At 45.2% G+C, this 71,676-nt stretch overlaps 1 protein-coding gene across 1 annotated transcript; it reads left to right on the forward strand.

The window, feature by feature from the left end:
• Nucleotides 1-2,249: 2,249 nt before the first annotated feature.
• Nucleotides 2,250-60,656, forward strand: MUSK (muscle, skeletal, receptor tyrosine kinase). Its single transcript, XM_014956395.1, has 17 exons — nucleotides 2,250-2,539; nucleotides 6,472-6,598; nucleotides 9,834-9,985; nucleotides 11,424-11,551; nucleotides 12,074-12,215; nucleotides 28,097-28,221; nucleotides 32,111-32,270; nucleotides 33,758-33,764; nucleotides 37,628-37,894; nucleotides 42,387-42,562; nucleotides 42,980-43,003; nucleotides 46,106-46,194; nucleotides 46,527-46,686; nucleotides 47,853-48,042; nucleotides 48,385-48,576; nucleotides 53,917-54,065; nucleotides 56,144-60,656. The coding sequence occupies exons 1-17, from the start codon at nucleotides 2,443-2,445 to the stop codon at nucleotides 56,818-56,820; spliced, it is 2,862 nt and encodes a 953-aa protein (XP_014811881.1). The 5' UTR covers nucleotides 2,250-2,442; the 3' UTR covers nucleotides 56,821-60,656.
• Nucleotides 60,657-71,676: the final 11,020 nt, after the last annotated feature.

The raw sequence follows: 71,676 nt of genomic DNA on the forward strand, positions 1-71,676 counted from the left end.
CTGGGACCTCATCTTGGCAGAGGCCTTGTGGCATGACTACAAATAACAACAGCTGTAAATAACAATTAGCTGTAAACTGTATGCATCTCAGCTTTGCTAGAAAAAAACCCCTCACAACCAACAAACAGCAAACTCGTAACTGCTGGGAGTAAGAACAACAGGAACATTTCATTTTTTTAAGCTAAGCCTGGAAAATGCTTGGAGTCAAACAAAATTTTGTATCACTAGTATTTAATTTCCACTGGTTTCACTCTCTACAGAAAGATCTTTCCATGATGAACATAAATGATTGCCAGTTTGGCATATATATTTTTTGTTAGCTGTATGGCGTGTATATCTGGAGAACAAAGTAACTCCACGTTGCACATGTATATACTCTCTACTCCTATTTATGTTAATTTACATCCTTTCAGTTTACAGCAGCATAGCTCACTGTGGTCCTTCATAAAAATTTATAAAGCAGAGGACATGAGAGTGTAGGAGTACTTTGGCAATCCTAAAAATGCAAAGGCTTTATTAGCATTTACCAGTCATCCCTGTCAGTGTCACTTCTAAATGTTACGATCGGCAAGTAAAGGGGAAAGATTAATTTTTGGATTTGCACAGGATGGTGCAGTTTCAAACTCCTCATACAGCCCAGACTGGATTCCAGTGATGTAGAGGTCTTTGGTCAAGTCCCTCCATGAAGAGAATTTTACCCTAAAAGACCAAGTTGCATGTCTATGAAGCAGATTAATTGGATGTGATTGGACTTAAACAAAACAAAAGAAATATTTGCAAGTTCAGCCATAAGTCAGGATTTCTCTGTACCCTGATAGGATTATTGTTGTTTCTTTGTTGTCTTGTTGCTTTGCTTTGTTGTTGTTGCTAGCTCCAGAGTTCCTGGAAGATCTTTAACACATGTTCAGTGAGCGCTTATGCCTTTATTCCAATTCAGAGGAGCACTTGTCTATGGATCTTCACCCCTAATCAGCCGCTGCATGTCCCTGAGGTGACATTGCCATTGTCACGCCATGCCACACCATTGGGATTCACACACACGCATAGCTCTGGCCAGCTTTACTCCACTAGTTCCTCAGAGGAAGCACGGCTGAACTATTTACATTCTTTGCAGAAATGCCTGTTAAGAAGTGGTTGAAGCTGAGAGGTTCAGCAAATAAAGGAAATTCTGGAGACCTCCAAGTACCTTTTTCTGTGGTATGTTGTGACTGCAAATTCTCTCTCCTCAAACCATTCATTTTGCTGCAAAGCTCACATCCGCTCTACTGATAACATGATGAAAAGTATCTTGAGTCATGTTTCCAGAGAATCATCATCAATTAGATTCCCCCCAGCCTGACTATTCATCCTTTTCTCTTCTGCTCATGCAGATGTTGCCCCCCATCAGCCTTTCCACAGTGGTAAGACTGATTGCAAATGCTCCTTACATAAATATTTGTGCTGGAAAAACAGGCAGTACAAATGACTTGACATTACTGAAAAAAGATGATGTCATGTAGACTGTTGTGCCAGGATGGGGCAAAATGGAGTCAGTCAGGAGATCGCCTCAAGTCTGATGCTCCTCTAAAGCTTCCTCAAAAATGAGCTCTGATTTTCAGCCTTTCATTTTAGGTAGAGACCTGGTGGATAATAAGGTATTTCTGAGAGATTAATAATGCCAGTACCCACCAGTCATATTTCCCTGCAGCAATGCCTCTACCTTTGCCCAAATCCCCTGGGCTGCTGCTGCTGTTGAAATGAAATGCTTCCTTTCTCTCAAGGAATAGATGTTGCTCCCACTGTAGATATTCACCTTTCTGGGGGTCTGTTTGCAGGATAAGGTTCTGCTTTTTCAGTGTGCTGCAGCCGTTCTCAAACACTGACAACCTCCTTGACAAAGAAGGGCACTTTCAGCCCCCGATGCCAACCTCTCCTGCTCCAGCAAATACATCTGTTAAGAAAAGAAATGCTATCAGCAGGGCAACAGGTGGCATATTGCAGCCAATTGCAAAAGGTTATAATAAGACAGAGGGAGCGCGTGCAAGAGAGAGAGGAGAAAAAATGAAGAAGAGAGGGACTAAGCTGAAGGAAAATCCAGCCACAAACATTTTTCCCACTACTGTGCTTACTCAGTGATGAAATAAAGGCCTGATGACTTTGCGGCGCTGGTGTAGGGTACTGCCTTGGAAATGCGTTTGCCCATTGTACTCCCCTCTGTTTGCTTAGAAGGAATTCAGAAGGGATTTGCTTTCTCTTGTTTCACGAGCCCCACGCTTTCACACTGACCGAAGTGGATACGCACCAGCTGGCCATGTCCATCACCGCTGCCGGGTGGGAGAATTCCTGATTATACTTAGATCCTGCAGACCCCGCTCTGTCATTAGTGGAGAAGCTCTGCTTGTGCAACCGCCGTCTGAAATGCAGCCGCTCGGGAGCTCCGCACACCTCGCCTGAAGGAGCCGGATGCCTCCTGGATCAAACATGAATGACCGGCTGAAGGTGCCCCTGGTGCACGTCCTCACCCTGGCAGCCCTCAGCTTGGCCGAGACGCTCCCCAAAGGTTTGCTCAAAGGGGCAAAAAGCCCTGCTCTGCTGAAGGGGGTTTTGCAATGGAGAAGGCATCTCTGGTAACAGTGGGGTGGGTGGGGTGGTAGCGTTGCCGGAAAGGACAAAAATGTGCTGCTTTCGGTGGTCACTTCACTGCTTTTAACAGTGAAAATGATCTCATGTTTGTGCTTGGGATTGAAGGTTCTTTGTCCGGGAAGAACATGTAGTCCTGTTGTAATAGGACCTTTAGGTTCAGCCTGGGTGGGATGGACATTTCTCATGTCAAAGGCAGCGTGTGGGTTTTAATGGCTGGTAGCACCCGTTGCTGCAGAGACCAAGATCTGTGGTGTTCTGCATGCCTACGTACCCCTTTTAAATATATAAAGCTCAAAGAAGTAGTAGATAGCTGTAACGTTGTTACAGAGTGTATGTACATAACTACAAATATGACTGGTTTGCACAGCACATAATATAAAAATTATTATATGTTCTTCCTCTCTCGTGTGCACACACGCACACGTACATTTAGCCAACACAAGAACTGAAAAAAGTCTGTTTAGAAAAGTGTTTGAGTTACAAAGTGCAACAGTGGTTCTTCTGGATGTACCACCTGGTAACCCTGCGGACAGAAGATTTTGCTGCATGGTGATTGTCAGGAGCCATTCAGAGCATACCAGAAACTTCACAGCTTCAGGAAAACAAAAAGAAAAAACCTCAAGGAGGATGACAGTATTCACCTGTTAAGGCCAACACTGCTGCTCTTGCAGGTCTGTGCTCCTACAATTGTAAGCCAGGTTGGCCTCAAAATGGAAAGGAAAAAAAAGGTCTTTTTTTAATCAAAAACTTTTGAAATTAAAATGTTAATTCTTTTCCTAAGGCACTAAAGTAATTAGGTGAAACCCAGTCTTTTTGAGAACTGTGGTATGATGAGATTGGAAGGACAACAAAAACAAAGAGAAAGGGGATTGATCCTTTTTTCCTGGTGGTGCGGTGCAATGGAAACATACACATCCCTTCCTAAAACCTCACAGGTGGCTGGATTACCTTGTTCCCCGAGAGAGGCAGAAACACAACTACGTCCCAGCAGTGTCCTGTAGAGGCTTTGCAGCATCAGCTGGAAACGCAATTTAGCTTTTTTTGACCAGAGGACCTGCAGTATCTCCAGGTGTTTACATTACTGCAGGGAAGGCGAGCTCTTTTTTCTGCTTGGTTTTGTTTGCCTGGCTTCTCTTGTTTCGAAAGAGAGAATCCAAAGCCAAAGCCAAGCAATCTGGGAGCTTCTGGTGGTCTGGGGATAGAAGGGGATTTGGCTTTCCAATGGGCCCCGTGACCAGCCTTGGGTCATTTGGCTGTCTCAGGAAACTGCAGCTGACACCCAGAAAAATGGCACCTGTGTAGCTTTACAGATGCGTAAGTTAATTGATTTTCAGTGTTATTTAAAGCCACAGGGTTACCTAAAAAATGCCAGTGAGCCCCAATGGATGCACATGGGAAGGTCTGGGGTCGTTTCTATATGCTGATAGATGTCTGTATGTTGTACACGTCCATATGTTGTACACGTCCGTACATTTTAATGTACATGTTAAAACCTAGTAATGAAGGCATCACAAGTTTTGATTGCTCTCCTGAGAAAACACGGACCAACACCGACACCTGAGCTTTTTGGGCGGCTTTTAGAAGCAGGCACCACCTCAGCCATTTTGGGGCTCTCTCGCCGCCTCACGACAAAATGGCGGTGCCCTCGCTGTGCCCTGTCAGAGGACGCACGGCGCGTCCTCTGGCCTCCTGCCCTCAGCCCCCTCGCCCTGCTGCAGGAGCACGGCCTTCACCTCCCTGCTGGCCCAGCACTTGGTTCTAGTACCAGAAAGGTAAAAAAGAGCGTATGAGAAAATGACACTTTGCTGTTTGTTGTCATGGGTGCTCTTCGAGGATGCTTCAGGGAAGCAGCTGTAAAGAACAAAACTTCCCTTTCATCTGTTAATATAGGTACATTGCTGTTAGTTTGGACAGTATTTTCTGTGAGTATGATACTTGATTCTGCCCTAAGAGATGGCTTTCAGGAGACGGCAGATCAGACCCCCTGTTGGCAATATTCCTAAGGATAATTCTGTCATACATTGAACTAAAGAGATACCCTGACTGTTGCTAGTGAATTCAATTAATATATAAAACCGACAGCCCTTGTTTGCCCAAAGAATAAAATACTGTTGTTACGCATACTGGCTCTTGGTACAAATCTGACTTTATTCTTTGTGAGAATGGCCATGTTTATCGTGACCACACAGTTATAAAACTGATTGCTTTGAATTTTGGTTACTACAAAAATTTACATTTCTCAGGGTTAAAAAAGCATCCTTCCAGACATCAAGGCATGTGGACAACAGCAATAAAAACATACTATATAAAATTAGATTGTAAAACGCCTTTTCAGCCAGGCTTAATGCCATCAAAACCCAATAAACTCTGTCACGAAATAGCAGCGTCCCCTTTGAAGTAGATAGGATAGCCATCGGTGGAGGTTATTCTCCTCAGACAACCTTCAGTAGCAGGGAAATTTAGGCTTTATGGAAATCTTCCATTCAGTTTCACTGGCGTGGGATTCATCTAGGGTGCAATATGGATGATTACTTCTATCTGGGGTGACCCAAAATCCGGTATGTTGAAACTTGGTACAATTTGAAGCAGTGATCTTAAACAATGAATCTGACACAGATGCGTTCTCACTAGTTTAGTTAATATAATCTTTAGTGCTACCTTAGCAGTAGTTTTAAGATCTTTTAATACAAGTATAATCACTACCAATTATGCAATCTAAAGTGATATAATCTAGAAATATTATTGAGGCAACTTTGTTCTAATGACATTTCAAAAGCGCTAGGACATTTACATAAACCTGATAGTGGAAGCCGATCCTTTCATCCTCCAGCCTCATTCCAGCTGAACTCCAATGACATTCTAATTTTTACTCCTATGTAAATTGAAAAAGTATTACGGTAAAGGCTTTCTATTATTCTCAGTCACTGACACCAGAGTGTCTTGTATTTCCCCCCCCTTTTCTTTTCTTTTTCGGAGGGAGGGGTAAAATGGCTGTAGTTTATTTTTTGCTTTAATTTAAACCTTACTGTACTGAGGTGGGTTAGCAGGTACAGCGTGGACAGGATTTTCCTGTGAAAGACTCACAGCACGCCAGATACTGCTGCAGTCAGCGAGGAACAGGAAGATTCCTGCATCCGCTGTACGTTTTCAAGGTGCTGTTTCAGGAACATGGTATGAAACTAGTTCATCTCAGCACAGCTGTCAATGATATCCACTCCAACAAATATTGCATGTGTGTCCCTTGCAGGCTTAGATTAAAAGTCATCCAAGTGCCTTCAGAGGCAATGGCTGCAATGCATACCATGCGCAGGGAAAGCGATTCACTAGGCATATCCTCTGATCCCTTCCAGACATGCTTCAAGTCTTTTACCAGGGCGACGGAAAATGTTTCTAAACATACATTCGAATAATGTGTGATGACAGGTCTGTGATAATAAGCATCAGACACAGCTATTAGACTTCCAACCCTGGCACTACTTGGTTAGAAAAGGTGAGAAAAAGAGAGTGTGTGCTAGTCATGCCACAAATCTGGAAGGCTTGAACGGCCTTTACAAGCCTGGCTTTGAAAAATATAGTGGTATATAACAGTGATTTTTTTAAAAAAAGATAAATAGTTGAGTGGAACAAATCCCATATTAATGAGAAAGAATCCCAAATCCCCCACTCCAGGGGAAGGTCAGCTTGGCTTCAATTTGTGGTCTGTTCCTTGCACTTCCTCTGCGCTGGTGAAAAAGCCATGGAGTGACCCTGCAGAGACAAGGCTGCCTCTGCCAAAGGGGTCTGGCAGGCTTCGCACCTCTCTCCAGGAGGCACTGGGAGTGTTTTCTCATTTTCCCTTCCTTCGTGCAGCTCCCTTGATCAGCACTCCTCTGGAAACTGTGGATGCGCTGGTAGAGGACGAGGCCAAGTTTGTCTGCGTAGTGGAGTCGTACCCTGAGCCGGAGATTACGTGGACACGCAACAGCATTCCCATCAGGTAGGGAACAGCCCCAGCCCTCTCCAGCATCTCCTGCCAAAACCCTCAGTGCTTTCCTTCATGATAAAGGCAGTATCTGGAAACATCAAAATGGGTCTGTGGCAGGGAAGAAGGTGGGTGGCTGTAATTATATAGGAATCCATGATCCTTAGGGACTGATGGAAGCACCTGGGGGGGTGCTCTTGCAGCTTCACGCACTGGAGCTTGGAGACAGTTGGCTTCTGCTGCAAGCAATACAAGGAGTTTTCTCTCCAGCTTCAGATTTCCAGAGAAACAACACAATCTGCTCTGTTTCTCAGTTTACACATATACAATACTATATAATATTTAAAAAAGCATTGCCAGACTTTTTGCCCTAGTGTCTGCAAGGTACATGGAGACTTTGCATGGAAGGAGTCATATCATGCCATTCTTGTTTGCTTCTAGTTCGGGATCTGGCCATAGGAAACTGGCTTCTCGTTGTCATGCACTGTCAGGTGTTAATCACTGGGTATCAAGGCACTGCTGATGAAGGCAGCCTTGGAAACATGTTATAGAAGTTGCTACCACTGCTTTAGCTCTGTTGCTGTAGACAGGGTCTTGCAAAGAAAACCGTACCTGTTCTTCCAACTCTGAAATCACATTATGTCTGCCACATGGCTTCACATCTGTTTCTCATTCTAGATAACTGTTAGTGAGTCCCTCTGTAAGGGAAAATTACAGAACAGTCTCTGTGTAACACAGTTAAGGCCCACTCTCCACAAGAGATGTCCATGTCAGACAGACATTCACCTGAAGCACTGTTCCTGCTATTCGGGTCAGGCATCCAAAAAGCTCTTGAACCATTGGCTTGGGAGATTCCAAATAAATCATCAGCAGCAAGAGGTCTTACTGTTAGGAAGACCATTTTAGAACAGGAGGACAGCAGAATGCTACACATATGCATCCTGACTTTCAGAAATCTTTTCTTCATTGCTTGCCACAGGACCTCAGCAAAACCCCGGTCCTAACCCTCTGACCCTGGCCTTGTTGCAGGATGGAAGTCTGAGTATCTATGGATGCCATTTCCAAATCAGGTCACCTTTCTTCTAATTCCTTTTCCATCGGTGACACCATGCCTGAAAATCAAAGCTGGGAGAGGAAGCCATTCATGCAGGACCATGGAGACCACACGTCTTTCTCTCCCCATGGTCTTTAAAATTTTACTCTGTGTTCTAAGACTGTATGAAAAACAGATTGTTTCTCATCCCGTTTCCCACTTCCTGAAGCCCAACACACCTTTCTAAAAGCCATCCAACTTTCTCTGAGACATAATGCCTTTTTCATAACATTGACCAAAAAGGAAAATATTGATCAAAAAAGCTCTGCTGGTGAGGCCAGAGAGCTCAGGTGCTTTGTTCCTTTACTGGGGCTTCTGGAGCAATATGAATAGCAGCAACTATTTCACTTTCCCAAAGCTGTGCTGGCTTTGATAGTCAGTGGTGCTAGATACAAAAGCTTTGACCAAAGTCAGGGAAATAGATAAACTGAAAATATTTCTGTTACTTTCCAAAAACATGTATGCAAGTATTTCCAGAATGGAAAAGGATCAAATCAGTGGATTTTTTTTTTTTCTGAAGAAAAAAGACAAATATATTTCTGTGCATCTGTGTGTGTATGTATCAAACTTCAAAGGGGCTAGTTATTGCAAGCAATAAATATCAATTATTTTATTGACAAAATTTTCTTCCCTTGCCAAGGTCCCAGCATCCTGAACAGAAAACTAAGCTAACCTTCAAAACAAAACAGTATGTAAACATTCAGCTTCGACGGGAATAGTGCCAGGACAGAGGATCTTGTCAGCACTAGTCTTCTGCAAGTGCCTTTCGTTTTGGTGTCAAAACTTGTGCAAGTGGGCTGGCAGGTTCCCTGTGCCGAGTGAAGTGATTACCTGCCTCCTCTCCCAGGACAGGGCTGCCCAGGGTGAGCCTTCCTCAGGGAAAGAAGGGAATGCAGCCTGCACATCTTTTACACCACGCATGAGTACACTGTACTCTTTCTTCCCAGAGAGAAAAAAGAGGGGGGAGATACAAGACTGAAAGTTGAAAGGCTGTTAAAAGGAAATATGTGCCTGTAACACCATAAATGACACATTCAGACTGTGCATTGCCTGTGGTACGATTTTAACAGTAAAAGAAAAACCAGGATGTACTTAGGCATTGGGCCTTTGTAATAGCTTGGGAGACAATCCTCAGGTCAGATCGTTTTCACCATTGTTCATCAGAATCAAAAGCCAATTGCATTAAAGTGATTCCAAAAAGCGTCAGTGAAGATTTGAAAATCAGACATGAAGGAATTTATGAAATGTTATGCAAATCTTGTTCCACTGAAGTTTTACTGTACTTTTCCAGTTTTGCAATGAAAATCAGAGATCAGCCCTCTGCTTTCTCATCACCTTTCTTTCTGTCCCTCCCTTGCTCTCACACACATACACACACCCACACACATGCACACCGCATGCTGACATATAGAATTAGTCTTTGCTCCACAGACTTTGTTACAATATCCCATACCTTTGTTGCTCCAACTTTAGCGCTTTTCTTGACTTCCCTAAAACCTGCTGTCATTAAACTACAGGTATCCTTACATCCTGTATTCTTTAGATACAAATTTTTTTCTTCAGCAGATTTCTTAGCTTGTTTGTTGGGTTGTTCCACCCCCATCCTCAATATAACACTTCTGTAGTTCCAAAAAATAGAGAAAACCACAAAAATACTTGTTTTTTGGTTTGCATGTTTTTACAACATTAAAAAACCTTCCATAAAATTATCTGTTTAGTATAAAGCCATATTATTTTGTTAAATTGAAGAAGTTTTCTTTAAAAAGCTTCAGCCAGTTCCAGTTTCTATATAGGTAGTCCTTCCCTTGCACTGAGTGTCTATATCTAAAACAGGACCCAGCTGGATAAGATCACTTGTGCTCATGCCTGTCCTTGGCCAGATGGAAACCTGTTACACCTACGTAGTTTACCAATACCTGACTGAAGGAAGAATTGCCACCATGCTGCTGTCAGTCAGGAGCTGCATGGTCTAGAGAGGAGCAAAATGAATCTCAAGGCCCAACAACATTTTCGGTGTACTCCCTTCTCTTTGCAGGTAGAAAATAAATAGTGAAACACGTTGCCATTTGTAGTGCCATCAAGTGTTGTGCAGATACAAATGCAATTCCCCCTCTCTGTCCTTGGCTGTCCCCTGACAATCTGTACTGTGCCCTGCAGGCTGTTTGACACCCGGTACAGCATCCAGAGGAACGGGCAGCTCCTGACCATTCTGAGTGTGGAGGACAGCGATGACGGGGTGTACTGCTGCACGGCGGATAACGGGGTTGGAGCAGCTGCACAGAGCTGTGGGGCTCTCCAAGTGAAAATGCGTAAGTGGGAACATAATTTTTTCCTGACACCACATGAATGTGTAATTGAGAGCCCGAGCAGGGCCCCAGGTATGCCCCCCCAGGGTCTGTGTTCAGCGCAGACCCCGGTTCCTGTGGCGCTGGGTGCAGCCTCTTGAGGCAGAGACACGACACTTTGGATCATATCTTACCTAAAAGCAGCTGTGATTATTCACTTTGAATAACACACACTTGTGCTAGGGGGAACTGTTTTCACAACAGAGGATAAAAAATGATGCTTTGAAGAACACCCTTAGTACAAAACTTGTTACACCTACGTGTACAATTGTACAATTTGATAGATTAGACCTCCATAGCAATACTGCATAAATCCCTTGTGAATTTTAAACATAAGATTTCACTAATCTGATTTATGCCTGAGGATGGCAAAAGCCAGTAAATGCTGTTCAGATGTTCTTAATAGCAATCTTGAAAGGTCTGGAGCACTGCAGTGTAAATCTCATCATCTCATGTGGAAGGCAGGGGACTGGTTCTTGCAAACGGCTATGTATGTGCTGAGCTTGGTGAAGCTGAACTCAGATGGCTGCAGTTATTTACACAAACACTTCAAAGGGCAGCTGAGATACATCCTGGCTAAAGCATCTGTTTGTAGGAAAGGATTTGTTTGTGCTAATGAGCATGACCCTCCAGGTCTGGTAATTCTGGGGCTCTCCAGCACCCCATTTGCCTGCAGGTGGGGGCCAGAAGGTGATGCTCTCTGAAGGTTTTTTTTCCTGCTGGTTCAGTGTTATGCAAGGGAGGCAAAACTTCAGATCTCCCAAAACACTGGGATGAAGACCTTTTTTAGTCACAGCTCAGAGTAAGCTAAGCCATGTTTCTCCTTGAGTAAAATGCATTAAAATTTGTCCCCTATTAAATTTAAGGGAGCTTAACTGTTTTTTCTTAAAGGATCTTTTTTTCCACTTTTTACTAACACAGTTATAAATCCTTCAATTAGGGACATTAACTGAGTTTACTTGCCCTTCTTGTTGAGCTAGAGACAAGTCTGGGTTAAAACTATTTCAAAATCAACTCACTCTAGATCGAGCTTTCACAGAAGAAACTGTTTATTCAGTGAAGAATGTCAAAACCTGGAATGCAAACGTTCTTCAATATTGGAAATACTCTTATCTGGGTTTGGATTTTAGCCCAGGCCCTAATTCAAATGACAGTCAAACTCCACTCCTGAAAATAAATAACCATGCAAGTTAGCTGCTTTTGTGTCCATAAACTGAAACTCTGAATGCTGTATACGAGAAAGTTTTTTCTTTCCAAGGCAGCTCACAACCTGCTAAGACCGCTCTGTCTTTCAGCAATGCACAGAAAAAGCAACAGAGTTTTTGTTGTCATTTCTGAATTTGTCCTGTTCTAGTACTCTTAGCCTCAGTTCAATTTTAATTTTTGACTCTTAACATTTTAGGACCCAAAATAACCCGACCGCCTATAAATGTGGAAATAATTGAAGGGTTAAAGGCTGTTCTTCCATGCACTACAATGGGGAATCCAAAACCTTCTGTTTCGTGGATCAAAGGAGAGACAGTTGTAAAGGTGAGTAGAGAATGAAATTTATATAATGCTAACTATTCACTAAAGGTACTGTGTTAAAATATTGGCATCAATTACAACATCTGTAAATTCTAGTTGCTAGGAAGCAAGCATTTGGAAAATCCAGGGCTCATCTCATAAATGTCTATATTTGCAATAACTCTGCCTATAAACCAAACATTTTCTGTGTATCTATATTTTATATTATATATATTTATTACTACTAAGCATGGCCAGATGCTGCTGAATGCACTGTGAGTGTTCTCATAAATAAGAGCTACTGAGACACTTAGCTAAGATTGAGGGCTCTTTTGCAGCTATAATTCACTGATCTGCAAAAAGAGGGATGGGTGAGCATGTCATGACAATGCTGAGCAGGAAGAGCTGGCCCCAAATCCTTCAGCTGTAGGACACCACAGATAACTTTTGTGCATGTAAGCTCAAACTTTGCAAATGGGTATTTGCTGCTGCTTGTGCGCAGCCTGAATGTAGAGCCCTCACCTCAATCCCTCCTTCCTCTGGCAGGAGAACGCTCGCATTGCTGTCCTTGATTCAGGGAATTTAAGGATCCACAACGTTCAGAGAGAAGATGCAGGACAATATCGATGTGTAGCCAAGAACAGCCTGGGCACAGCCTATTCAAAACCTGCAACAGTGGTAGTGGAAGGTGAGTAACTGGGCTCCAGCTCCATGTGCCAGCTCCTTGTGCATATCTGGTTAACTTGAATTTACCCGAAGTATCACATTAATGTCGACAAAAACATTCTAAGGGGTGGCCCAAAAGGCAGAAGAAGGGAAAGGAAAGCAGAGTGAGAAACTGAGAAAGTTTGTCCATGCTTGCTGCCACTGATGGCTGATGGTGAAAGGGATGATCTGTGGAGGGTACTTGTCCATGGCTGATGTGGCTCTGGTAGCATACTTGTCTGAGGAAGAACTCCCAAATATGTTTTTCCTCCTGAGTGATGGTTTCCAAGATACCAGCTTGTTCCTTGTTTGAAAAGTCCCACCAGACCTGTGGAGTTAAATAACTGTTTCACCATAATAAATGTTTCACTACTTTTCTCTTAAGACTGAAGTTAATTGCTCCACCGGTGTCAGTTATACACCATGGCTTATGGAGATGGAAAGTAGAAAGCTGATGGCCCTGGAAACTCACTGCAAAGAGCCTGGTCAGACAGAGCTGCAGCTGCAAACAGTGAAGCATTTTGCAGCATTATGTGTACGTTCTTCTCCCTTTCCTCTGATTTTCCATCTGAATTAGTTGATTCTTCAGGTAAACAGAGCTTTTCTCTTTGAGGATTTGAACATTTTCTGCCCGCTAAACCAAACACCGGATTGATTTTTTGGTTTCTGGTCTTTATGTGTTTGGTGTCTGCCTCTTATTTACAGAAGGTGTTTGCTTTGTGGTATAAATCATCACCAGTTTCAGAGTACTGAGACCAGTGGACTGCAGGGAAACCCAAATGTAGGCAATGAAATGTTCAATGTTCCTGAATCCTATAAGAGAAGTTGGGTTAAGCAAAGTTTTGTGGAGTAGGAGGAGCGATGACTGATTCAGTAGAAGAACTAATTTTTATGTCTTATTCAGAATGACAGTACTGTAGAAAGTGGAGAAGGGTCTCCACTTGCCTAGTGAGCTTCAAAAGATTCTTGTAGGTTACATTTGGTCTGGCACTATCAGAGGTTACTGAGGTTATCAGAGGGTGCAATCCCATTTCTAAGAGGACCATTGACTTTCTTCTGGGACCACAATCAGGAGTATTAGATCCAACTGAAAATTACTAGGTCTGTTGTTTCTCAAAAAAATGCATTCATTTCTCAGATTATTTCTTTTTTTTTTTTTTAATATTTACACGTACACATTTCAAGTATGTTAGAAATTCCTTAAATAACTTTGAAACAGGGAGAAAGCTGTTCCTAATCTAGATTCAGAGCTGCACTTCTGAGGTAAAAGCCATGAGGCAAACTGAAGACACTTGGATCTGGCTGTAAACAGCTTGGGTCCTGGGTTTTGGTTTGGCCTCATCTTTGAGACAGTGGCCAAAGGCTTGTCAAGCATTAAACGTGAATGGCAAACACTCGGTGCCATGCTTACAACCCAGCCCTCCATGATGAAGGGCCTCAGGCACTGGGATTTTATTGCTACGGACCTACCAGAGCCAGTTAGGGAATATAAAAGTGGGCTGAAACTGCACAAAAATCTGGACTGTTAAAGTTGATGTCTTGTTTTGTGCCTGTCTCCAGAATTATGCAGCTGTCTGCTAAGTCAAGGAATAGCAAAATAATCCACAAATATCCTACTAGCAAAGGAGAGCCTGTGTGTGCTCTTTTTAAAACGAGGAAGATCAGTTCTTAATTAATCAATGGGAGCTCAGTGCTCCCACACAAACTATCCCCTCATGTTCCATTCATGTGTTGGGTGAACAAAGCAATGCTGTTCTCCAGGCTGGCCTTGGTTTCTCTGGTAGGGCACCCATATAATGTACCTCGTTTCAGGCTGCCACCCAAACTAGACTAACACATGTTTGTTTTACTTTTTTGGCTTCCAAAATCCAAAAGTAATAATCTTGACTGCAGTTTACTGTATATACAGATCCTTTTCCCTCACAGTATTTTAAATTAATTCTTATGGATATTTAGCATACATATATATATGCACATACTTGTGTATGCACGCAGGTATGCATACATACATGAAGCCTCCTCACGCACCTCTTTTATCATTATTTTAGTATCCTTCCCCTTCTACCTTTCCTACTCCCTTAGTATCAGCCTTTTAAAATAACTCCAAGTAAATAATAATCTAAAATTACTCGATGCAGGTAAATCATGCTTCAGTCAGTCTTACTTGAGCATTTGCTATATTCAGAAAACTTATGAAAATATGCAGTTTGTTGCTTCTCTGTAATAACATTACAAAATCTGTCTTTAAATCTTGGTGCTACCATTCACTGCGTAGTGTGGCTTAATATTAAAATAAAATGACTAAGCATGGCTGGTTAACTATGAATATTTAATCCTGAGGCAAATGCCCATTCAAAGACCAGTGCAAATATTTATGCATAGCTAAATCTAGATCAGGTAGGTCCTGATTTCAGAAAGAGGTTTCTAATTTTCTGGTGAGAACTTCTACTTTAACAAGTTCAGTGTTAGTCCTGCAATTAGTTTCAGGTATTGTTCAAAGTGCAAACTTGTCTAACTTCTTGAAGGATTGGCCCTCTGCCTGCTGCATGTGGTCAGGGTCATTAACACATCTAAGGTCAGGCACATGCTTAAATGACTCGCTGAAGCTGGGCCTAGAAAATACAGCAAGTCTTAAATATGTAAAATTATCTATGCTGGATCCAATCATTCAAACGGATGATAATCTTAGCCCAAGCATTTACACCACTGAAGTGCCTTATAGTCCTACTTTGTGTCTGGTTTCAGCGGTCCAGGGTAAAACAGTTTGAAAAATGTTGCTATTTTGATTTTCCAAATATTTCTTCTTGTTGGCTTTTCTCACTGTTTATAATACTTGCCTCTATTTATTACTTTTAGAGCACAGCTTTGACATTTTTAAAACTTTATTAATTTTAGAGCAAAGTCAAAATAATTTGGGCAATGATTTTAGATGAATATTCAGGTGCAGTTCTTGTCAGGAAAAAGAAAGCGGTGGAGATCTTTCTTCATGGATCTGATTTTTCAGTTGTTCCTGATTTTCATCAGTGAATGGGAGGAAGGAGATAAGCATCCTCTGGGTGCTTCCCCCTGCATGGACTGGTCCCAAGCCAGCACAGCCTGCTTCCTCTCCCAGGGCGTGTTTCAGGCACCAGAGTTCAGGTGATGAACTAGTGAATTCTGATCAGTTAATCAGCTCTAGTGTCCAGAACTGGCTCAGGATTTTAATTAAAATGATTGAAAAAAGCCTGTCCTTTTGGACTGTGTTTTTCCCAAAGTTCAGGACAAACCCACATGAATTTGGACAGGTGATGGTGAAACAGATTCTATCCTTATAAGGCATAATCTGTCAGGGGTGGAAACAGGATCACAATGGACCTGACTGCCGGTCTGTGTGAAGAGCTGTGATCTTCATCAGGAACTGTGCTGAGCCCACAGACAGCACTGCCCTCCCTGAAAGGCTGCCCAGTGTGCCTGGAGGGTGTTAGGAAGAAAAGCAGAGGATGGGGCAGCCTTTTGATTTGACACAAGGGAGTGGGCACAGGAGGTGAGGGATGGGGAAGGGACACAAGAGGCAAGTGTTGGCCAAGAGAGCCAAGTGACCACGTGGGTAGGCAGCCCTCCCGCTGCAGGAGGACTGCACAGTAATTTTAAGATATTGCTGTGTCCCATAGCAATAAAACGACACATGCCTCTGCTTTATCTCTGAGGGGATACCTTGGAGGAGTAGGGTTGGTTCTTTCTGACATGTACTGGAGGTCACTACAAAGTGGTCCTCTACCAGTGCACTGGTTTCCAGCTGTGCTGAAGCTGCATAGGTGTATTGAGTCAACTTTTCCCCATTTGCTCCCTTTGTCAAATTAGCTACAGCCCACGCAACTTATGGAAAAAAGGACTAAGAGAAGTGCTGGCATGAAGCAGAAGCCCAATAGGTAGAAAAAAACCTTCTCCACACTGGTTTACAAGCAAAACAAATGATCAGTATGCTGGTTCTGTTAAAATTTGCATGTGGGGATAACTTCTTGTTACTCATATATGTCCAGAAATGGCTACAGGGGGTAACATGTGCATTTGCTTAAAGGACTAATATTATACTCTTGGCTTTTTGCCAAGAAATGCAGTTTTAATTTCCTGGAGGCAAGACTTCTGACCTCATTTTCCATCAACTTAAGCATTTTGCTAACTAGCTGTTTAATTACTACGTTATGATAATGACCACCTATGCTAACCCTAGAAGAGCAGAGCATTTATACACTCAGTGAAGCAGTACCTTGGCAAAGGATTTATACGAATTTCTTGTTGATTGCTGTACTGATGTCCAAAGTGAATCTGTGGCTGAAATGTTCCTCAATAAAACCAGGACTCCGGTAGAACAGAAGCATTTGATTGTTTACCTGATCTATAGTGCACACAGATTTCTGAAGGCTGAAGTTAATTGACAAGATGTTGGCTGAGATGGGTAAGATGTTCCATCCAGTTTTAACTGAAGATCAGTCCTTTGGAAATAAATATGAGAGCAGTTATTGCCTTCAGTAATATTGAATGTTGCCCTCAAGTGCAGAAATTCCCATTGATGTCAGTGAAAATTGGGGGCAGGGTATAGACTTCTGGCCTGTGCCAAGAACAGTTTTCTTGGCCCTTGTCTGAGCATCTGCAATCTGTAGGATTTGCATGATAGGCAGCATTAGTGAAACATTCATCTGTTTTTTCCTTCATGCATTGGACAGCTGTTTATGTAACACAGGCTGTAGAACAGGAGGAATTTTGGTTTTCATTGCTATTTGCAGTGACATTGATCCAATCCATTAATAGGACTAGTTTAGCAAAAGCAAGACCTCATCAGGTTCAGATTCTGGGCCTGCTGCCTAAAGCTGTGCACCCTCTGCGGTCTCCATGGCATGACATGTGTAACGAAGTTATTCTCCATAACCATTATGCATAAATTGTATGATATTGAAAGAATAAAGTTAAAGCCATGAGCCCTTGCCTGGTAAGAGGCATGGGAATGTTCCTGCTATGAGTGTGCTTGTCACTCAGACACAAGAGGGGCTGCCAGGCAGGTGTTTTTTTTCTTTTTCAATGTGCAAAATAAATTCCACTAGATGGTTTTGCTTTAATCTCTGTCTTTTCAGATGTGGTGCTCATAGCCAATATTCGAAGTATATACAATTCCTGCATCCAATAAGAAGTGTCTATTGCAAAACACCAGTAAAACAATATGTTTTGCAATGACTTACAGGCTTCATTGCCTGACCTGGGCTCTGTGTTCTGTCAGAGTTTTGGAGAATGTTTCCTTCTTCCCTTGGGGAAAGAAATGTGCCACTTTATGAACTGGTAAAATGGGCTCCTGTCTGATATGTTCTTCATTCTTCAAACAGAAAAGTCAAAAAAGAAATTGAAAAGTTGACCATGAACTGCTTACAGTTTAGAAGCAACAGCTGTTATAGATAAGGCATAACACTATAAAAAATACGTTTCTTTATCTGCCTAATTTTTAGCTTCAACTATGGAAAGAGCATTTTCTGGAAATGAATGGAGGTATTGCCATTAAAATGTATGAAGTGTTGTGGTGGATTAGGCACTAACACAACTGAAGGTAGAATGTTCTCCTGAGAGGTATTCTTCCATTCCAACAGGAGCACATGCGTGGAAGTCCCCTGCTGTAGGAAGATAGTCTGAATTGTCTGCTGTACTTTTTAGCTTTACATACTGGGACTTTTTATGAAAAAAAATTTTTTTCTTCCGCTGAGGATGAAGAACAATCTTCCTGTTGTGCCTTTTTCAGTGTTGCACCCAGCCAGTGAAATTTCCTATGTTTCCAGCTTGTCCAGTGATGCATTTTTAGTGTTGAACAAGAACAAAAAAGGCCTTGAATACATGAGATGTAATGTGAAAGAGTACACAGAAGGTCTTCTTGGGTGTGTGCTGGTTTAGATGCACCTCCATCTTGTGATTTACATGAAGTTAAGCCTCATCTCCAGCCTGTGGCACCAGAGAGTTGTGGAATTCAGGAATTTGGGAGTATACTGTGCGATAAGGTTTAGTTTTGAAGTCATCACTGTATAAAGGCACATCTAGAAATTAGCAATCATAAATCTGTCAGGAAACAAGCAAACAAATTAGCTAGGACAAGCGCTGGAAGATGCAGTGTGCTCATCAAGAAACTAACTGAATTCTCCATGGATTTAGTAACATTTTTGGATCAAATCTTCTCGGCAGTTTCCAGTTGGATGAATGGGGCACTGGTTGAGAGCTACTGGTGCTTTCGTTACCCAGGCAGTTTCATTCATCCCTCTGTTGATGTGTTGCTGCTCCACTTCCTCCTGTGCTACTCTGCGACGCACACGAAGCAAACAAATCAAAACAAGGGTAGCAGCAGTGCTCCTCACGCTCCCCTGACTTAGACGTTGTTTGCTTTTGCGTTCCAGCCCTGGTAGATAGAAGTCTTTTCCTGCCCACAGTTTATTGCTTATTACTAGCTACTAAAATAATACCCTGCCACAGGCCACAAAAATGTTCCCCTATAAGCCACTTGTGAGAACCGCCTTAGCCTTAAAAATAGGAAGGTTTTCCTTGGAGAATCATCCTTTCAGAGGGAAGGATCTGCCAGGACATGGGTCGATTTGGTCTATATTTTTGCTTTTGATTTTTTTGGATCATTTTGTCGAACTCTTGGAGGCAGTGAGGGGACAGTAGATTAGATGATGATAGAAAGCAGTGCCTTGGCTATCTGGTTAAGAATATGTCTATGAAGTTTAAAGCACTAGCTTCCTTCAGCTGTTTTGTGGACCTCCTATGTAGTCTTGGGACAAATCTGCATCACAGATAAATCAAAAGACAAGAAAGTCACACCATAATTCAAGTAACAAGAATGAAAGCATGTGTTCAGTCCGGCTAATCTATCAATTTGGATGGACGACATTCCAGAGATGGGCCCTATTTCAAATGAAAACTGACTCCAGATGTGCCATCCAGAAAGTTTTCTACAGTTTTGTGTCAACATGTCTGTACTTGGCGTAGATGGAACAGGAAAGGGAGATACCAAGAGACCACCAAAGCAGCCAGTCAGGGCTGTTACCCTGACTCTTGCTGCCTTGCCCATAGATCAGCTACTGATGTGAAATCTGCATATTTATCTGTGCCATCTTCTGAGGCAGGATGTTTTGGGTGAGATGGATTGCCACATGGCAGACAGACACGGAAGTTTTCAGTTTTGTGTTTAAGTGCTGGGCAAAATTTCCTCAGGGAAATTCTGATACCAACATTGAGGAAGAGTGTTCAGCCCTTCCGTGAGTAGAGACAGAAACCCTAGAAAAGGATTGCCTTCCCTGTCTGTGGTGATGCTGGTGTATGTACCTGCAGGCAGTGTCCTATGGCAGTAAATAGTGAACACTGCAGTTTGCTGTTAAAAATTCCAAAAGGTTTTGGGGGCAGGGAGCATTATAGGGAAAGAAAATAGAACTGAGCTTGCCTGTAATTACACCAAAGTAATTGACTGGCCTCAGTGGGGTGGCATGGGCGTAACTGAAAGCCCAGAATATCTCATTAAATCTCCTCCTACCTAATGCATTTACCATAGTCATCCTGAGATCCTCAGATGCTGCAGATATGACCATAGCCCTAATTATAGGGTAACAAGGCAAGCTGCAGGAGAAAGAAAAGAGCCCCAGATCTTCACCAAATGAACAAACAACCGTGAGCTATTCAATTTATTCCTGAGGCTTGCTCTGCTGTGACAGAGGCACAAGGTGCACGCTGCCTTCGAGTAATTGTCATGGGGTGGCCTCCTGCACCGAGGACCTATAAAGCAGGCCTCCTGGGAGCATGAGGTTTCTGACAAGGCATATACAAGCGATTCTCCTTTAAGGGGCATTTCAGCCTGCTATTTCTTTTTGCAAAAAAAAACCCCACCTCTTTTCCCTAATAAAGAGTTTGGAAAGGCCCTTCAAAATATATTAATTTCTCATATCGTTGCATGAATTGTGATTTTAAGAAAAGAAAAAAAAAAGATATTGCCTACAAAATCCGTCTGGCTCGTAAACTGTAGCTAGGAAGCATGTGCTTCCTGCACAACAAAGAGAATGAGGACAGAGAATATCCATAGCTATCAGATAAAGGGAGACAGAGCAAACTGAGACAACTATCCTGAAATGACTATCTTTTCACGTGGAGAAACCGAGACAGAGCTGGGGCTGAAGATACAGAAAGGAGGGTTTTAAAGGCAACCTGGAAAATTTATCAAATCTATTTAAAATTCCAGTTTTGGCAAGTTGTCTGTGGACCAATACTGTTTTTCTGAGGCTGATGGCTTCTGTCTTCCAAGGAACTCTTCCATCTTTCCCATTCAGGTAGCCTTGGTGGGCAGAAAAGCCCCACTTTTAATTTCCACTATAACTGACTCTTCCAAACTGTGCAACTCTAGATTTTGCTTCTGGCACTAACACCAGTTCTAGTGTCACGTGATATTTCTATACTATGTCTGCCTATACAACGGAACAGAAAGTGTCTACTGTTGTGCTGCTCTGTGAAGGAATGGTCCTGTCACATCTTTTAAATTGAATGCAGCCCCCCAGGCAGCCCCTCCCAAAAAGGGCATCTCAAAGTAGGAGTTGAGAATAGGGAATGAAGATGAATCTCTATATTAGGAGGGACTCAGCAGAGTTTTCGGTGTTGAAAACCAAGCACACATGGTGGATAAGGTGAGCAGGGAACAGCTACTTACTGTCAACCCAAAAGAAGAGACATGCTAGCAGCTACTGCTGGCAGGACTTTAACAGAGATGAAAGGAAGTGCTTTTCACATGGCATGTAATTAAATTTATGGCACTACTGTTACCCATTGGTGGAGACCAGATGTCAGGATGCTGCAGGGCTTATCTCAGTTTTGGGTAACCCACTGATTCTTATAACTGCCTGCTCCATTCCTGAGAGAGGGAGACTTGAGTGCAGCTGTGGAGACTTTGGCATGCACAAGCACACCGGTGGCCTGGGCAGGGGTCTTGATGGATTGTGGTCATGACTGGAATGAACAGAAGAGTCGCTCTTTGACTCAGGAGACTAGGAACTCTTTTTCCAGTTTCACATGCAGTTACAGGTTAAATGGCACACAGTGTGTCTCCATATTGTAGAAAAGCCAGAGTGTAGGGAGCTTTAGAAGGGTCTCTTCTTCAAAGAAACCAAATATAGAAGACCAGTAGTGACATGAAAAGAATTTCCTTATTCATTTCCTTGGGAAGTAATTTGAACAGGTTATCCTCACTTGTCCTTGAATCTGGTGTTTGCTCTGTATATAGAAATGAACACTTGTACAGAACAGGTTTTATATAGTTACACAGGATATAAGCTATCTATTTACATTTTACTCCTGATTATTATAGCTTTGCATATTTGCAGGGTCTGCTTTTAGGATTCCAGAGACATCTACAAGCAATGCAAAGTCTTTCACAGCTTAGAAGTTCCTGTGCTGGCCGGTGCATTTATCATTATATGAGTCCTTCTGCTGATGCAAATTGTCCTACCATAAATCTTGGATCTTATGGACCCTGTCCATAAATCTTGGAGCTCACCCTAGAATAAGGGTACCTTGAAAAGCTATTGCCTTGCTAAGGAAAACTTGCTTTGATATTAGACACCAGAGCTTAGAAACAGAAGGCATATGCTTCAGGATGGAGATGTTGTGGTTTTCTCCATCTTCCCTCCTCAGAGACAATGAATTGTCCCTGCTGTCTGCCTCGCAGCCTCAGGCCCCCGATTGAGTGCCTATCTACTGCTGTGCTGTCTGGCCTGTGCTGCATGAGGTGTTAGAACTACTGCAAGCCTCAAACTTCCCAAATCATGCATCAGGAGCCAGAAAAGCTTGGAGATTTTGAGATTTTGTACAAAACACTGACATTTCAAATGCATTGTGGGGGGTTCTTCTCTCAGATTACCATGATAACCAGGTGGGGGGCAGGCGGATAATGAAGTGCCGCTTGCTCACAATGCTTGTGCAGTGTGCTCCTCTGGGGACCACACCTAATAGTGCTGTTCCTTGAGAAATAATACAGTGATTGTGTGTGTTTTGTACTACATTTGTAATTTTTTTTTTTTCTTTTGATAATCTGTATACACGTGGTTCTCTGGCAATAAGCTTGTTTGGACAGGGATTAAATAAAAATTGGTAAGCTATTTGATAGAGATAAATGGAAGTGTCTCATATCAGCTTTGCCTGTGGCATTTTGCTCCTCTTTGTGATTACTTGGTAGGCTTGCAAAAAGATAAATATTGCAATTTTGATAAGAAATACTCAGAGATCAAAGTGAAATTGACCTTGCAATTATCTCAGGATTTAATTATTAACCCAGCAGTTTTGGAAGGGGATGGGAGGGTGGTAGCACACCTTCGGCAGTGGCAGAGGTTCGTGAGCTGCTCCCACAGGGAGGTGGGCCCTGCTCTCACAGGGTGGTGAGCCCATCGCTGCCGGAGAAGTTGCTGACCGTGCTTACCAAAAAATTTGTTTGTTCTCCGAGCTGGGATCCGGTCCCGACATGTCAGCTGCAGAGACTGTGCCTTGCTTGTTCAGCCCTGGCTCTTGGCATGTGATTAGCTGCTGCGCGCAGCTCGGCGCGGCTGTCTCTGCCACTGCTGATCCACCAGCGTGATGTGCGGCCTGTTCTCAGCCCTGGCATTTCAGGAATTGTTGGGATTTTACACCGATTAATTAGAAATGTCAGAAAACGCAAATGCTGTGGCTTGCCATGTGTTTCTAAATGTGTTCGTCAGACCTCCCCTCATCTCTCACCATTACCTCTTCTTGACTGCCTGATTTAGATTTGTCAGGAAGAGTGAATGGATGTGAGATTAACGAATCTGAATGGGGATTTAGATGACTGGACTTCTCACTGGCTGCAAATGCATTCGCACAAGTTTATGGTTCTTCAGAGCATATAGGTGGCAAGCATAAATGATTTTTTACGGATTAGTAAGCAAAGTCCAAGCCCAGAGAACTCTTCTGTAGAGAAGGAGTCATTTCAATCTGTCACGCTTCAGGTACGAAAGAGCTACGGAAACATCGTTAAATGCAAACAAAAAAATGCTTGCAGTTTAGCTCCTAAATGCTTATACACGAATAGCATGGGGTACAAAGGCTTTTCCAGGGTATTTACATCAGGAAAGTTTCCGAGGCGATGTACGTCATACCAGTTGTTCCAGCAATGCAGACACATTGGTTCTCAACACAACACCAGCTGTACAAGAGGAAAATGTCCCTTGCACATAGGAGCTGCCTTTACCCACTGTGATTTACAGCTTAGCTGGAAAACATTTTCAGTGTAAGACCTGGCCCTAACCACCCCAAAGGCCATTTTTCATGATAAAAAGCAAAATAATCAGGGAAAGTGGAGCAGGCTGCGATACCAGATCTGGCAGCGTGGACACACCAGATCTTCCTCATGTGTTAGACCAGGCTCAGTCTGCGGTGGGAAGGGAGCGTGCACCCACTGTCACCAGGTGATTGCTAACACAGGTTTAGCTGGGTGGCCTTATCTCGGTTTGGACTATCAGGTATTCTTTACAATATGCCAGGACTAGCAACCAGCTTTTGGATGTGAATACATGTGGATGTTGACAGGCTGGGTTAAGCCACGTACATTGGCAAGTGTTGCTCGTGTTCTCTGAAACTGAGGTTCAGCAAAGACAATTGAAGCTTTGGAGAAAAAAAAACCACCCCAGACCCAGTGCTTGACTGGGCCTGGTGCATCAAGGTTGGCGTGAAGACTTATGAAATCCTGACTAAAACAGGCGTCCTCATGCAGCGAGGCTGTGCACATGAGGGTTTCCTGTGAGCTCTGGGAGTAGCTTTGTCCTTTACTGAAAGCAGCAGCGTTGCCCCGGGCCACCCAGCCTGGATGTGAGTGGCCCAATCCTGCCTGATTTAACAAAAAAACAGGCCTTACCTGGCCAGGGGCTGGCATCTGCCAGGAGTGCAGGATTGGGCCCCAAACCCTGGAAATGAAACACAGCTCAGTTGAAGGCGACGGGAAAACAAAGTCACCTGGAAAGAGTTAGCCATTCAAACAGGGGGCCTCGGGGGGGACCCTGCTTTAATCTTTTTATAGTATAAAAATTTCGTGACTGAATTAAAGCCCTACTGTTTAGACAGGATGATGTTACCTAATTCTCAGAAACGAGAGCAGCTGGCCACGGTGCAGATACCTCCTAGCAAGCCCTGCAGTGCACAGCACATCATTTAGCAGGGCTGTAAAAGAAAGGACATTTATTAGGGGGCTTGGGAGTGAAAGTTAACGTGCTGGCTTGGCTTTTAGCTGGCCGGATTTCATTTCCAGCTCCTCTGTTTTATTTTCCACTTAAATAAAGAAATAAATGAAGCCCTTTTTGCCAGCCTTCCAAAATGTTTTTTTGGCTTGCCTTTGGGTAAGTCCTGTGCTGAGAGCCTGGGGGGTCTTGACATGAATGTTGTTAATCTTGTGGTGATGTAGCTAAACAGGCAAAGTATTGTCAAAATCCACTCTTGGGAGGATCTGGAAAAGGAGAGTAAATAACGGAGGTGTTAAAAGTTGCCTGATTGTTGGGAATTTTCTGAGGCAAAATGAAAACAAAACCATGTCCTGAGCCCACCAAATAATGTGAATTTTACAGACATTTATTGCCATTTCCTGTTCCTTCCTCTTCCTGACTTTCACCCTCCTCTCCCCACCAGTTGCTTAGGTTGGCATCATCAGGGTAGACATTTCTTCCTTGCCTTTGCCTCTTTCCTTTCTTTGTGTAATATGGTGGGGGAAAAAAAAGTCATAGTTCTGGGGGCTGTGTTTCTCCATTTAGTTACAGGCCAGATTTCCTTGCTGATGAGGTTCCCAAAATGGACTTTGAGCTCATCCTGGTGGTCTTGCCCTGCTTTGCACTGGTGGAAGGTGACACTGGCTGCTCTCACACAACCCGTCCTGGCTCTCCAACAGCACCCAAGTGTGTCATCTACCCATAGATGATGGGGCTGAGAAATAGCTGATGCTATGTTTTTTAATGCTGTTTCCCAAAGTGATGGAGAGCCCTTTGGAAAATGTGTCCTTGGGTGTGCCAGTTATCAGTGCTCCAAAGCCTGTTGGGACCAGGAGAGTCCAGCCCTCGTCCCAGGGAATTTCTCACTTAAAAATAAAAATAACATAAATCCTCCCAGGTCATCCCATTCACAGCATCTAGAGCATGCCAATATAACTACTTGAAATGTTAAAGTATTAAAACTGTAGTTTCAATTTTGAAAGTCCTGGAAATGCACACAGCGGCACTGGGCGCAGCAGGACCTTCCATTCTTCCACACTTTGGAAATCAGCTTATTTCCCTACAGGCCCACTTTCATTGAACCATCCCTCCCTGTGCTTGATAATACCCCTGCAGGACTTCCCACAAGAAACACTCGAATGCTTAGCCACTGTGGCTGGATATTTTACCCCTGTATTTGGTGTTCTAGTCTTGAATGGCCTCACCCCTTTGCCTTCCCTGTGCGGGTGGATGGGCACTCACACTAGCAGTGTGCTGGGCTACTAGAGCAAGTGCTGTGGTCAGTGCTGGCAGAGGGACCCCAGGGAGCGGGGTGCAGCTTTCTGGCACCCCACAAGCACAGCCCATGAGCTGGATGAGCCACCATGCTCACTGTGGCTTTGCTCCCTGCCCTGCTCCCTCATTTTCAAAGCATGCCTTTTTTTCTCCTGGCTGAAAGATCCTCGCAGATTTGGGGAGAGCAGCCAGTACAGAAGAGGGCATAAGTGCCTGTGTCTGGTGCTGGCTAACAGGGTGCTGTTAATTCGTCACTTTGATATTAATTAAGCTGGGCAGGATGCGAGCAGCAGAGTCATCAGGCGGGCAGGGTCCCAGCAGCACACTGAGAAACCAAGAGCAGCATGAGAAAAGCACTAAGGGCTGTATTCTGGCTGTGGGAGCTAACGTGCTGGCTTCAGCAGGAGCCATGTGCACGTAACTGCTGCCAGGGGACAGGCCCAAAAAGTTTAGTATTTCTCTGAACGAAGTATAAAAGTAATTATGAGCTTGGCCCGGGGCGCTCAAGGCTGAATTCATAACCATCTGGTGTTAATGGCCTGGAGTGAAACTTCAGGCAAAGGTTTCATTTCACTTATTATTCGTCAGGAAAGTCCCTGGCCAGAGACTGCAGCTTTCCTCGTTAGCAGTGGAGCTCCCTACCTCTGCTTTGCTGAGGCACAGAGGGGATGCAGCAGCCCCAGCGCTGCTCTGCTTCGATATTAAGCAAGTGGCACAGAGCATTGACAGTGAGGGACTGCTCAGATACAGTAGAGGAATTCAGAAGCTGAATGTAACACATATCTTTCCACCCTTTTCATTTCACTGACATTAAATTTAATCTTACTGAAAATCCATGCCCAGAAGCCTATTGAGTGGCTGTCCTCCCAAAACTAAAAGTTTCTAGGCTGAAATGTACTCCTAGCATTGCCTGTCCGTAAGCAAAAGCTGGTTTTAGGCTCTTTGTTAATACAAATCTCAGCCCCTTCCCTGGCTAAGACTGGGTGGAAGGAGTATGTGGAAAGCATATATTTTTTTTTGTTCCAACTGAAACTTTCAGATGAAGCCTTCCCATCCCATATGGTGGGGACAGATCTTCAGTTTCTGAAGGGACTCTCATTGGTCTCCTACTTGCTCTGCATTGGAGGTCTCTAACTGGGAGTAACCAGCACCCAGTGCCCACGGGTACATCAGGCAAACAGAGACTCAGAATATTGTGACATGAACAGATAAGGGTAAGGGGAACCACACAGACAGCAAAAGTGGCAAACAAGATATCAGGCTTGTCTGAGAACTCTAAGAGAAACTCCTCTGCTCATTAAAATTCTAATGGGGACTTTTAGTCATTGCTGTGCAGCCCAGAAAGTAGAGACAGAGCATTACTCACTAAGCATGAGAAATTGGAGTAAGAAATGGCACAGAACTATTCAGCCTGCTTCTACACAGACATTCAGGCATCTCCATTAAAAATTTTGGGTGAAAACTCAAATGTTCCACATGGGAAATGTCTCTCGTCTCTGCTTTCCTCTATGTAGTCCAAGTACAGCAGCTGACATACAGCTTGTGAAGACTATCAGAGTTGTGTTTCTGGATCGAAATAAATTTTCAGCCAAAATAATTCAGTTCTTTTCACCAAAAAAAAAAGGAAATAATTTCTCAGGGTAGGGAGGTGCTTATCTTGTTTATCTCAAACTGCCCAGTAACCACATTGCCACAAAGGAAGCAAGAGCAGTAGAGTTGAGAAGTCATTTTAAAAACCTAATTTTACACTGCAATCTCAGCTTCCCAAAGTCTTTGCTAGCCATTCCTCCATAACTTGATTTTAGATTCTTTTCCCTTAGGGCAGGTGGCATGGAAAATGCTGGGTTTTGCGCCTCTCCCTGGTAAGTCCTGATCACTAGGATCACACTGAGGATCTTATCTGACCCTTAGCTTTTATAATATATGACCATGCTGGTGGTCTACCTTGATGGTTTTGAACAAGTTTCTCATGAGGTCACCTTTTGCAGGACAGCACAGTCACTTGCTGTATATTTGCTGTAAACTGTCCCATCTGCATGCTACCAATGAGTTTGCCCTTGGTTTTTTGCACGTTACCTCCTCTGAGGTGTCGAACTCAGACAACATAGAAATTTCCAGAGGTAAAATTTTGGTCTGTAAGGTGCAGAACATAACTGCACCCATCCCTTTCTCCTCCTTGTCCCTGTCCCAAGACTGTCACTCACTGGGAATCCCATGCTATGCTCCGCTTTTGTTCGTGGGGCTGTGGCTTATTTCAAGACCTGCCAGGGAGGAAGCATCCCCACACCAGCACAGCCTCAGCTTTACATTGCTGTTCAACCAGAATCTTTGTCTTCTGCAGTTTTTGCCAGAATCCTGAAGGCTCCTGAATCCCAAAATATCACCTTTGGGTCGGTGGTGACGTTGCGGTGCACAGCAACTGGCCTTCCAGTTCCCACCATTACCTGGCTGGAAAATGGGAAAGCTGTAAGTTACTTTTTTTTTTCAATATTATGGCCCTGGAGGGTTGTTAGCATCCAGAAGCACAGCCCAGGGATTAAAATGCAGGGCTGGGAGCCAGCACCTGAGGTTTGTATTCCTGCCTTACTTATCACCTCACTGTGCAATCAGGTTGAGCTCCTCTTGCCTCCCTGCTGCAATTTTCTCCTCTGCAAAACATTCTCCTGCTTCTCCAGGATGTTGAATTGGTTAATTTGTTAGGGTCTGGAAAGCCTGAGATGAAGGATGCTTTGGATGCTCAAAACCTTCCTCTGAGCCAGGTTTTCTACAACTTCATCATGGGCTTAAGTATTTCTGCAGCCACCTTTCCTCTCCATTTTCCTAACGTGATAACAATAATGTTGCAAAATCCCTTATTTGTTAAAATTGCTAGGTAGAGCAAACTGTTTTGAGGCAAAATACTTGTGGGACAGCAAATATACTCAGCATATTTGCAGATGAACAGATCTGAAATTTTCTAGACTGACCTACGTGACATACTGAAGTATGTCACCAATTTATTCCTGGCTAGAAGCACATCCTCAAGAAATGCACACCATCTTTAGCAGCAGGCACCAAGAGATGCAAATCCACCGTGTCTCACAGGAAATTGTTCCATGGTCTGATTATCCTGACCATTTAAAATAGGTGCCTGCTTTGAATTTGTCTGGCTTTCATGTCCATGTGTAGGCTATTGCAATGCCTTCCCTTCAGCTGAACTGAAGAGACGCCTGACACCCGATGTAGATTGCCTCCCTGGGAGTGAGCAGTCACAGCCTGAGCCTGCCATGAGTTTCCACCAGTCTTAACACAGTTCTGAAAGACATGTTTTATACAATCTGTGGTCTTTCAACAGTTTTTTTGAGGATGTGGCCCCCACGCGTGATGCTGTGGAGGCAGGTGGAGCAGCCACTACATGCAGTCTGGCAATTTGCCTCTGCTCTTTCTCACTGATCCTCTGTCAATCCCAAGTCCTGTCCACAGAAGGGACAGGAATGGGGTGGCAATGCCCATTTCTGTGGAATTGCTTGTCCAACAGGACCAATAAATTGTCTTGCTGAAAGTTCCTTATTTCAGGACGCTGCCCCCATCCCGGTCTGTATCCCTCTTTCCATGTCTTAAAATACATTATTAAGGAGCCTGGGCTACTCTGGAGACTGTCTCGCCTTCCTTATCTCCTCTAAACCTTATTGTGTCCTCCAGTATGATTAGGGTTTATTTTCTATATTCCCCAAATTTTCTAGGGAGAACAGCAAAGAACAGCAGATCAGCCTCTGCAGAGCCCCATGGGTCCTCGTCAGTTTCTTGTCATAATTATTTTGAGACAACTGCAGGTGTTCATTCAATACTTCTTCCCCATTGGGAAAGAAACCTTTTGTAGTGGTCTGGGGTCCCTGGGAAGGGCAGAGCATTTCTGTAGCACAGACCCATGCTCTGCTAATTTCACACTGGTGCGTTGGTCCTGCAGAGAGCTGTGTGTGAGATGATGCCCAGCCCCTGCCCGGGTCACTGCCTGGCTAGTCAGATCTGCTCTGCCCCATTCCCCCATCCCTGTCTCCAAGGCAAAGCCCAGTCCTAGGAGGGTAGTGCTTTGGACTTGTCATTTTAAGTATGGCAAGGAGATGTTAATGAGATCCGAGTCTCTGGGAAAGTCAGACCAGGAAACGGGTGGACTGGAGTGCTTGTGTTTGAGGGCTGGCTCACGAGCAAGCAACAGTGAGTCATTTGAAGATGCAACGTGCTTGCGGCATTAGAGTCTCTGAATGCCAACCTTTAATTGTCCTGAGGTTCAAAGAGTGGGAATCTACAGAGGTTATTGAGCTGCCTTTGAAAGGAAGGATGGAAGCTCCTCTGTGCAGCAGCTTTGCCTACCTAAACAGAAAGAGAACTCCTTTTCCTCATGCTGTGCACCATGGGGAATCATGGACCTTACACTGTCGTTTTCCTCACTGAAAAAATAAGTGAGCCAGGTGTGAAGGTGTGAAGATGTGAAGAGGTCTCTACTTTGGTGGCAGCTGACATGGCATTTTAAAGGCCAAAATATACCTGCTGGAAACAAAATGTCAGGGAATGTATCTGAAAAAGTAAGGGAATCAATTAACACAAGGGAATGGCTTGAGGTCCCCAGCAGAGGAAACAGATGATTGGTGTGGAAGACCTAGGCATAACTACCTGGCACTTTCACCTGTGATTTTCCATGGTGCATGTGACCACATGTACTGCTCATACTGCTTGCAGCTACCTGAGTGCCCTTTTCCTCCCATGGCCCAAGCCAGGAGGAGCACTCCTGGCTTTCTATGCTCACCAGGCACAGTCCAGTGCTGGTGGGAGGGAGCTAACAGGACAGGGTATCCCCGAGGCCTGAGGAGCAGCACAAGGGGCCCAGGGCAAGCAGCCATCCTCTCCTGGGTGGATGCTGGGGTGCAGGGGCAGACTGTAAAGAAATGCCTCCTTTCCACCAGGAAGGTCCCAGCAATGTCTTAGCGCTGAGTGGTTTCTGGGGAGAAAAAAAAAAATCTAAAAAAACCCATCTGACCAGCACTGTAACAAAAGAGAAACTTGTGAAAAAATATTTCCAGAGCTCCCATCAATCTGATCCATACTGAGCTCCCATCCATCTTCATGCTTAAGGCCAAAAAATATCCCTGGTCTCTGCATTCACACAGTGGCCCATGCCTGATGCAATACTCACAATAACTGGGTTGGTTTGGTTATTTAGTGTCTTCCTCCCATGCGCATTCCCTCACCACAACTCCAAGTTGAGCTTGAGTAAGGCAAAAGAAATATATTATTTTCAGCATTTTCTTTTCAGAGAGAAACCAGTCTGCTTACTGAAGACGTGATAAAATGCTGATGCACCCCTTTTTGCTTTTCCAGTTATCACTGTTAATACCTATCAGAGCAAGGACAGATCTCATTAAAATATTAACTTCCAAGGAGTTCAAGTTGATCTCTCTAACATCTCAGCTAGATGTGTAGGTAGAGTGCTTTGCTGGGATGGATCCAGGGAGACAGTTCTCACTATCCTTGGGGCCAGGTTGCATCAGTAGGATCCATGGGGAACCGCATCATGCTTGAAGTACACTTCCTATCAGTATGAAAGAAGATGCCTCCTATCAGTATGAACGGCAGAGCAGGCAATGCTGCTCCTTCCTACTGCCTTTTCAAGGTAGAGTCTTGGTGTACCATGTCCTCCTACTTTATTGAATGCCATATGTGCAGGAGAGACTTGAGGACAAAATCAAGCCCAGCTGACCAAAATCAGCATGCTCCAGGCTCATCTACCTGGGAATTTCTGACCTGGGAAAAGAGCTGGCCAAAATCAGCACATCCTCCACCCTTCCATATTTTGAGGTGTGAGATAAGAAAAACTAACATATATCTGCCAAAGCGTTGGAGCCAGAGCACTTGCTTTGCTCACAACTGCTTTGGAAGTGTGGTAGTGGTTACATTAATCCAGAAACAAAAACTTCCAAACTATTTTCTTTTACCACTCTGTATAGCCATGCTGCACAAAGTCACCTTGTGACCTCCCTTGCTAAGGCATGAAGAAGTTCTGGAGCAATTAGCCAACTCAATTACATGAGCAAAACAGATTACAGCGCTCTGGAACTGAAAATTAATTGCAAAAGTATTCATGAAGTATGAAATAGGAGAGGCCTTTAACATTTGCTTTTGTCTGGAAGTCAGCTGCTATGGAAGCACCAAAATAATGCCAGCAGCTTTAGCTCTCTGCCACTTTTATCTTCTTGCTACATCTTTCTCTGGCAATTTAAATGTTTGGGACTAGGTCACTTAGGTTTTTCTTTGTTTTTCTTTGTCAAGTTTGTTTGACTTTGTTGGAAACACCACTGCACTGGGCTTTTCACTCTCTTAGGTTGCTGCAGGGTCCATAGCAGAAAGTGTCAAGGACAGAGTGGTTGACTCCAGACTGCAGGTGTATGTCACCCGACCTGGCCTGTTCACTTGCCTTGCCACCAACAAACACAGCAAAGCTTTTGGAGCCGCAAAGGCTGCAGCAACCATCAGTGTTTCAGGTATGCGGGGAAAGAAGGGGTTGTTAATTTTTTACCCTTGCAATTGCAGTCCTAACTACCCTGCCAGGGGAGAGGAAAGGGAGGTGAAGTACTTTGGAGGAGGAGGGGAAGCCTTGGAGAGCCGGTAGTGAGCAGGGGGTTAAATTTGAGTACAAGTGGATCCCCCGCCAGGCTATTTCCTCATATATTCTTACACTTTGGAGACTGGCACAGCTGTCATTTCCTGAATGTTTGATGCTGTCTTGTACTTTGTGTCCCAGAAGCACACTTGGTAAGTTCATCCATGCGAAGGAAGTCATGGCCACGACCCAGCATTGGTATCACCTAACAGCAAGGTGAAAATAGCTTTCGTGAGCACTTTGGGTTCTCAGGGGGTTGCATCCAGAAAGCAAGGAGGTTGCTGCCAGAGCAGCACCCTGCCTGGGATAACCTCTGCTCCCAGGGACAACTCCCAAATGGGGAAAGGGAGATCCAAAGAGGAGAAATACCAATGGTCTGCATTAGTTGACCACATTTATCACACCAAGAGAAAGGTGGCAGCTTGTGCCTTCCCTCTTGGAACAGGCAGGGCGGCTTAGTTAGAGGAGAGAGGAAGCACCCAGTACTCCAGACACAGGATGGTAGCCCTGATCTGGCTGTTAACCAGGCATGCATCTGCTCCTCTCTTCTGTGCCTTAGCTTCTGCTCCATTGAGAAAATCACCATGTCCTTTCTTACACTGGGCATTGAGACCTAGCAGCAAGCTCTGCCCCTTATGAAAGTCAACACTTGGTACCAGTATTTCACAGGCCCACTTCTGCTTCTAGCCCAGGTAAGGCTCTGCCCCACAAAGCAGAGTGGCAAATACAGTAGGGAGAACCAGTTTAGGCTGGTAGAAGAACCCTCCTCCAGGCTTCTGTGCTCAGCAAGAAGGGAGAGCCTCCCAGACCTTGTCCCAGGTCCCAAAGGTCCCATGGCAGAGATGTCTCTGTCCTTGGCTGATGCTCAGTACCTCCTCCCCGTGCCAGTGTAGCCCAGCTCCCTGCAGCACTGCAATTGGGGGGCACAGCATTGTGTCTGTGCTGCTCCCTGGTTTCTGCTACCTGTTACAGCTGCTGCCCGCAGGAATAGGTGCATGGGTGGCTTAAACAGAGGATGCTATTTGCCAGTCATGTAGAACACAAAGGATAAGGGTAAAGATGTGGGTTTAGGGTGCAACAGTCTACCTCTGCAAGAATTGCAGTCAACAATCCACTTTTGCCTCCTCTCTCGATCTCCATGTATGGTGTCCAGTGCTGCTGAACTCTTTTTCCCCACAAGAAGGTGCAAAATTATGACAAAATCGAGCTGCATCCTTTTCAGACCGCTTACAGGTCTCAGCCAGATTTCCTAGCATGGAAATCTTAACTCCCACATCTCAGAGGGGGCAATGAAGTGTCACTGATGTCTTTTCCATTTCTTCTTTCTCCTGGCTCATCACAATTGCTGGATCCGGTGCCTTCCGGCAGAGTGGAGGTAAGAACAACTTTCTGTGGCTGCCTGGGGGCTTTCTGTGGGCCAGGGAGAGGGGGGTGGAAAATAAATAAGATGAATCAAGGGGATTTGGTTAATTTTGCTTAAATGAAGGGAGGGGGTTTCTGGATGCTAATCATGCAGATGAGGTTCACCTGAAGGGAACACTGAATTTTACACAGGCATAATTGGAGACTGGGACCAGGCAGATAAGGATGCTTCTGTATCGAGCAAACAGTGGATCACAAATCAGTAAGGGTGTTTAAAATATGGTAGCAGGCAGAATATTCTGAAGTAAATTCTGTTCACAGTTACACATCTGCAACTTCACTGACCTTATAAATTTACAGGCAAAAGCTTAACTGCAAGTTCAACTCCTGTCTGCACACAGCCAATAAATGTATTTTGGTTTGATGATCACCAGATTAGGGCGAGAGAAGTTTAGTCATTTGTTCCAAGCACAGTCATGCACGGGTAAAGCCACTTGCATTGTGATCACACGTGCATATTTTTTTTAGTATTTTTTTGAGTACTGAACACTTTGGCTGTATTTTTCTTTTTAGAGTCCTAGCATATTTCTGCAGGCTGCCCTGGCAGATCAGTCTGGAAGGAAAATGAGAGGGTTAGCCTGGGAGGAGGGCTGGTCGCTACTGGCCCTTAGAGTAAAGAACAGAGCCTGAGAAAGCCTGAGCAAATGGCTTTGCCACTCTGCTGACACAGGCTTCCTGCCAAGGCCCTTGCCTCCTTCACAGGGGCTTGCAAGATTGATTCAGGAAGTTTGTAGGTGATTTAGTGACCACCCAATGATGATGGCAGACTTATGCCTTACACCTGCACCCATGTAGGTGTGACAGGCATGGGAACAGCCATCAAATACTCATCCCTCCTGCCCCACAGTTGTTCTCAACATTTGCCACACCAAATTCCCTTTCTGTGACAAGGCATTGTGAGAAACATGCTGTGGCTGCCTCTCCATTGCAGCCTGGTCCGTGTCTCCCTGCAGGTTTTAAAAAAGCAAGGAAAAACAATATTAGTGCTGGTGGCTCTTGTTAGGCTTCTTTTGCAGCCCATTGAAGTCAGTAGCACAGCTGCCCCATGCAGGCCTGTGTCCCCTTTTGCCTTTTGGGGCACTGGGAGGACGCACCTTTCAGATTAAGCACAACGGGCATCATCAGGAAAATGTGAATAATGTGATTGCCAAGGACATGCTCGAGCAGGGTGCTGTGGGCAGCACGGTGCTGTGGGGAAACCTGCTTTGTGCCAGGGAGATGTCACAGGCTGTGGGCCAGGCCTGTGGACCTGTGTCACACGCAGGGTTGTCCACGGAGCCTGGGGTGATGCAGGGTGTCACACCTTCCCTGTCATTTTGGTACTACCCCAAGGAATCAGTGCCTTCCAGTATTTTTTAGCCAATGTGACATACAGGAAAAGTATGAATTAAAAGAAAATCGACATGGAGGGGGGTTGGAACTCGATGATCTTTAAGGTCCCTTCCAACTCTAACCATTCTGTGATTCTGTGATTCTGCAGTGCAGCTAAACCGGAGCCAGAGAGTGTCATCTGCAAAAAGCAGAATCTGAAAAGCTGAAATTGGGCATCTTGTATAATCCCTTGTCCCCGTACCTCCAGCTTTCCAAAGAAAAACAGCAAGAACCCCCAGGGCTGACAATGAGCGATTATTTGGACAGGGGAAAGAAATAAAAGGCAAAGACACAAATAGCTCCGCTGGCTACTCCAAATGGTTGGCGTGTTGTGAATTGAACTCCCTGACCCCAGTTAAACTGGCCGAATGAGCAGTGGGGACAGCTGCACCCAGCCCTCCTCCCGTCCCGAATCGGCTGTCCCCCACACCCGGGGATGGCTTTTTTCAGGTTTCCTTCCTCACTGGGGACACTGCATCCATATGCCTGAGCGGAGGGCACGTCCTTGCCACAGACCTTGCTGCGGTGGGGTGGCCATGGGAGCTGCTGGGAGCACCACTGACCTCTGGGTGCCCTCGCCCTGCTGCTCCCTTTTGATGGCTGTGGGGAAGAAGGGAAGGAGGGATGACAGCCGTCTCCTGGTATATGTGAAAAACGAGGGAAAGATAAATAAACAGCCCGAGAAGGAGCCGGTCCTGCTGTGCTTTTATTGCTCCAGCATAGCTCTGGCCCCATGCTTTGTGGCAGGAGTTTGCAAAGTGGGAGATATGGTGAAGAGAGAAAAAGACGGGACCTTGCAGGGAAGCACCAGAAGAAAAACTACAGAAGCTTCTGCCTTTTTCTTCCCTGTGTCTCCCACCTAAACATGTGGGGAAGAGAGGCAGGGCCAGGAGGGGTGCAGGAGCTAAGGAGGGGCAGGCAGGATCTTGGCTGGTCTGATCTTGTGAGGAATGTCCTGGCATGTGTTGGGTGGGACTCACCTGGCTCCTGCTAATTGAGTCCATCCAGAATTAAACTGTTACTAGTTAGGAGAGCAAAAAATCATGAGTTACCACAGGTGTACAGCAAGCAGCATGGCTGATCTCTACTGCAGGGAAGCCAGTGCAGCTAAACCGGAGCCAGAGAGTGTCATCTGCAAAAAGCAGAATCTGAAAAGCTGAAATTGGGCATCTTGTATAATCCCTTGTCCCCGTACCTCCAGCTTTCCAAAGAAAAACAGCAAGAACCCCCAGGGCTGACAATGAGCGATTATTTGGACAGGGGAAAGAAATAAAAGGCAAAGACACAAATAGCTCCGCTGGCTACTCCAAATGGTTGGCGTGTTGTGAATTGAACTCCCTGACCCCAGTTAAACTGGCCGAATGAGCAGTGGGGACAGCTGCACCCAGCCCTCCTCCCGTCCCGAATCGGCTGTCCCCCACACCCGGGGATGGCTTTTTTCAGGTTTCCTTCCTCACTGGGGACACTGCATCCATATGCCTGAGCGGAGGGCACGTCCTTGCCACAGACCTTGCTGCGGTGGGGTGGCCATGGGAGCTGCTGGGAGCACCACTGACCTCTGGGTGCCCTCGCCCTGCTGCTCCCTTTTGATGGCTGTGGGGAAGAAGGGAAGGAGGGATGACAGCCGTCTCCTGGTATATGTGAAAAACGAGGGAAAGATAAATAAACAGCCCGAGAAGGAGCCGGTCCTGCTGTGCTTTTATTGCTCCAGCATAGCTCTGGCCCCATGCTTTGTGGCAGGAGTTTGCAAAGTGGGAGATATGGTGAAGAGAGAAAAAGACGGGACCTTGCAGGGAAGCACCAGAAGAAAAACTACAGAAGCTTCTGCCTTTTTCTTCCCTGTGTCTCCCACCTAAACATGTGGGGAAGAGAGGCAGGGCCAGGAGGGGTGCAGGAGCTAAGGAGGGGCAGGCAGGATCTTGGCTGGTCTGATCTTGTGAGGAATGTCCTGGCATGTGTTGGGTGGGACTCACCTGGCTCCTGCTAATTGAGTCCATCCAGAATTAAACTGTTACTAGTTAGGAGAGCAAAAAATCATGAGTTACCACAGGTGTACAGCAAGCAGCATGGCTGATCTCTACTGCAGGGAAGCAGGAAAATAAAATGTCTTCCAGTTAGGCCCTGGGAGCAGGGCGAGGGCCCTTGCTAGGCCATAGCTGTGTGCAATTGCTCTTTTCCCCATCTTAGAATGTTAGCAAGCCTTGGCCAGAGCCTCAACCATGGAGATCACCAGCAAGGCCCTGTGCTCTCACCAGGCTTCCTTGCAGAAGTTTCATTTTTGGATGGTATTAGCTGTTTTTAGTGTTTATAACCATCTGCCCTCCCCTCCAGCCTGTGTTACCCTTACAGATAACACTTTACACAGAAAGAGAACATAGGCATCCTGTTCCTGCAGGTGTTTAGGGCTGTGAGCTTACTGTGTCTATATGCTCTTGTCCTCCACAGCAAGCTGTACAAGGGTGATACAGGCTACTGCAGCACATACAGAGGTGAGGTGTGCAGTGCTATCTTGGCGAAGAATGCTCTTGTTTTCTTCAACTCCTCCTATGCTGACCCAGAGGAGACCCAAGAGCTGCTTGTGCACACTGCCTGGACTGAACTGAAAATGGTGAGTTCATTCTGCCAACCGGCCGCTGAGTCTCTGCTGTGTAACTACATCTTCCAGGAGTGCAATCCCTCGGGAGCTGGGCCAGCTCCAAAACCAGTGTGCAGGTAAATGAAAAGAAATGCTCGTCTTTCAGTTTCATTTTGTGGGGATGTGTAGGCAGCGGGGGAGTCGTGAGGGTCTGTCTAGGCCTGCAGTAGCTCCCAGTGAAAATGTGCTGTCTAGGTTTGCATGGGTTTTCCCTTTGCTCTCTCCTCTGTACGCACAAAGATGACCTGATCCAGCTCGCTCTGTGCTTATTGCTAGAGTATGGGCTAACTTTCAGGCCCAGGCATCTGTGTTGTATCAGGCTTTTGCCAGACAGTGTTGAAAAGAAATATTCATTTGAATGACATAATTGATTTAAATAATTAACATATTGCTATTGGTTAAATCTTACTAGGTTGGTATGTACTCATTATATTATTATCAAAAGTAATTGCTTGTTTGGGATTTTTGACTAAATATGGTCACAATGCACGCAACAAATCTGGCCAAGGCAGTACACTAATCATTCAACACTTACCACCACGACAAAGATGAAACAAAAAAAGATGACACCAGAGGCACTGCCAGTGTAATTGTACCTGCTTAACCAAACCTCCCATCTGGCCCTTGTATCCTCCCATATGCAGAGAAATGTGCATTGAAACAGGGCTGGCAGAGACCCCGAGGAGTCCAAAGCATCTCTCACTACAGCTAATCCACTGCTGACAGGTGTTAGCGCAACACGTCCCAGCGACAGAGACGCTGCTCCCTCCCTGTGCAACCTTCTAAGCAGCCTTTCTCTTGTGGCTCCTTGTCCTCCCACCGTGGCCACATAGACAAGTTTCTTCCCTTCCTCTTTGTAGCAAGATTTTACATCTTTCCCAGCTTCTCAGAGTTGAGTAAATGAGGTTTTTTCAAGCTCTGCTTGAAACTTTTGCTTTTCCAGCCTCTGCAGCTTCTGCTCCTCATCTTTCCTGAAGTGCTAAATATATATATATAGCCTCCAGGTTCTGTTAATGTTAACTATAACAGAACAATGATTGCTTGGTGTGCTTTGCAGAGAACAGCCTCACACAGATGCCTCAGGGTAGAGCTTTCTTTTTCCCTAATACAACTTTTGGCCACAACTGATTCATGTCCATTTTCAGGCCCCGGAGGACTGTTATCTGGCCATTACCAGTTTCATGTCTGGGCAGCTGACACCCCTGCCTAAGTGCAGTACTTTGCTCTTGTTCTCCTTGAACCATAGTTTAAAACAGATTATTCAGATTTGTGTTTATTGGGAGAGTGGCCCCAACTCTAGTGTCTCAAGTAAAATACAGGACTTCTCTACAGACATGGCAAGCACGCTGCCAGCTGGACTTCGGCCAGATGTAGTCTACTGGCAATTATTTTTCCAGTTATGTAGGGGCTTTTTAGGACAATCAGCAGCATGTTGTTTCTGTAATCTGGACCCTTCCGATTGCTCCTCCTTTAATATCTCTAAAGCAAAGTCACAGAGGAAAATCCCAGTATGTTGTGTTCTCTGTTTGGTGTCTATGCTCTTAAGGATTCCTCTACCAGCACAGTAGTGGCATATATCCTACGACAGAAGAGTATGTGCAAATACCCACAGATAATCATGCAGCCAAGTACTGAAACTCGCTTTTTGCGAGCACGCTCCCCCCTGCCGCCTTGTTGTTCTGCTCTTTGTCACTGTGCCCCTTAGTACATGATCTCTCTGCCTTTTTTTCAAGATGTGTGACAGTATTTATATCTGAGCCACGTATGCACAGCTCATTTGGCAGCTAAGGATTTTGCACAGTGCTGCACGAGGCATTTCAGTGAGATCTAGGTCTCATTTCATGAGTAACCCTGCAGGACCAGAAGTCATGGTAATTTGACTGAAGACCTGCACTTCTGCAGCACTCCTGAAGTCAAAGTATGATAAATAGCATAACACTTGATGTTGATCTAACAGGCACAGCATTTGCAAATATGTCAATGATCTTAATGGACTTTCCTGGCATCATCTTTCTTCAAATCCGTGAGACCATGTTATGGTTATTTTTCCCTTTAAATATTTTTCTCCATCATTTTAATGCAGATTTAAATGCAGCTTTCTTCATGACGAGTCCTGGAACAGCATCCTTCCTGTTTCCTGTTCCCAGACCACATCAGCTGGACAACAGCTCTTCCAAAGCCCTAATCCAATACTCCTTTTGATAACTCAGATATCTAATAGATACTTCTGAACAGCTGAGTCCTCTGGGGGCTCTTGAATGCATTTCACATGGTCTTGGTTACTTTCCAATTATCTTATCTGCTTTTTACTGGCAACTTTATACCTCTCTGCAGAAACTGGCTAGACTATACCAGTTTTCAGCTGAAATACTCACAAGTAAGATTTTAGCTATCTCAGAGGCTGGGGAATTCCCCCAGTTTTTGAGGGACATATTTCTCTTAACATATTTACATATGTTTTTTTCTTGTTATTTATTCTCTGCACCATTGTTTTTTCTCTCCCTGTATAATTCTTTATATTCAGTTTGGTTTGGAAACTAGCTAGCAAGAATAACAACTGACAAACAAACTGAATAAAACTTCTATGAAAATAATCAGGGGGTAAAACACGATGAAGTGAATTGGAAGAAAACAACATGGAAAAAATTCACTTCATGTAAATTTTTGATTAAAATTAGAGTTTTCTTGTTTTTAAGGGAAAGTAATGTGTCATTTCACAATTCTTGATTACATCTGCCTTTTACCACTAGCTGCTTCTGTGACAGCAATAGAAAACTCCTCATTTCTCTTTCAACCACTGCTGGTATGAAGTGACCAGGCTGCAGGGAACAGTCTCATGTTGGGAAATGACTCATTTTGTTGGGTTTCTGTGTCCCCACCTTCTTTCAAACAGTCCTTTGTGGTCCCTAAAATGTTGCTGGCCCACTTCTCCTGTGCTGCTGCTACTGTTCTTTGTCCATCTGTCACTTACATGACATAAAATTTCTAATAATAATCTGAAGTAATCTTTGCATATGATCTCATCAAGCCCTAGCTACTCAGGATTAAGTGCTATAACAATGGTATGAACCCAGCCTGACCATCCCTCCCTCTGGCTGCCTCACTACACTCCTGGGGTGGGTTTGTGTGTAAAGATAACCTGCTTTTAATGCTGGAGCAGACAGGATTGCAGAGGAACGGTCTTTTGCATTTTGCAGTTGCATACCAAGTAAGAGCCTTGTTTAGGGATGCTCAGGCTTCAGGAGAGAAGGCAGCTAATGCAGTCCAGATCTCCCAAGTGTCAGCCAGCACTTCAAATGCAAGATTTTCTCATTTCCCTAGCTAAATATTTCTTTACTTCAGAAAGTCATTCCTGTTCCATATGTTTAACATAAAAAAGATAAATTACGCCATCTGGCTGCATTCTGGCTTTCATGGAAGAGAGGAAAGAATAAAGTAGCCCTGGCTAAAACCAAGCACAGGGCAATTGGGCTTCCGTGGCTTCAGTCATAGGATGCAACAGCATCCGTTGCTGTTGCAGAAAAGCTGCTGCCCTGGTAGAATTCCCAATAGCCTCTGTCCTTCAGGTGCTTTAGAGGGTGGGCACCATAGTCACCATTGAAACTCGTGGCCATCTGCTCTTGCCAAAAGTGCTAGCAGAATATAAGTAAAGAAGCTGTATCAGCCCACCAGGTGATGAATTTGGCTAAAACATTCAGTGTGGACACCAGCTGTATCTTTTTGCATCACTGTGTCCTCTCCCACACCTACCAGCAGTGGTGTGGTGGTCAAGAAGGCTGTGAACCCACCAAGGACATTTGCTGAGCTCAGCAAAAGTACTCTCTGCACATGACGTCAAAGCTGGTTTTGCAATGTTTTTTTTTTTTTTTTTTGCTAGAGCAGGTATTTCTGCCTTGGCCTTCCTTCACAAACAGTTTCTGATCTAAGCAACATATCCATTCTTGTCAGTGAATGTTTCCCATTGATGGAAGTAACAGATTAGGGAGGAGCCAGTTAGGTCTCTTGTTGTACCAGGCACTGTCAAGGTTTTGATGCAGACAGCTGACAGATGAAAAGGGGATGAAAAGTGACTGTGGAGAAAAGAAGAAAATCGGATGGATGATTCTGTGAGATTAAAAATACAGGCAAATATTTAGTTTAAGAATATTAAGAATTGCAGCTCACCTCCTGTCTTTAATAGATGACACTTTAATGTACAGCCTACAGACAGGTGAGATTTTTAGAACGTACTGAAAAATTCTGATGTAACTCCCAGACATGATGTTTATTAGTAAAAGATGGCAATAAATCTGTAGGAAAAGATGGGAACGAACTCCTCACAGACTGTGATGGGTGTTGTGCTTTAAGCATAACCCTGCTTCATTAAAGATGTAGCTTTGTGGGTTTCCTAAAGGAAGGTGTTACATTTTGCTTATGGTTTATGAGCCAGACAGACTGACCTGAGGAAACGTAGCCCCATTAATGGATTTCTGTCAGCCCACATAACCCCTGCACACCACTGCAAAGTGCAGCCGTTGTTATCAAGCCATTGACTGCTATTATTTCACTGTTTTTTGCAAAATAATGTAGAGAGAATTGCCTTGCTGTAAAGGATCTCTACTGCTTTAAGGAATGGCTCTCAATGGAGGAAAACTCTCAGAAGGGGATTTACAAGCCTGGGCTGATGCTGCTCACTCTACCCGAATGCAACAGGCTGCCCAGCCTGCACCAGGACCCCAGCGCCTGCACCCGCATCCCTTTCTTCGGTAAGGTGGCACACGCTGCCCAGCGACTGGAGAGCTGTGTCCTCAGTGAGGGAGGGGGGAATGGTATCACCCATAATTTACAACGAAAGTAAAGGCTGATGGTGGGTGCTGGCCTGCCAGCACTTGTGCACAGAACTGTGACTGCTGCATCAGCTGTTTGTCTGTCTCCTCCAACTGGGGCATGGGAAAAATCCCTCAAAAAACCAAACCCTGGCTCTTTACTGAGAGGGCCATAACAATCTCATTGCCAAAATCACTCTTAATGATGGCAAAATTGCCATTTGGGTGCCATTGCAAAGAAACAAGCCTCTTAACCACACTGCTGGGAGGGAACTTATTCCCATAGCATGCTCCTAAGCAAGCACCCAGTTATACCACATCCTGGATGACCTCCGCTTATGTTTTGTCTTTTTACAGATTTTAAGAAGGAGAATATAACCAGTAAGTAGACTGCTCCAGGCTCTATGCTTCTAGAGGTGGGCATGATCTTCTTTCTTGAAGATGCATCTTGCATGGCATTTTTGTGTTTTGTTCTAGTCCTGGCTGGCCTGATTCAGGTTCTTATCAGGGAATGCTTGAACTTCCTCATCCAAGGCATGGGGAAATACATTTTCAGCTCTTCAGGGCTTGGGGAGAACATCGGCTGGCAACTGTTGAAGGTGATGACAGAGGCATAGGGCTTTTAGGTGGTACACTCCCCTCCAGCTCTTCCCCCTTCTTTCTACCCATTGCTTCTAGTGTTGCCTTACCCATATTTAGTGTTTCTGTTACTACTACTGAGATCATCCCAGCCTTATATGCTGTTACTGTTACTTATGTCAGGCTAGCCTTGCAAGACCTTATTACCCCAAAATCCCCAGTACTCTCCTCCAAACATGTCTGAAGTCTGACCATGTTTCCTGTGACCACCACACGACCAATGGCGAGACCCAGCCATGCCCTGTAACGCTGCTGTGACTTCTGTTCCTCTGGCCCTGCTGATGGTCACAGTTGAAACATGCACATCCAGTTTTTCCAACTGAGATTTTAAAGCTCAGCCATGGGACTTGTCTCGTAGGAAAAGGAAGAGCAGTGCCTCCCTTCTGCCATGCTTCTGAGCAGCAAGGCCTGCAGATTTGGCAGGCAGCTTCTGCGTTGAGAGAGAAAGTGAAAAAGGTAAAATTGAGAATTTTGGGGCATTTTCTTTCATGAGAAGGACCCGGCTCCACTTTTGCCAGCCAAGACCCAGGCACCTGGTGCTGCACAGCTGGGAGACAAACGCTTTAGCACCCTGTGGGCTCTCCAGTGTCACTTGCCCAAGGCTTACAGCCTGCAGCTGCAGCCATCCCCTCCCTGGGGAAAGGAGCACAAATGTGGGATGCCAGCAGATGAATGGTACATTCATGGGGTGGTTTCAGCCTCCCCTTGAACGTTTGCAAGTTAAGGACATGGTCTCTATCTTCTGTGTAAATATCTGACCTTTTTGTTCAGCTTTCACAATATTTTCCCAGGGTGACATTGCACAGATTTGTACTACTTGGTCATGAATCAGGGAGACATAACAGTAACATTTTAGTTATATTTCTCCCCTTTTTAATTTAGAGCCAATGTTAGGTGCACAAAGGTCTGGGGAGCATGAACTGAACTGTTTTCTGGCTTGCCCAGGATAGCTTTGAAGGTATTCATTAAAGCCCAGTTGGACCACCTTTATGTCCTCATTGTAGCAAGACCATGTATGAGAGCATCTGCATTTTCCAGGCCACCAAGCACTCAGAGGTGCTGCTTTAGTGTTGCTGTTGCTCCTAAAGCTCTCCACATTGCTCCTCTAGGGTGTACACTGATGTTTTTTTCAGATCTGTGCAAAAGATTTTTTTTTTTCCATGTTGTTACTAGCTCAGTCATGCAGCAGGTTTCAGGCATTGCTTTCCTTGCCTTTGAATGTGAGACATTTAAAATGCTGACCTCAAACACACAGCTATGTTCTTGGGCAGCTTAACAAGATGGCACACTTCTGCAGAGCTGCAGGTACTGGTCATGTAGGGACAGCTAGCTTGTTGCAGATGTGGGGCATAACATGGTAGCTTACATATCAGTCAAAGAAGTCCAAGTTAGAGCATTTTACTTTGCATTTGTGATGGGTTAAGTGCACTTCTGAAGTCCATGGCCATTCCTATACTGAGGTGTTTGTATGCCTTGGGCTACAGGAACTTGATCCTGTGTTTGAGCTCACTCACCTGGAACAATGTCGTGGTAGTGTTTCTACCTACCCATGTGAAAGTTCAGAAAGCTAAGGTTCTATGAAAGACCCACAACTCAATCCTGAATGCAGTAGGTTATGCAAAAAGAAAAGAGCAGTCATCATGATGCATTTACGATGTTCCTCCTACAGGAGAATCAGGACAACCTTAAATTAAAACACTTCCCCTTTGTCTCAAACTTGGATCAAAACTTATACAAAGCTTTCATGAAGCTGAAAAAGATTTGCTTGAAAAAAATCATTATTTTACAACAGGTCAGGTTTCTTCCTGGTTTTCTCTTTCTGAGCTGCAAGTTTATGAACACAATAGAAAATAAAATGACAACAGTGTTTGCCGGCTTGTTAATTGATCTAACAAGGTTAATAATGCAGTGGACCCTAATGCATGCCATCAACCAGAATACTAGTCCCTGGTCAGCAAAGTTTACATAAGATTAGCTAGCATGTATTAAAGTGTCCAAGGCTGCATCTCCTCTCTTGTCTTCCTGCTTCATAGATTATGCCAGCATGCATTAAATTGTCCTATGAGGACAGGCGGTGCCTACATTTATATTTTGGGAACATATTTCTGCAATAAAAATCACTTCAATATTTTGTGATTAATTTTTCTGCTGCTGGAGTAAGCCTTGTCTATGAAAAGTGAACTACACATTCATCATTATAAAGAACATTGTTTTATACTGGTACTATTCCCTCAGATCTGTAGTTTCCTTCAGTACATGGTTTCCACACCTTCTGTAAACCCTAGGCTGTTTCCAAACATTGAGTCTAAGAGGGCAAGCGCTGAACAGAGGCAGGGAGGAGGGATACCACCACGGGACTTCAGGAGTCCCAGCCCTTACTCACCTACCCCAGGAACATGGATGTGTTCTTGTTAGTGCCCCTGTAAGAGAGGAGGCTGGGGATCAGGCAACCAGTCCTGCAATCTGCTTTCCACCATGGTTTGGCATGGGTGGCTTCCCTGTGGTTCTGCTCTGCACGTTCTGCGTGGAAGTGCTGTGAACTGGCTAGATACAGTGCAAGCATTGCAGGCGCATGGCCCATTTTCTCAGTCTGAAACAGCTCCAGTTCCCTCTGTGGAGTTTCACCAGATTTGATTGTACGTGTTGAGCTCAAAATCCATTTAAGTCTGAACAGGAGGCTAAGCAGTTCCCTGCTTGTAGTTGTCTGGTCCTTTTATGTGCTTCAGATATGTTGCTAGTTGCCACGTGTTCTCATGTAATGACATGAAGTTTACTTTTCTGCGTCGCCTCTGCAGGACATGGTCTGAGATGCTTTGACCCCATGTGCTTTTCCCCTCCCCCCAGGGACGTGCTACAGTGGCAATGGCCAGTTTTACCAGGGTTGGGCCAACGTCACAGCCTCCGGCATTCCCTGCCAGAAGTGGAGTGACCAGGTGTGTATGAGTGTACAATGGAAATCCGTGCTCAAGATCTGCTTTTCCAGAGTTTTCTAGAGCTGGGCAGAGCAGTCCCAGTGGCAGGGCTGAGCAGGGGATAGGTTGCCTTCATTTTTGAGTTCACTGGTGTTTCACACCCTCTTCATATATCAATCTGCAAGCTCCCCTTCCCATGGCAAGATGCATTCTCTGCCATTCTGGCAAGCTACTGAAAGGCCGTTTTACCTCTGCCTTTCGTTTCTCTTTTGGTTTTTTTTTGGTTTTGTTTTGCTAATACCAGCAGGAAAAATTATACTGCAACGCTAATCCAATTTGTTTCCTCCCCCAAGGCTCCCCACTTGCACAGGAGGACTCCTCAGGTTTTCCCTGAGCTGTCTGATGCCGAGAATTATTGCCGCAATCCAGGAGGTGAGAATGAACGTCCCTGGTGCTACACAAAAGACCCATCCGTGACCTGGGAATACTGCAGCGTGTCTCCCTGTGAAGAGGGTAGGCAACAGCAATGTATGATTTCTGACACTGTGGTTAATTTGGAGCCATGGAAGGTGTTTGCATCCCGAGTGCTCATGGCCACATGGGGTCTTTTCTGTCTTGTGGATTTGGCCAGTCCTGGTTCTTCTCATAGATTCACTCAGCAACTTTAACCAGAAGGTGTAACAAGCACTTTAAAGATGGGAAAATGAAGACAGGCAAATCAAGCACCTTGCCCCAGATTATACTATGGCCAAAGGACAAAATCAAATTTCCTGTGATATTGGGAAAAATGGATTTGCCACACTGTGTTTTGAGGAAAAGGTAGGGTTTGGGGCTATTTTGCAAAGTTGTTTTGCTTCTGGTGATTTTTTTTCCCAATAATAAAACCCAATTCTAACTACAACCAAATCTGAAAAAGATGGAAACAGTCTTTCTGTTGTTCCTTGTTCAAAGAATAGAACAATTTTTGAAACATATTTCATCCAAGATGCACAGTTTCTGGATCTCAGTGTTTGCAAATTAGCTGGCCTTAAAAAGAATGGTTTAAATTTCTTTGTAATCTCAATCATTGCATGTACCGATTAGCATTTTCTAGAATGTCTCAGAAAGTACTCAGCAGCTGGCTACCTGAATAATATTTTTTTATCCTAACAATACAGCCAAATGTATTTTACACTACTTTACCATATTGCTCTGTAAAGACACTGAGATGCATACTGTTGGAAGCAAGGGGATATTTCAGGAAACTATCACTGTGTACTTACTTGGTTTTACACTCCTCCCTGCAGATTCCTTTTAGGACACATGATACATTGTGGTCCATATTGTAGAGCATTGATCTTTCCTACTGCAGACATTACTATATTTGAATACTGTTGAGACCGTCAGATGTGATCTCCCATCTGTAACTTGTGCAAATATTCCTTATGAAAATCATGTTCCCAGCTCAAGGGGAGCTGTGTCTTAGCCTTTACCAAATCCTGGGTTCTCACATTTAGCAAGCAGAAATGGGTTTTGCTTCCTGCAAACCAGGCTTCCCTAGTATGGTCCTCTTCTGCAGTCATACCGTTGTATCTGTAAAGTCAATGATTCCCAGGACACCAGACCGACTCTGTAAATACCTTAGAGAAAGCCCTATAAACTAACAGAGTCATAACCTTCTGATTTTGTTTGCATTACAGCGTCATTATCACTGGGAACAAGAAAACCAAATGGAGAGACTCCATATCTGCCCCCTCCTCCTCCCTTTTCCCCTACGTACTCCATGACTGTTATCATCTCCATCATCTCCAGCTTTGCCCTGGTTGTCATCTTTGGCATTGTCACCCTGGTTTGCTGCCGTCGGCGAAAGCAGTGGAAAAACAAAAAAAGGTAAACCTTGGGATGTAATTCAAGGCAACAAATGCTGCTTTGAAAGAGGGTTTTCTTGTTTCTGAGAGCATAGTCCTACAAAATCCCGGTAGGGAGGGAGCAACCCTCCCTTTGCCCATGGCAGCCCAGTGCGAGCTCTGTCGAGTCCCTGTGCCAGTGCAGATGGTGGCCTGGTGACTGTTTTGGGCACGTGGTGTGACACCTTGCAGCAAGGCTCTTTAAACAGCCTGCTGCACCTTCCTTTTCTGTCCTGGAAGAAAGAACCCCTGGAGGAGATGCAGATAGTTATCTTGTGTTTAAGGGCTGTGCATACACTTACCAAAAACTGCTCCGTCATTTCAGAGAGTCAGAGACACCGACGCTCACCACTCTGCCCTCTGAACTCCTTCTGGACCGCCTGCACCCCAACCCGATGTACCAGAGGATGCCCCTTCTCCTCAATCCAAAATTGCTTAGCCTGGAGTATCCCAGGAACAATATTGAATATGTGAGAGATATTGGGGAAGGAGCATTTGGGAGAGTCTTCCAAGCAAGGTAAGCGACCTGTGTGCAAGTACTCTTTATCTGGAGATACCTGGGAAAACCTGGCAGTCAGGAAACTGCTTATCTGGGCACTGGAAATCAATCATTCCTTCATTCATTCATTCACCCAAGCCAAAGTCATATCCATATGTACCAAATGGTACACTCAGGCTTGAATAATTGTTTCTGTTGTGCACTGCTTTCTGTTGATATTTGTTAAACTTTTGTCACAAATGACTCTCCTGTTCTCTCTAGTATATGTAATGTCTTAGTGATATACCAATCTGGTGTAAAAGCTTAGCTAAATTTATCATCACTGTTTTTACCCGGAGTATTGCCTGTGACATGTGACCTATTGTGAAATTCTTGCATTTCCCAGTATTTATGAATTGTGTGGTGTCCTCCATTACAACGCCAACATTGGTCAATAATTAATACAGAGGGCAATGTGTCATGCTACAGTTAGGTCCTGACCCAGTTTCCATTTGATTCAGTGGCAAACCCAAACCAAACCAAAAATCCCCTAAAAACCCAACCCACTTAGGCCAACAATTTTAATTTTTTTTTGGTCCTCTTTAGTTCCTTATTATTTATTCTTGTTGCTTGTTTTAAATTTAAGGTATTAGTTGACATCCCAGTTCTGTTAAATCTCATGGGAGGTGAGCTCATGCACTTCTTCAAATGTGAAAAATGTTTCATTGAAAAACCCAGTGTTGAACCCAGTCCCGCCTAGACTGAGGTGGATGGAGGGTATCTTGTTAGCCTTGACAGATTCCATAATTTCTGCAGGACCATCTTTGTCCAGTACTGGGCTCTCTGGAAAATTCCATCCCCAAATTCCTGAAGAGAAGTGGACAGACTATGCAGTTTCATGTTTACTTAAGATGGTTTTCTTTGTCCTTTATAGTTAAGAAGTCTGGGATGTGACTGGTTTTGTGGCTGTATCTGGAGTAGTGTATGATGACCTTAAAAAAAATCTGGGGGAGTATCAGTGTCACTATGGGCCAAGACCTGGCTGGTGGAGCTGCTCCCATTGACTCCGAATACAAACAACTCTCCTTGCAAAAAGCAGTCATAATTGGAGATACTTTTAATGTTTATAATTATGCTGTTGATTTATCTCCTGGGAAATCATTTACTTGCAGGTTAAATGTGTTAGAGCGGGGAAACAGTTCCAATAGTGGTGATGGATTTTCTTTTTTTCTAATGAAGGGATGCATTCTTTCTAATGGAAGCAATGCAGACATACTTTTCTTTAATCCAGAGAGAGCTAAAAATAACACAGTTTGAAGGGTGTGCAGTGGGAAAATCACACATGCTTAGCCTGTGATTGATTGTTAGCCTGGACAGCAAAGCTGAACACATCTGAGCCTGAAACAAGGACAAAGCTGTAGGAGCTCTGGCACAGCTGTGCTCGGGGCCTTGGACACCAGCTGGCCCAGGACCAGAGGGCAGCCCTTGTCCCAGCCTCAGCACAGCAGTCGGGATGCCCTACGGAGCATCACCTTCCTGCTTGTGTGATGGGGGTCTTCACCACACTGTGGGTGTGCAAACAGGGAAGGTGGTCTTCCTCCAAGTGCCTCTTCAGCCTGGCGCTGGCAGCTTCAGTATAATTTAAGTGCTGCACAGACCTTTCCGAGCTGGAAATGACTCTCATCCACATTGAGCAGGACCTCTCAAAGGGCATTCAAGTGCCACTGAAGCGCTGGGTTAAACAAGTGCTAAAGGGTCATAGAAATCCAATTTCTGTGGATTTCATCCACACCAGTGCTGCAATTTCTTTTAATTAAACCTTTTTGCTAGTGTCAGTGGAAATTGTGAGAAAAAGAGACACATGCACACACACGCAAAAGCAACACATCCTCTCAGCCAGCTTTTGCAAAGTGGAGAGTACCGTACACTGAGAAGTGCCTGCTCTCTGTGGCTCAGGGAAGGAGCCACAGAAATACTGCTTCTGAGGGGCTTCCTTATTTTTATTAATATCTATCAAAAGTCCCTCCAAGGCCTTATATTTCCAGGAAACATTTAAGCCACTGTCATTTCTGTGCACTACTGGCAGATCAGCACAGACTGCTGATCCAGTAGCGCCAGCTGTGCATCCCTCCAGGTTACTAAAGCTATCAAAACTCAAATTATTGCCTTCCTGTCTCAGATGGATAAAATGTACTTATCTACGTGTGTTAAATGGACATCTTGAGCTAAGTTTAGCAACCATCTTACTTCTTGAGTCTCATGTTTCTCTCTCTCCTGTAAACACAGATCTGCTCCCAGTGCCAAGGATGTCTTTGCCAGTTGGCTTGCTGTGAGTCCTGATTCAGTGTTTACTCACTCCTGGGTCAAGCAACATGTTAGGACAGGAAGCGTCTGGCTATCATTTACCAGCTTCTCCTGAAAGGCTGCTGTATTCACTGGGGGCAGCTTCACACTAGAAAGGATGAGGAAGTAACCAGTTACCCTAATACATGTCCTTAATGCAAGACTCAGGACCTGGCTTACGTCTCTCCCAACAGGGTTGTGATGACTGACTCAGGATCCTCTGTCCCTGGGAGGACCACACTGGCCCCACATGCCACCCTGTGTGGTTCAGTGCAGATCAGCACACAAGTTTTCTCCCAGAGCTGGAACTGCATGGTCCAGGCTAAGCCTGAAGCCCAGGGTTGCCTAAAAGCCTGGATGTGGGATCTTTGCAGGGCAGTGTCATTGCCTCTGCAAGATACAAGGCTGTCCCTAAGGTGGGAGTCTCTCTGACAGAAGACTCCTCATGTTCTTCCAAGTGCAAAGGGTGCTTCTTTGACCTGCTCTCTCAAATGTAGCTGAAAAACAGCGTGGATGTTAATTAAAAAACACACCACAACAAAACAAGCCCCTGCCAGTTCAGAGCAGTCTTCTGCCCACATAGATATTTCTGTAAAGGATAGGGTAAAGGCTGGTCTCCACCAGCTTTAGTAGAAGTTAGTTGCATCATTTAATGATCTAACAGAAGCTACCCAGCTGTGATGCTGAAGAAGATGGGGAACAGGAAACAATCTCAAATACAGGCACCTGAAAGCCAATGCTGCTAGTGTTGCAGAAAACCATCAGTGGTGAAGGTGGTGAGGACAGCTGTTGTCCATCCTGTGTGCAAACAGTGGACATTTCTCATAAGTATTTAAATAATCACAAGGGAGGAAACGCAATGTGATTTCTGTTGATGCTTCCCAGTTCTAGAAGACTGGGAAGTATTTTCTAGAAAATATGCCACTTTCTGGTCCACCACCTGAATTCTCCTGGTTAATTTCAAAAGCTTCCCATTTTTCCCCTGCAGATGTGCCCCTATGCCTTTGTGCAAAGACTGTCTTTTGGGCACCAAAGTGGTCAACTTCAACAGCTCTCTGCCAAGACTGAAAACGTCTGTCTCTCTTCCAAAGCAGTGTGATTTTCCCAGGTCTGCTAAGAACTGGGCTCAAGCAGCAAATGAAATACCAAGGGTGAAATTACTAGCTGTTGTCTGAAGGCCCATTAAAAGGCTTTATGCAGCTTAATCTCACTTAAGTTATATTTAGTTTAGTTTACATTACAGGATTTCAGTAAAGAATAGATGGATGGGTGTACTTCAGGCTTTAGCCCGGGGTGAGCTTCTCTCTCTGAAGCATGCAAGAAAGAGCTGTGCCTGCCCCTGCTTTGGCACTGTTGTAGGTCTGCAGTAGGTCTGCTAGTCAGTGATGAGTGGTAATCTACAATGAGGCTGTTTGGAAGAGATAAAAGCCCTCCTCTTTTTACTTCTCAATGCTCTACTGGTTTCTTCAGGTTGTTGCCGCTGACTTTCTTGAGTGCTGAGATTAGACAGCAGCTGGTAGGTGCTGGTACTTCTCCCCTCCTACTAGGCTGGAAACTCGCTGCCAGCACAGAAAAGAAGGAAGAGATTTTGCTGTAATGGAGGCAGTAGCAGACAAGTGTGGAGTCTGCTCCTCTTCTCCGGCGTGCCAGACCTTCTCACCCAAGTGTCTCAGCTGTGATCTGGCCACCTGTGAGATTCCTTTCTCAGTGGGCACCCTGCCATCTTGTGACATTTGACATTTACAGCGTCCAAGTGCATCTGTTACAACTGTCATGTCTGGAGTAGATGACAAGGAAACTGGAAGTTTGCTTTGGAAATCAGAACCTCCTCTTGGGGCTGCTGAGCAGTAAAATAACCTGGCATTTAAGCAATGGGAGGGCAGTTGGGCTGGTGTAGTAACACGACACGTAAATGGGCGCTGCTCTTCATGGGCTCTGACTGGCTACCTGTTAGGAGCATGTTTTAACTGCAGGACCCCTGGGAAGAGTTGGTGTGGGAAAAAAAATTGCACATTTAAGGTTTGGAGCGTGTTTGAGGAGTGGAAAGTTACTCTTCTTTGGCAACAGCTACCCCTAAATACCTGGCAAGCTGATCTAATTAATCTTTTTGAGGGTGCAGTGGCCTGTGGATAAGAAAACAAAATGAGCGTGTGATTGCTCCAAGTCAGGAAGCTCTGTTTCCTATGGATTTGTGTCTCTAAGATCTAGCTAAAGATTCACCAGTGTATTCACAGGTGTATTCATGAATTACCTTGTTTTTCAGACAGGGCACATGTACGCCCTTTCCACTCTGTCCTGTCATAAAACTTGCAGGAGCATAACAATTTCCCAGACCTCAGATCCACCACATTATATTCAGCTGAAATTAGCTAATGGGTTTATAACTTGTTGAATTACAGACACACGCACATGCCACACTTACACAGAGTACAGTGGGAAAAAGCTATTTTCCTTACAAAATCAGGTGAACATACTTAGTGCAATTGCCATTTTCTGTATTGCTAATTGCTAATTACTGTATTAGTAGCCAGATGTACCAGCACCACCATTGAGCAAGGTATGGGACAAGACACAGTGAAAAGAGGCTCTTTCAACATTTTCATACAAAATAGGTTTATTTTTAACTCTGGTAAGCTCAGTCATTACACCCCAAAAGTGAATTGGTTGGACTGAAGAGTCCATTCTGACCTCCATGAAGTTTCTGATGTGACCTTCAACTCAGGAAGGTTATTGCATATCAACCTATTATTTATCTTTCTCTTTACCAGTCATGGTAAAGAGTCTGTAAGCAGAAAGATCGGTGGTCAAAAAAAGCTATCCTGGATTTATTGCCCCCCTGAACTAAATTATATGTCTCTGTATTATGCTATGCAGCCAAGCATGAGAGGTGAGGATGGTCTTTCAGTTCCTTCCACCTTTTTTTTTTTTTCCTTTTCTTTTTGTCTGTCAGCCTCTTCTTTTGCATCATAAACAGAGCCCACATTTGGTGTGCATGCATCCACCCCTGATGCTTTCTTTTCTCCCCTCTCCCTGCAGGGCCCCTGGGCTGCTGCCGTATGAGCCTTTCACAATGGTGGCAGTGAAAATGCTGAAGGAGGAGGCGTCCGCAGACATGCAGGCTGACTTTCAGAGAGAGGCAGCTCTCATGGCAGAGTTTGACAATCCGAATATCGTCAAGCTTTTAGGTATCTGAATGTGGTGCCCATATACAGGGCACCACCTTCTGCAAATCTGCTGTGGGGTTGTTGGAGGCACGGGGGCAAACATTCATGCGTGACCAGAGCTTAATGCAAATGGAAATGCTGGTTTCTTTTGCAAGAGAAAATGCCTCTTGCAAAAGAGGTGAGATTTTCTACGTGCCATTGCATGCTCTGCTACATTGTCCACCAGAAAAACTCTCAAAATATAAGTCTGGTGCTGTTGCCTTAACAGGATGCTGCGTTGTAATAAACCTTCCTCATCCTGCACCGAGTGTACTGTTGACCATCTTGCTGCCTAGCTCTGCTTCCAGTGTAATGACATTGGCACAGATGTCTTTACAGGGAAGGAATGAGCTTCCTGGAGCTGTGATTTATTTTGTGGGTATTTAAAAAAAGCAGGCACAAGTCTTGTTAGTTTTATGGGTCCTACTCACTATTGTGATGTCTGAACACTCACCAGCATTAAAAAAACAAAATGAAACAAGTAAACAAAAAAAGCCAACCACAAAAATGGTCTCTTCCTTCCCTTCCCAGCTGAAAGGAAACCCTAATTTATTGGGGTTTTTTGAGAGTCTTGGTGGCACATCTTAGCCAATAGGTCATTCTTCTGTGAAAGCTGCCGACCAGATTTTATTTCACTAAATTTTTAGTTTTTGACTGAAGTAGAAGTTGTTAGCCACGTTCACCTGGAAATCTTGCTCTGAGCTGTTGTATGCAGATCTGATCCCTGTCAACTGGCAGCTGAGTCTTCATTTATTTCAATAGGAAGCTCCACAAAATTTGAAAATAGATAGATCCCAGTTTTGGGAAAGCTGGGATGATACTTTGGCTACAGAAAAGAAAAGCAGGAAATACCCCAAACTCAAATAAACATTGTGTTTATTGTCAACACATTTTAGGTCAGGAAAGGGCAAAGGTACAAGAACAAACAAGTTTCACATTGTGGGAGTGTGGGGAAAACAGCCATGTTGTTGAAGACAGCTTAGACGATAAAGCTCTCACATACACTCCTCATCCTTGTCAGATCTTGATTTTATCACTCTGGGAACAGCTATCTGTTTTTCCTCAAAGATACAAGTGTTAGGTCATCATCAAGAATTTCATATTTCACAATAAGTTGGATCACCAATTGCTAAATAATGGCCCTAAGAAAGCAAAACACATATATTTTAAATGCTCGAGTTCACTGGCTGGCAATTTAATAACAGGCATGCAAATATTTTTGCCATATCACAGTATGCTCAGTAAAACTCATGGGGGTGGGGTCCTGTACTGATGCTGGCCCCCAGTAAAGCTCATGCAGGGCCAAGCATGTGCCCTTCAGTGGGACTAGCTTCTGCATCTACCAGAAGTGGAAAATCTCTCCTTTCTGATGTCTGTTTTTCCTTTGTCTTTCTTTCATTTCTGAGTATAAGTTGTGCCAAAAGTAATTTCTGCAGAGTACATTTTTTGCATGAGCTGTTTAAAATGAGCTGTGAAAAAAACAGAAGTTGTTGTAGTGGGAGAGTCTTTGCATTTCGGATATCCCACTGAACCTTTGAGCATACCCCTTGTGATTACTCCTGAAGTCTTCCTGTATCTGTGTAGCCCATAGACACATATCAGTGTGAGTACAAAAATTACAACAAACGAAAGACTTAAAAATACTGCAACTGGAACTATAAATGTTGCTTTCTGGAAGTATGTCCTTCCACTTGCACCTGGGAAGAGGCAGTACTTCTGTTAATGCCAACTTAAGCAGGATTGGCCTCTTAATTAAACATAGCTCCGAAAGTGTAACTTTTTCCTGGGATGTCCAGACAAATCAGACAACTGCATGGCTTGTTAGCAAATCCCACAGAGCTCAGCATGAGATCTCTGGTGCAGGAGCTTCAAAGACAGAAAGGAATGCGTGTAAACTTGATGGTATTAGCATGCTTCACCTTTCTCTCTGTCCCTTCACGCATTCTTGAAAGCCTTCCCTTTGTGTAAATATTTTTGGATTATTTTTTTTTTTTGTTTTTGCACAACAGAACCCTCTTTGCACCCAGAATGACCTGCCTGGTGCATCTATCTTCTTCCAGGTGTGTGTGCTGTTGGGAAACCGATGTGCCTGCTGTTTGAGTACATGGCCTACGGGGATCTCAACGAGTACCTGCGTGACCGCTCGCCCCGCAACCTCTGCAGCCTGGTGCAGGGCAGCCTGGAGGCACGGACCCGCCTCCCCAACCCCTTGGCGCTCTGCTGCACCAGCCAGCTCTGCATTGCCAAGCAGGTGGCTGCCGGCATGGCCTACCTCTCCGAGCGCAAGTTTGTCCACCGGGATTTGGCTACCAGGAACTGCCTGGTAGGGGAGAACATGGTGGTCAAGATCGCCGATTTTGGTCTCTCGAGGAACATGTATTCAGCAGACTATTACAAAGCCAATGAGAACGATGCCATCCCCATCCGCTGGATGCCCCCGGAGTCCATTTTCTACAACCGCTACACCACGGAGTCTGACGTGTGGGCCTACGGGGTGGTGTTGTGGGAGATCTTCTCCTACGGCATGCAGCCCTACTATGGGATGGCTCACGAGGAAGTCATCTACTACGTGAGGGATGGGAACGTCCTCTCCTGCCCGGACAATTGTCCCCTGGAGCTCTACAACCTGATGCGTCTCTGCTGGAGCAAGCTGCCTGCTGACCGGCCGGGCTTTGCCAGCATCCACCGCATCTTGGAGCGCATGTATGAGAGGGCTGTGGCCACCCCCTCAGTCTAAGAGATACACCTGGGGGTGCCCCGTGTCCACCTGTCCAGACTGACCTGGGGGGGGCCATGGGCTCCCAAGTAGTGGCTCAAACAAAGCCCTGCTTTAGAGCGAGGAGAAATAGCATGTTCCTCTGCCAAGCAAGAAGTGTGGACTGCAACCCCCTATGGTGGGCTATGCCTCCGTGAAGGGACTGTAGCTCCCAAATCACAGGGCTGACCTCTGGCCACCAAGCCTGGACTCCTTGGGTTGGCGAGGGTGCTGGCCATGCTAACTCAGTACCCACATTAGGCATTTCCAGGAGCACGGAGTTCCCCAGGGAAAGAAAACCAATGTCTCTCTGGTGGCATTTCCCTTCCTAACAGGTCCCTCCATGTCCTTCTGCATTTAGGCTCTTGGCTTTTACCTTTTTCACCTTTTTCTTCCCTTCCTTATATGTTTTCAAGTATTATTTAAAACAAAAAAAGATTGCAGAATTCAATCTTTTTGGGGATATTTTTACTCTTTTATTTTCGCATACCATAGGCCACTTTCTTTTTCCTTTTAACTTCCACCTCCTCTTTGACACTCATGAACATAACACTGACAGAGTCAAAACAGGAGCCTGCAGGACTGCTGGCAGTCACCCGCATCTCATGGTACATGGATGAGCAAAATCCTGTGGAGCACGGAGCCTTATCTTTTCAAAAGTAGGCAGTCCACAGTGAAGTTCATTTCATGTTCATTATGATCTCATCCAAAAGCTTGCCTCAAGCATTGCATCCTATCTTGCCTGCCCTTCCCTGCGACAAAGCCATTTGGTGCTAAGGGAGAAATTCAGCCCAAAAGCCTTGTCCTGCACCTGGTAGGTCTCCAAGGCACATTAGTTTGCCTCTGCTTGCAGTACAGTCCTCACTGCGCCGACAGCAGGGAGAAACTCAGCCCCTCTTGCAGAAATGTGGCAGGTTATGTAAGTTACTTCTCTTCATTTCCCTTCCTGTCTTTGCCTCCTATTTCTGGTTTTTCTTTCCTTACAGGAGCTCTTAACCCCTGTAAGCCCCAGAGCAGCTTTTGGTGGGCACCTGCCCCTGTGCTGCAGTTTACAGGCACAGATGCAAGGAAGGTGGATGCCTGGCCTTCAGAGATAACCTGTGAGCTCAGTGAGGTGTTAAAAGGGAGAGTGGACACTCCACACGAACTGTTGCAGGCTTTCCATCTGCAGGGTAAAGATGAGACTTCCTCAATTACATGTGATCCATAGCCTCCCCCCAAACACCAAATGTCATTTCTCTGCTAAAAGTTGTCGAAATTGTCATGGATACTTCAATGCCAGAGAAAACGATTTTCCTCTGAGGACAGGTTTTACTTTTTAGTTCCTTGGGCAGAGTAGAGCAGTTGCCCCAGAGCCTCAGGGCTGATACGAAAAATGGCTGTAGGCAGGGAGGTGGATTATCCCTGCAGAGCAGGAGTGGCAGTGAGTGAGTGGTTGGTGTGGCTTCTGTAACTGGGACACGCTGGTTGAGTCTATCCAAGTAGCAGCAGTGGAGAGCAGCCATCTGTAAGTTTGTTCAGAAACCAGCTTTGGTTTCTGAAAGGTAAGCTTGAAAAGCTGTGCCAACTGTTATGAAGATCAAAACTGGAAAGCAAGTGCCTTCCTCTGCTGTTTTCCTGTAATATGATCTAATCTCTGCTACTTTATAACTTCATTTTCTTTTTTTCTTTTTTAAAATAACCATAGTTCATTCTAGTTGTGGCCACAAGAGTGTAGTTTAGTGTTTTGAGACCACTGGTGTCAATTTCACTTGAAGCAAAGAGCTTGCAACTATCCAAAACAGTGGGGAGAAAGCTCTGCTTGGGCTGCAAAACATTGAAATGTTAAAAATGCTTTGGGTGAGCCCAGTGAGCACCCAATGACCCGTGCTGTCTCGCTCATTTAGCAGTCCTGCCATCATGCTGCTATGACACAACAGTTCACTGAGGTCTGGGTGCTAACCTCTCCTACCCTCTGAGAACCCCAAGCCCCTCAATTTAAATAAAATAATTGCCGGAGAGACTTCCGTGTCTCTTGTTAACCACATTATGGCCACCTTACAGTTCTCAGCACTACATCCTGTTGGGTTTTGTCAGCTACCTGGCTATCTGCCCTGCTCTGCGGTGGCAGGGGTGAGGAGGAGAGTCTGGAGGGATGGGGGAATGAGCTGCACCCCCAGCGGGTGCTCCATCTCCGTTAAGGGAGGGTGCCAATTAAGAACCTTGCAGTGCTGGTGGCAGCAGGAGTCTTGTCACTCTCTTTAGAGAGGGCAGGGTCAGACCTCGTATGTGGGTAGCGGTGTGGGTCTGGGCACCCAGCACATCCTCATAATCTGGAATGTATCTTACAACAGGAAAAGGATGCAAGGATGGGTTGTAAAACTTGCCTCACATGCTAATGTGACGAACACATCCATTTACAGTCCAAAGGACAGGCTGCCTTTCTGCCTTCTAGGATCCCAGAGCTGGCTTCAATCGCTCACTTTCCATTTCCCCCAGCCAGGCTGCTTTGAAACCACGATCATGATTTTCTTCTTGTTTTCATGTGGGATGAAGTTAGATGCCTGTAATGTCACGTGCTATGAAGGATGTTCTCTCCCTTTCTTTGTGAAAGAGGGGATCCCACAAACTCAGAAGAGTAGCCCTTTCCATTGCACTTTTGCAGCCCAAATCCTTCTCTCACCGACCCCGTGTCCAGGTCAACATGGGCCTGCAGTTATGAAAGAGTGGAAAATTTGGTTTTCCTTTGTCCAGCATTCCAGCCTTTGCCTTAGAAGCATGCATTGAAATATGTGGTAGTGAGTGACTGCAGGTCAGGATGGAAAACGCCTCCTGCCTTGTAAGAGGAAAGATCATTTCAAGATCGACTCCAGAGAGGCTCTGCAGTGTGCTCTCCAAGGATGATAATCTCTTTTGCGATGCAATTCAGCAGGAAGGCTTAGCACCTAAACAGTGATGTCCTTTGAGGATTAGATGGTAGACAGACCTTGGTTTGTAGCTGGATTTTACCCTGGGAATTTCCTCCTGTTGCACACTTTTCAGCTTGCTAAAAGGTGGAGGTTGAATTGCTTTCACTGTTTGCCTTCTTTCACAGCTTTCTCTTCTCCTCCTTTTGTTTGAGGCTTCTGCTTTCTTCAGTGTATGTTATGTGGTGTGCTACTCTAGAGGCTTCTAGACTTTTCTGTAAAACTATCACATAACCCAAAGTATTTTGAATGGGAGTATACAAGGAGATTGTGAGAGATTAGAAGAGAAAGGAAAATTTTTTACTCAAAAATGAAACAGAAATATTTTTCAGTCTCAAGTTTGGATTTGTAATTCATGCAGAGAAAGAAGATGAACCAAAAATGAACATTTTTGATGCTTCGGTTCCCATTCCCACTGATGGCTGTCAGTGGCACTGGATGAGAACCCTGAGGAGAAGAAGGGGATTTGCAGCACATTTGATGTACCCATTCCTGCTGCAAGTGCCTTGCCTAGAGCATTTGCAGCACGTGTCCAGCTTTATCCTGGATGACATACTTCAACAATCTGATCAACCAAACACCACAGAAATCCTCTCATGTTCCTGTCACTCTATTTAACACTTGTATTTAAACTGCATGTTAAAAGCATAAATTCCGTACTGGCTTAGACACTGCCTGCAACGTGGTTAAATTTGGTTTAGAGGAGTTACCTCTCAAACACTTTGTGGACTAAACTCAGCTGTCTGGTCTCATTTCTCCAAGGGTATATAATAATTACTATTCTGTGTTTGTTCTACATTTCAGAAATGATGGTTTTAAAGACATCCCAAGTAGAGATGTACATTTCTCATTACCCCAACCTGTGTAACTCATGTGTGCAATATTTTATAAAATAAAGAGATACCAGAAAAGGATAGTACTAATTCCGATCTCCCTGTTCTCTTCCTCCTCCAGCAGTAGATTTGTGTCTGAAACAAGCTTTATTGCAGCTTTAATATCACGATGGTAATACGGCAGGCAATTGCAGTTGTAAATCAGCCTATTATGTGTGCTCAAAAGGATGTTGTTCCAGTGGGTCATACTGGGTGCTGTAGGGATATATTAAGAGACTGTAGACTGACAGAGAAGCTTCAAGTGAGGAAGCTGGTTGGGTTGCTCTGGAGGAGGCTGTTTTTCAGGAGAGCCTCCAGGTCAGAGCAGGAGAGCACTGGGCTCTCAGCATGACGGGTCCCTGTCTGTCTCCCTTCCGATATCTGCTGGGATTTGTGCCTGGATTCACATCTCACACCTAGATGTGCTGAGAATTCTAGTGTGGTACAAAATCAAAAGAGAATTGAGCTTGCTGTCTGTACAACACAGTGGAGTACGGTTTGTCACTGATGGGTTTACCTGAAAAGTCGCAACTCCTTTTTCTGCATGTGATTCTTGAACGTGAACCCATTCAGTAAGTCCATGGGGATTTTAGCTATTTTAAAATTCATGGCAAATATTTGACAATCAGAACAGGGGAGCAAAATCAAACTTCCTGACTACAATTAGCCAGGCAGTAGCCAAAAGTACATTCTTTCTTTTTTTCCCTTTTTGTCCAAATACAATGCAAAATGTTTTCTGCAAATAGTCTTGCTTGAAATCTTAGAAAAAAATAAGTGTTTTGTAAATATTATCTTTGCTGGGAAGGTTAATAATGAACTAGGAAAAGAGTTACTTTTTTGTTCTTTCAATCAAAGTGAATCATATGAAAAGAGGTGGCTTTTACATGCCAAGTTTTTTCAAGGTGCAAGGAGTGGGACCCTTATTTCTCATCACAAAACCAAGTGGTTTTTGAATCATTGGAAATGTGTTTTTTTTTAGCCTAGACTAAAAGCCCGAAGTCTCTGACATCGTGGTGACGTGGGAGTTGCTGCCCCTCTCTGCTGCTGGTGTGGAGCACTGAAGTAAATGTGAAACTGCTTTTCATATTTCATAAAGACATCAGAGGCTGCCAGTATTTCTCAAACGCAGGACTAGGATATTTTTCTTATCAGCATAAGAAAGAAAAAAAGAAAAATCCTGTCAATTTACCAACTCCACCAAAGACATTGAACCTGCTGTAATAATGTCATGGGTGTTTTTCAAGTTTCTCAACCTTGGGAGAGAAAATATGGACTCATTTACTAGAAAATCTTTAGCAAGTCACTTTTTTTATACGGTCTTTCTGTATGTAGCCAAAAGCATTCCCTGGAGGCAGGTCTCTATGCTGCCAGTACAGTGGCCAGCTCTAACTGTAGGGAGGATAATACCTGAGGAGCTCGAAGCTGCCCTTAAAATCCAGTACCTACAACTTTCCTCAGGGTAGAAGGTACCCTTCTGAAGTCAAGGTTGAGCTTTATGCCACTGATGAACTTCTGTGCTTGCACAGCATCTTCTACCGTCCTGCAAATTTAGGATTAATTAAGTAAGAGGTTCATCACCAACTGATAGACAGGAGGTCTTGTGACAGGTTTGGACTAACATGCAATCAATTAATTAATCGATTACGTTTATTTAAGTAAATATTTTATTCTGTCGGCTGGGGTGCTTTAAATCTCATGCCATTTACAGGCTGATGTGTTTACTTTGACTCTGAGATAACCACACGGTGTGTTTCGACTGGGCATGAGTGAACACGTTGAGGTACGTGTGTGTTTATCTGCCCTCCCCTACGGCTCTTCTGTAAAAGAGAAGGTACAGCTCAGGAGTTTATATAGGCTAGCGAACTTTAATGTAAACAAACAGCTTAATGGAAGAGGGGATCTGTGCAGAAACGAGGAGAGCCGGATGAATGAATGGGGGTCATTCACTCTCCCGGACGGTGAGCTCATGCTGCGCTAAATTTAACTTCTTATTTAGAGCGGTGCTAACTTGGTAGCGGTGACACTGGTGGACGGGCAGGCTTCGGTGACGGGGAAGGCGAGGAGCTTCCCGTGGCTGGCTGGGAGCAGGCGGGATGACACAGGATCTCTGCCTGGAAAGGGCAGCAGGGAATGGGGCGTTCTTCGCCGGAGGAGCATGCCGTTTCCCCAAGGGATGCAATACCAGGCGTGCTCGCTCCTGGGCTGCCTTCACTCAGTCTTGGCTGGGATTTGCTCCCAGCCCCTTTGCTACCATTCCTCCTGCTCTGGAGCACAGTGAGCCCCCCCTCCCAAGGTGTTCCAAGACCCCAGACTCCCCACAGTTGGTGTTCTCCTCAAGGAAAGGAGGAGGAGAGCCCTGCTCCCTCTCTCCCTTCCTCTCCTCCCAACGCTTGGGGCACTGGTGCAGCATCACCAAACGAGGTGCATGTTTCCATGACGCCTGCGGTGATGAAGGGATGTTGGCTGCATGGCCCCTGCTCAGATGGGTGCTCCCCCCACCCCAGGCAGGTACCCGACGTGGTGGTGTGGCTGCGAGTCTCCTTGGAGCTTAGAAAGAGCTGCTGGTGAGGACTGTACGAAATGTTCAGAACAACACCTCCAGCAATGCGGAGCCACTTGCGTTTGGGTGTCGTGACTCGCTCTGATGAGGTTTGCTAAGAGGATCCGCGAGCTGCCGGGCTGTCGCTGGGCTCCATTTCAAGAGAAACTGGCCTGATTTATAGCTTGGTGCTGGTAGCACGCCGCAGTCCAGCCCTCGTGGACTGGCAGGGGAAGGGACATGATGACTTGGTGTCGGCATGTCTTGCATGTGAGACCTTCAAGTCACCAGCAAAGCATGCTAATGATCTCTCCTCTCCTTAATCTAGGATGTGAAAAATTGAGAAATACTGGCCGGCACCAGGTGGCACCTGTCTAGACAAAACAATAACGTTTTTTGGCCAACCCCTTTTGCTGCGTGATGTGCCACATGCGGAGATGACACCACGATGCTTGTAGAGGGTGGCTGCCTCTTTCACAGGGGAGGTGCACTCTTTCCCTCGAGCACGCCGGGCAGCGGAGTATCGCATTTTGCTTCGCCTGAGATAGATCCTGTCAATGGAAGGGACACGCTGCCCGTTTGGAAGCATACCCTGACTCAGCAAGACTTGCACAAATATTTTTCTTGGACGGCCACCATGCAGTCAAGTAGCTGCTACTACACATTTGCCCTTTTATGCCACTCCAGACAAAGGATTATCTGTTAGGAAGAAGATTTTCAAAACAGCTTGAGATAAAACGTTAGATTAAAATCTTACACATGAGATAAAAGTATCTCTGTCTACAATAAAAAAAAAATATGCAGAGTTCATCCTTTTGGGACTCTGAGATCCTCTCTGGCTTCACTGGCAATCCTTGTAACTTTACTTAGAGTTTAGTGAGGCTGATAATTATTCACTGCTCCTCCCAACACAGAATGAAGGGGCATCCAATGAACTTAGCAGCAAGGAAGAAAAAATCTTACACAGGGCACAATTAAATGCACAGGAAGCTGCAGATGCCTAAAGTATGAACAAATATTTTAAAAAAAAGGAGACTTCACAAATTCACACAGGGAAAGCCCACCAATCTTCATCAAATTTGAAGGTTTCAAGCCATACAGTGCTGTTTTCTAGGAGCTTTTAGAGGAACACGGATCAAAAAACTTACTTTATGGATGTAGGTGTGACCTGCCCTGGTGCTTTTCTTAAAACGTCTGCTGGTAACAGCTGGAGTCAGGATACCAAATGTCTGGCTTCCAGTGCCTGATTTACAACTTCTATTACGAGATTCATTTGCAAAAGGTGCTGGGTTGTAAAATCTGGGCTCAAATCACAGATTTCTCCTACCTGAAGGATATTTTGTTGGTCCGAACTTGACATAAGGCATATAACTGGAAAAAAAGAAAAAGCTAACTTTCTGTTTTCCTGTGCAGTGTTTCGGTGTTTCTTGTATAATAACACTACTGAATGAATATCTGAGCACCCTTCAGAGGGCAAATGCCTTGTGTGGATCTGCAGGGCCAAGGGGATCAGGAAAACCCTTTCTGGTGTAACTTGAAGTGCTCATGCCCACTCACTTGTGTCAATGACTACTGAAGCCTTCACCCTGTTTCCAGCTGACAAAGGTGCAACAGCACTAAAATCTGAAAGGAAATAACTGGGAGGTATAATGAAAAATGGACTAGAAGATACAGAGCAAAGAACCAATCTCATCTGCAGAGGCAACTGCTAGAGGTCAGGGCTGAAGACCTGCAGCAGTCCCTGCGGTTCCTGCAGTCCAACGGGGTGACTCCAGCCCTGTGACCCCCACCGTGCTGGCTGGGACTGGACACAGCATTTTCCAAGTTAAAACACGCATTTTTTTGGAGCCCTCGCCTCTGAGCTGGCCTTAGGGAAATGTGTGCTGAAAGCTGAATGCACACCCCACTGGCTTCTGGACTCTGGTCCTGTCCCCAGGGATACCCCTGCGGTGAACTGATTTGGTGCACTGAAGTTTCAGGATCAAGTCATTTTCTTCCCATGGATTTGGCAAATGCCACTGCTTGTAAAACACCAGCGTGGCACCAGCTGTGGCACTTCTTAGCAAGTGCTCTTTCCATTCACTCACAACCAGCTATTACTCCCTGATTGTGGCCAACTGATATTCTTTCGGTTCCAAGCCCCGAAACCGTCAACCTAAGCAGCTGGCTGCCTCGCCTCCCCTGGGCAGGTCTTTTTCCAAGGAAATCCATGATTCACAGGGAGATGTCTCCCTGGATCAGCAGGCACCTCCACCCACAGCCAAGAAAACCGGGCGATCCCAGCACTCGCCGCCCCGGTGAGGATGTGAACCCCAGCACCAGCACCGATGTCCCCACATTTCCAGAAGCTTCTTCCCACTCGTTTTGGGCTCAAGGCTTGGCTGGGCTATAAGAAGGAGCATGGCTTGTGGGCACACCGTTGTTGTGGTGAAGCCATCCTGCTGCAAATGCGCCTTACGGAGACACCACGATGCTGATGCCCAGGGCAGGTGTGACTACTCGGGATGGCTTTTCTCTCCTCCCAAGGGAATGGAATTTGTCCTGGATGAGGACAAATTCCACGTGTTGATGCTGCTAGCTAGTAACAGGCACGGTGGGATACAACCAGGATCACCTCCTGATCCGCTCCATTTCCTGGGGAAGGAAAAGTGGGGCAGGAGCGTGAGACCCGTCCTTCACCCTTCCCCTCCGCAGCCAGTGCTGCTCACTGGCCCTCGAGGCCAAACTTCCCTTGATTTTGGTGCCAGCAGGAGAATTTGGCTCGCTCAGAGAGCATGCTTGAAAATGCCACCCTCGCTGTTGACAGCGAGGTTTTCGTAATGCCAGTCATTAAGCAAGGCAAAGATTTATAACATCTATGCTGATGCGAATCTGCACAGTTTTGGTCACGTAACCCAGCTTTTTGAGTTGCTCCATATTTGTGCTGGAGTTATACAAGAGTGACCTGTACCTGACCTCCCCTGGTAGTTTCCCAACTGTACTTAGAGATCTCCTGGTGGCAATTTTATGCTCAGATCCAAACAGTTTGGCAATTTCCAGATACAGTGATTTCTGGCAAGCTGGGATTCCAAATAGCCCGATGCTGCCCCTGGAATGTCATCCTGGGGGACGCACACTTTTGGTGGCTGACAGGCAAGGAACATTTCCCCTCTCCCTCTTCCCCTTTCCTCAGAGGTCCTGTCTTAAGAAATAGCCTCCTGGCATCTGCTGCCTGCCTGAATTAACAGGTTACAGCAAGCTCTGCGGAAGAGGCCTTGCTATGAGGTTTGTCATCTTTAAAATCAGATGTATGTTTTGACGTGGTCAAAACACAGCCATCTGCCACTTACACCACAGCAAGTTCATGCTGTGAGGCTCCCAAGTCAAAATGTCAGGAAGGATTGGATGTCCCCTGCCTCTCTAATGCTTGCTACACAGCATGCATCACTGAGGCAGAAGGAGAACAAGTGGGAAAACCAAGGAGACATAAAGCACCTTGAGAGCTCAGGTAGTTGTCACCTAAACCTGCAGTGGTGGGAAAGGGAAGCTGCAACCCGTGGCTCTAATCAGGCAAACCATCAGCCTCAGGACTTAATTGATGGCCATCTCTAGGACAACTAGAGGTATCGTGTCGACCTGGCAGATAAAGAGTGCTGTGGCCATTGAGACACTTTTCCCATATTTTTACCTAGCACAATTCTATCCTGAATGTACAAGAAAATGGGTGGCCTTAGGGCCATGGTGAGTTGCCCAGCAATGTTCAGTGAAGCATGGATTTGTCTAAAAACCATTTTCCTAATTCTGTCCAAACACAGGCATCAAATGTACACCCACAGTAGCATAATGGAAATTTTGCAAGACCCACCACAGCCAGCTCATTATTTGAGGCTTATACAAAATGGGATAGTCTGTCTGCTGGTGAGCAAAGAGAAACTCTCTACTGCTATTGTGAATGGGTCGGGATCAGCTAGTAATTAATCCCTGTTGTGTGTTTTGTATGAGCTGCTGAGAGCTACTCCTGTGGAGCCAATAGGTGAGAACACTTAACAGAGCTTGCCATAGGGGTGTGTGCAGTTTATCCCTTTCTGAGCACAAAAGTTCAGTGCTTGACACAGAGACTTGCCCATAAACATCTGACTGGGAACCAAAAACCCATTAGCAAACAAACAGGATAGCTCTCTGAGACAAGTTCTGCCATGTTCCCCACTCTGCTCCTGCTTCTCCCCCTTTACCCCCCAGTCTTGGGTAAAATACAAATAAAAATAGGGTATGTGTCATTAAAATTATCTATTATACGTAGCATAATGGGATCTGATCCAGCTTCCATTCAAGTCAGTTGAACAATTCCCATTGACCTCACTTGGGAGATGGCTACAATCCACAGCAAGCTGCAGTTAAGTTAAACACAAACCCAACCATTCATAAAACAATGAGGGGTGCCACGATGGCTGTTTTTCCCTGTTGTGGGTGCAAGACAATAAACATGCCTGAACCTTTCTGGGAGAAGTTATTTCACAGAAAACCATGCCCTTTCAAGGGCTCTTTCTTCCAGGAATGAACCGACGTGTTCCACAGAGTTTCTATACTAAATCAGTTATACTGAGTGTGTGCTAAAACAGTATTTGTGAAACTGTCTTTGAGACAGAGGGTGAGGATCTCTGCTGCCTTCTTTCATTCCTACATATATCACTTTACTGGCTCTTAGCACTGTCTGTCCCCTGGTTTTCTCTGACAAAGCATTGACAAATTTCTGCAGGTGTCCTGAGGCACAAAGCATGGCTGTTTGATGAATAGTAGACAAAATTAATACTGCTGCAGACTTGGAAGCAGTTTGGACCACACAGGTTGCAACATCACCAAGAGAGAGTGCTCCTGGCTGGGCACCTCCGTGCTATCTCTGATTTCTGAGTGAAAGAGGAGAGAGGGGTGGGGGGAACAACTCATCAACCCTCCTACTGATTGCCCAGAATTTTCACAGTCCTGACTAACGGAGACCTTCTCCCCTCTCCTCCCTTCAGATCCTGAGAAAACAAGGCAATAACTCTCATGACTCAATGCTTCTTCGAGTCAGGCTGCTTTGCTCTCCTCCTTCCTCTCATCGGCCCGGCAAACTGAGGACAAGAGAAGGGTAGGCATTGCAGCCAGGCAGTAGCACCGAGCTTTGTTGGGGCTGAGACTTGAGCAGTCACTAGCTCTTGGCTGCAGGTAAAGCTACAGGTTAGGGTCATAGAGTCATAGAGTTGTCCAGGCTGGAAGGGACCTCCAAAGGTCATCTAGTCTGGCCTCCCCACAGTCAGCAGGGACACCCCCAACTAGACCAGGTTGCCCAGGGCCTTGTCGAGCCTCACCTTGAATATCTCCAGGGATGGGGCCTCAACCACCTCCCTGGGCAACCTGTTCCAGTGCTCCACCACCCTCACAGTGAAGAACCCTCTCCTAATCTCCTGTCTAAATCTGTTCCCCTCCAGCTTGAAGCCATTGCCCCTCGTCCTGTCACTGCAGGCCTTTCTAAACACCTTTGTTGCACCTTTGTCAGCTGGAAGCATGGAAAGTTAGAAACTCATGGAGGGAAAGAGAAATCCAATCAGAAATCACCTGTGCCCCTCCACAGGGGATTAAGAAATGCCAGGAAGAAATTCGTTTCTCCCCACAAAAGAAAAAAAAAAAAAAAAAAAAATACAAACAAGAGGGGCTATAACTGCTGAGTTCTATGTCTTATGCAGTGGAATAAGCAGGGGGTCAGATGAGAGAGAGCTACAGAGCTGTAAAAGAGTAAAGGGCTAGGAAAGTGACAACAGGTTTGTGGAAGTCAGATGTTTTGGCAGGGGCATGTATCTACATTTTAGGGGATGGTGGTCTGCCAAAGTATGATGCACGCTCAGATCACAGCCACAGGCTATGCTGCCACAAGGGAGAAGACAGCACAGCATATTTTTCTGGGAGGAGAATGGAATCAGAAGAGCCAGAAAAGCAAAAGCCATGAAGTAGGAGCTGGCTGAAGGTCATTTACCAGTTCCTTCAGCCCAGTTCTCCTTGCACACCCTGCGGGGGAGACAGAGCTGACTGTCGGCTAGCTGATACTGCTTCCAGGACGGGAACCCTAAAGGTTTACAGCTTTCATTCCATGCTTTGTTTATGGACCACAGCTTTCTTTGCCAGCACATTTTGTGTGTCTGCGTGTGTGTGCTTGCAAGCTTGAAGCAGCGCCTGCCAGCTCGAGAAGACTCAGGCCACATGCAGCATCTGTGGGCTCTCAGAAATCACAGCCATTGCTTTTTGGGACGGGGAATTAGCTCATAAATATTTACAAGACTGTCAGTTACTGGGACGCAGAGCTGTTAGCGAGACAGTCCTGATCAAAATATGGGAGAAGGGGGTCCAGCATGCCTGACTAATCTAGTCTCATAATTGCTGGGCAAAATCATTTATGAGCACAAGGAAAGCAGTTTCCCTCCCTCTGCTTCACAAATAAAGCAACAGCTTACATTGGAGGATGGCTGAAAAATCCAGCTCTGCTCAAAACGTGACCCTTGAGACTGCATTTTTCAACCCATATTTAAGCACGCCTCATTTTTAGAAGGGCTAAATAACTTCTCCCCACACCCTCGTGTGTTGTAGGAAATCAAGCCTGAATGCATCAGCTTAATCATCACCCAGAGTCCCAGGTCCCACAGCCCTGGCCCCACTCAGGCCAGTGCCAACGGGAGAGACCTGAAGGTCACCCCAGTGTCCTGACTTGCTACCCTGCTTCCTAACAAGGAGATGTGGCCATGCTGAGCATCTCCTGTGGCAGAAAAAGCTGCTCTCGCCCTCTTCTTCGTAGGGCGGTCCAGGGACTCAACAGCAAGGCCCTCATGTCTGTGGGCGAGGGCCTGCTCCTAATCTCTCTTGGAGCTCTCTGTGGCTGGGTCACATCTGCAGGCACTAAATCAAGCCTCTGAAGGCTACGCTGGCCTTCACAGAACCAGAAATTTGCTGCTGCAAGCTGGATGCTGTCCTTGTCTGATAGAGCCAACTTGCACACTTGGAGGACAGGCCCTTGGAAAAAGTAATGCCTGCCTCAAAATTTCAATGGATTTTTTTTTTTTTAAAAGAGATCACGGATTTTTTAGTAGAAGCTTAGTTTTAAAAATTAGGAAAGGTGGGGTTTTTTAGTGGTTTTTTTCTTTTTTTTTTTAATGACCATACATAAAAGACCTCAAGGTTTGGCACAAGTATTTTGAACAAGAGTAGTCCGCATCGGTAATCCAAGGGATAGAAAGGAAAAGAAAGTATGAGCCACTGTGGTTAGGAGAGAGACTCCAGCGTATGAGGAAATTAGGGGGTTGATATGGATCATCTCATTTTCTCTGATCCAATCCACATGAGGTGCCAGCAGAACCCAAAGGTCTGGGAGTATGGGCTGGACTGGTCTGCAGGAAGCCCAGCAACATTGGTAGAGAGGGATGTGGTTTGGTCAGAAGTTCACAGCTTTGCCAGATGTGGAAAAGCCTGAGGCCTGTGGCTAATGAATGGCACTAAGGTCTATTACTCCATTTCCAGTTGTTTCTTTTTTCCTGCTTCCTCCTAAATATGCCTTTTGGCCCAACTGTGTGGCGTTGGTGTGGGCCTTGTTCTATTTTGGAGCATCTTCTCTTATGCAATGCTCCAGGTGTAACCCTGGAGCACACAAGGGTCTATCCACATAGATTTAATTGTGGGATCAGGTCCTGAAGACAAGAGAGCCTTGGAGAGACCCTGCCTCTTACTCTGTGTTTTTCCAGCACCCAGCTTAGTAGGGCTGTGATCCTGGTCAAGTCTGGGCATGGGAATTGTGCAACAGTGGCATGAGAGCAGCAGCCTCTGGGTGTGTATTATCCACTGGGCACTCACTTTGTAGAGTAACTACACCTCTTAAGCCATGGATCATGTTCAGGAAGTGTTTTGGTCTGTACTTCTGCAGATTTTTGGATCTATGTAGAAAGAATCTCAAGTCCCGCTCTTTTGGCTCTCAGCTGTCAGCTACATTAAAAAAGTGGGAATAGAAGCAGGTTTGTTAAGTTTCCTTGGGGCTCTTGCGAGGCACAGAAACTCAAAGTGTTGGAGATCTCTTAAGGTGTGCTGGGAACAAAGGGACCCTGCCAGAGGAGGCTGAAACTCCTCAGTCCTGCTTAATTTATACTGCTGCAGCCACCCTGGGGAATTTGTGAAGCTTCAGCAGGCTTCCTCTCCCCAGCCTGCTGGCCGTGAAGAGTGACGTGCACACTCTTTGCACATGAGAGACTCTGATGTCCTGCGAGATGAGAGATGCCCAGTGTCTCCAGTCTGTCCGATGCAACAAGAACGGAGGCAGCCAGTACATGAAATTTCTGCCAAAGATGTCAACAGTGTGCCTAATCCTGCCCGTGCTGACTGCCCTAGTGGCAACTCACAAAAAGCCTGCCACCAGCAGCTCCGCTGTCCTACCAGATGCTGCAGGGGTGAACATCTGCAGGGCTGAGCCCTAACACAGCTGGAGTGACGG

The sequence above is a fragment of the Calidris pugnax genome, unplaced genomic scaffold, assembly GCF_001431845.1.
Source record: "Calidris pugnax isolate Ruff unplaced genomic scaffold, ASM143184v1 scaffold262, whole genome shotgun sequence".
Taxonomy (NCBI): Eukaryota; Metazoa; Chordata; class Aves; order Charadriiformes; family Scolopacidae; genus Calidris; species Calidris pugnax.

Excerpts from the sequence above, each read along its gene's own strand:
- MUSK (XM_014956395.1), top strand. The coding sequence starts at position 2,443 with ATGCCTCCTGGATCAAACATGAATGACCGGCTGAAGGTGCCCCTGGTG. Across the intron at positions 46,195-46,526 it reads GCCAGAAGTGGAGTGACCAG|GCTCCCCACTTGCACAGGAG; the intron begins GTGTGTATGAGT and ends TCCTCCCCCAAG. Across the intron at positions 48,043-48,384 it reads CAGTGGAAAAACAAAAAAAG|AGAGTCAGAGACACCGACGC; the intron begins GTAAACCTTGGG and ends CCGTCATTTCAG.